General features: G+C 35.9%; 1 protein-coding gene across 1 annotated transcript; it reads left to right on the top strand.

Moving 5' to 3' along the window:
- Window positions 1-19779: 19779 nt before the first annotated feature.
- Window positions 19780-52739, top strand: LOC149552228 (ABC transporter C family member 8-like). The gene is made up of 11 exons (XM_089789772.1): window positions 19780-20071; window positions 20844-22861; window positions 22969-23289; window positions 46080-46166; window positions 46291-46920; window positions 47003-47167; window positions 47256-47550; window positions 48989-49509; window positions 49597-49660; window positions 52075-52314; window positions 52398-52739. Exons 1-11 carry the CDS (start codon window positions 20050-20052, stop codon window positions 52508-52510), a joined length of 4476 nt encoding a protein of 1491 aa, XP_089645898.1. The 5' UTR covers window positions 19780-20049; the 3' UTR covers window positions 52511-52739.
- Window positions 52740-72089: the final 19350 nt, after the last annotated feature.

Below are 72089 nucleotides of genomic sequence, written 5' to 3'. Positions count from 1 at the left end.
AGATAAAAATTGCACTAGAAGACCAAGAGAAAACATTTTTCACATGTGCATGGGGAACCTTTTGTTGGAATGTGATGCCATTTGGTTTGAAGAATGCTGGTGCTACGTATTAGCGAGCTATTACTACAATTTTCCATGACATGATGCATAGAACCATGGAGGACTACGTTGATGATACTTTGGGCAAAAGTGTTAAATGCAATACTCATTTGCAAGATTTGGGGCCCATCCTAGATCGTATGGAAAAATTTAGTCTTCAACTGAATCCTAAGAAATGCACATTTGGAGTCACATCAGGGAAGTTACTAGGATACATTGTTTCTACAAAAGGAATTGAGGTAGATCCGGAGAAAGTACAAGCAATAATGGATATGCCACCACCTCAGAACATCAGCTAGATGAGAGAACTACAGGGAAGGCTCCAATCTATTCGCAGGTTTATCTCACAATTAGCAGATAGATCACAACCCTTCACAAAGACCTTACATAAGGGTGTAAAATTCAATTGGAGCCAGGATTGTGAGCAAAGCTTAACATAGATCAAACAATATTTGGTCAATCTACTAGTCCTGATGCCTCCTATTCATGGGAAGCCTTTGCTCTTATACATTTCAGCCACTGAAACGTCTTTGGGAATCTTGTTGGCTCAAGAAGATAATGACAACAAAGAAAGAGCTATTTACTACTTGAGTCGAACACTAGTCTCTTATGAGAAGAACTACAACATTATTGAGAAAGCTTGCTTGGCAGTTGTCTTTGCTTCCTAGAAGTTGAGACACTACATGCTTGCCCACACTACGAGGCTCATGGCTAAAATAGATCCACTAAAATACTTGCTCACTAAAGAAGCTCTCATAGGAAGATTGGCTAAATGGGTTATGATACTCAGTGAATTTGACATTCAATACGTTGAACGCAAAGCTATAAAGGGATAGGCAATTGCAGACTAGCTGGTCGATGCACCCATACAGAGTCTTCTGCCAATGAACATCGATTTTCCAGATGAGTCGATTATGACACTAACGCACCACACATGGTTTATGTTCTTTGATGGGTCCTTCACACAACAAGGATCAGGTGTTGGATTACTCTTTATTACACCACAAAGATACTCACTACCCAAAGCGTACAAGATTTTGTTTCCTTGTACAAACAACATTGCTGAATACGAGGCTTTGATCAATGGAATGAAAATTGCAGCTGAATGGAGAGTGGATCAGTTAGATATCTTTGGTGACTCTCAGCTTGTCATCAACTAGGTTAATGATGTGTACCAAAAAAAGGATGAGAAACTAATTCCTTACAAGCACATGGTTGATGACTTAAAGAAGTATTTTGCACACATCGCCTTCCAGCAAGTTCCACAAGAAGATAATAAAGTGGTTGATGCCATGGCCACTCTGGCCTCCCTGCTACAAATTCCTGAAAATGATCTCCGACATGAGTTCTTGGTGGAAGTGTTACACTACCCAGCCTATGACACCCCTGATTCTAAGATGATCTGTTCTATTATAGGACAAGAATCATCCTACTACCATCACATTTAGTCCTACCTCTGCAATCAAACCATTCTGAAAGGTTTGACCCAGAATGAGAAGCATTATCTAATCCGTAATGATTCACACAATGTCATTATTGCTAACGATCTGTATAGGAGAGGTCTCGACAGAACACTTCTTAGGTGTTTGGAACCCGAAGAGTCCAAATGCACACTAATTGATGTTCACGAGGGCATTTGCAAAGCTCTTTCCAATAGCCTGACACTAGCTCACAAACTCCTTAGAGTTGGTTACTACTAGCCCAAAATGGAGCAAAAATCTATCAAGTATGCTAGGTCCTACAAGAAATGTCAGCTACATGGGAATCTCATCCACGCTCCAGCCAGAGAGTTGATTCCCTCTACTACAACATGGCCATTCCAACAATGGGCCTTCCACTTGGTGGGACAGATCCACCCAACCTCTTCTAATGGACATAAGCTCATCATCATGGCTACAGATTACTTCACGAAGTGGGTAGAGGAAGTACCTCTCGCAGTTGCTGATGGAAAAACTGTAGCACTTTTTATCACAAACTACATCATTCGTAGATATGGTGTGTCGTCCTCAATCATTACTGACAATAGAGGACAATTCAAGAATAAAGACCTCAAGGAACTATGCAAGAAATTTAAAATCACACAACATTGGTCTTCCATTTATTACCCCCAAGGTAATGGCCAGGCTAAGGCATCCAATAAGATGATCCTCAAAATCCTCCATCGCACAGTCAGCAAATTGGGGAGAGACTAGCATCTTCAGATCAATCCAGCCCTATGGGCATATAGTACAAGCATCAAGACCCCAACAAGCACGACTCCCTTTTCTTTAGTGTATGGGGCGGATGATGTGCTTCCAATAGAGGTTGATATTCCTACCTTGAGAATCTCTATGAAGGGCTTTATCACTGATGATGACTACAGGATAGCTCAGCTTCAAGAGCTTGTGTTACTGGATGAATGACGACAAGTGGCATGTGATCATCTGCGAGCATATCAACAACGAATGGCAAGAAGCTACAATCGAAGGGTCAAGCCACGTGACTTCCATCTGGGTGACCTCATCCTGAGAGAGAACCCTAAGAATCAACAACAGCGAGTACAAAAAGGAAAGTTTGAACCAAACTGGCTTGATCCCTACATCATTACTGCAGTATACGGATCTGGTGCCTATCAGCTTTCCAAAACCGAAGGAGAAGTGCTTAAAGAACCTGTCAACACTCTCCACCTGAAGCAGTTTTATAGTTGATCTAATGTCAGTCAGCTCTTTGTACATATCTAAATGTCCTGAAAAAATCTTAAAAATCAGAAAAAGTTTTGAAAAAAAATTGTTCCCTGGTGAAAGCCTAGCAATGGGCACCTTGGTAACACCAAAAAAAGTGAAAAATCTCAAAAATACAAAAAAAAAGTGCCATTGGTGAAAACTTGGAAACAGACATCATGGTAGCAAAAAAAAGGAAAATCTTGTCAAGAAGGTGAAAACCTAGTAAACAGGCGCCTCTTGTTCCTAATGCTCCATCTTGCAGCGCATCTTCTAACTATTTTGTATAGTCGCTTTCATGCTTTCACTTTCCTACTTTTCCTGCTTTTTGCTCATGTATCCATGGATTGAGTCTTGTCACAGCTTAGGGGCATTCCCCTTTAGTGTCACTCTTTTTGAGATTCTCCTCATAGAATCTCCTTCGCAACAGTCACCAGTGGTCCTCACTACATCTGCCCACTGTCGCTAGTATCACTATTTTTTTTGAGATTCTCCTCATAGAATCTCCTTCACAACAGTCACTAGTGGTCCTCACTGCGTCTGCCTACTATTGCCAGTGTCCCTCATTTTCAAGATTCTCCTTATAGAATCTCTTTCGCAATAGTCACCAGTTGTTTCAACTGTGTCTGCCTATTGTTGCTTGGGTCACGCCTCCAGATTTCTTTATGGAAGATCTCTCTTGCGTCAGTCACCAGTCATCTTGGCTGTGTCTGTCTATTGTTACTCAGTTTTTTTTAGGTTCTTCATCATGAAGATCCCCTTTGACCTTAGTCACTAGTCATTCTGCCTACTATTGTCACCCTACTGAAGAGATTCCTTTCAAATATGTTCTGGACACTGACACCTGACATCAATCCCATGACAAATAATGATTTCAAAATGACATACTTGTTTGGATATGCTAAGCACTTGCTTTGTTTTCTTTGTTTTGCTTTATCATATCTCCTCGAGCAACTCGATGATGTCATTTTTTACTAGAGAAGTAACGACTGGGGGCATGATCTTTTCTTTGCTTTCTGTCTGTGGTTTAGTTCCAATAAGTTGATCTATTCCTATAAGAGGGGTGTCCACTATAAGAGCCTCCATCTTGCATTGGATGGTCGGGTGTACCTCAATTCCTGTTATTAGAATATGTCAATAACGTTGGTTCTTTTCCTTGTTTGTTGGAGTGAACTCTTCATGCTACAATAAATATCGATACTCATCCTGCTAAGTGAACATATGGGTCACTGCGATTATACCTAGCACACTTCTTTTTGAGGTTACAAATGCAAGGGTCATTGCGGATAGAATAAATACTGAATACTTAGCATAAGATGGATCTCCCATGTGTTTGGTGTGTCTGTCATACAAGCAACATTCTGGTCATCCTAGCATGTATGTTTTGATGCTTATGTTAACTTGTTATATTAAAAGGGACAAATGTTCTGGTCATTCTAGCTTCTTGTGCCTCGAATGCTTACATTTAATCTCGACAAACCTATAACGTATGTTCTATTCATATTCCCATGATTGTAATGTCAGTGAGAATTGTATAATATACGAGCTTTGTTCTATATCCAATGATGATAAATTGTTGAGGCTTGGTAACCAGACCTAGGGTTACATTTAATATAGTTTTGCATTACATAATTAACATGTATAAGCACACAATTCAGTTGTGATTCTATTTTTTCCTTGTATGAGAAAGGATTGGGGGCATCTTCACACCTATCAGGTTTCTCCACTGTTGCACAAGCATTTGATTCGTCAATTCGCGCTCCTCAATGGAATACCTATCACTACCAAGCAAAAACATGCAACATTACATGAGATGTCAGTCCATTTTCCATATGCATTGCATCCATATACTCATAATATCTACTCTACATGCTCATAATCACATCATATCAAAGTACAACATACATCTCATAATCATCATATTGATATCTCATGTACATCAAAGTGAGGCAGACACACACAATGACATGTACACACTGATACTTGGCTCAAAAATCTCATATATATATATATATATATATATATATATATATATATATATATATATATATCAATCAAAAAAATGGGTTAGTACAAAAATGGGCACTACTTGAGTGCTATCGATCAAAATGATACAAAATGGTGCTGGCACACCAATCAATGCATAACCAGAGATCAAAATCAAGAGCCAGACGCACAGCATCTAACTCTATCTTGTGCTCTTGTCTCTAAGAGGAGCAGGAGCAGGAGGTGGTGGCATGTCGGGTCTAACAAGAGGTCGTGCACCTCTCGACTCTCGAGCATACTGTGAAAAGCGTGGAACCTGGAGAGCCTCATCAGGTATCATTGCCGAATACGCAGCAAAGTAGTAAGCTGCTCGGGCTGACTGTAATCGCACCTCATCCTACAACATCACTGACCTCTGCTCAACAGTCTTGGCGGGCTCTCTCCATTGATCAATCTCCCGCTGCTGCTCCACCAGTTGTGAGTCCTAAACAGCTACCTATATCTGTAGATCTCCCAACTGTCAGGAGGCCTGACAAATCCGCTCTCAGTAGCGTCGTATTGTGTCCTGCACCCTAGCCGCAAGCTGATCTGGCATATCCTCATCAAGCATCTCAGGTGCTTTTTATTGTGGTGGTGCCTGCTACTGTGGTGGCACCTTCTATTGTGGAGCCTCCTGCTGTGGGGCCTGCTCCTCCGTCCTTTGCCTCTAGCGTCGACCATGTCCTATCCCACTATCCCCGACACCTGTGTCTAATCCCATCTGACATGGAGGAATTAGTATCTGTTGTACCCGATATCAAACCTATGACTGCATCTGTGGCTACTCCTATGGTTGTGCCTATGTCTGCTGCTGCTGAGGCATCTATCTCTGTGCCTGACCTGTCATCCCCAGTGGATCTGTGAATCGCTGGAATGGATGGTTAATCAAATGAGCCTAATAGGTAGGCGCCATCCCTGCATCTGCTACCTCCGGAAGGCAATCCCACTGAACCATAGCTAAGTTGCGCACATCTATCATGGATCGGCCTGGATCCATATGTGGAGGCCACCCTCGCCCTACATCCCTCGCTAGTCTGGTGTAGGCGCAGTACTCCTGTGAAATATCCTGTGGTCGGTCATACTGCCTCCACACCCATGAAATTGCAAACTGCTCTATAATCTACGTGGTCCTGCCCAATAGTGGTCGCGAGCTGAACATCCAAGGCAACTCTCTCTAGGCGTCATCCCAATCCTCTGTCTCTCGCCAAGGCTGCCATATGATGGAGACCAGGTCATCGAGATGTGTCCTCCAATGCTTTGTCTTACCCAGGAAGACCTGGGTAATATGCCCTCGATATTTGCAGATATATGGCTCCATTGGCTCTCGGGCATCCTTGTGAATGGGCCTACATACGGGAAGATGCTCCCATGCCCAGATCTGCAACACATAAACACTGACGACCATAGTTTTCTTCTCATGGAAGACTATCTCATGCATCTCATGGAATAAGTGGGCTAGCATATATTGACCCCACCCAAAAATCTCAAGTGCCTCTACCATTCGGCGAAGCATAACTCCTCACGCACACTCTAGCCCATGTTGTCCTCTGTCAGGCATCAAAAAGAAACTCAAGAAGATCACTAGCACAGATGCCAGTCTGTGCATCTGTCCATATGTGTGCACCAGCTCATCCCAACTGATGGCTCGACCTCTCTGTAGCTCCCTCCCAAACATAACAAAAAGTACCTATGTACCCGCTCAGGGCACTATATCATAAACCACTCGAGCTCCATGGAAAGGGATCCACAATATCCTCCAGATGTCCTTCGGGGTGATCGTCATCTCCCCCACTGGTAGATGGAAGGTGTTTGTCTCTGAATAGAAATGCTCCACCAAAGCTATGAGTAGGCCGTGATTCACCATCACGGCTAGGATCCGGCATAGAGATGACAAGCCCAATCAAGCAATATGTGCCCAATCCGCATCATCAAGACTCCGCAACAACTCTCCATATGGTGGATAATGTGATCTGAATGCGATGTCATCAAAGACCTCCTACTCACACAAACAACAACGACAAGCAAACGATCAGTATCGGAATGAAATGGCAGAACAAAGCTAATAAAAATGCAAATTTTATGTACAAAATTGAACATTTTAACCTTTGTTGTCATGGGTTCTCGCGTTCAGATCTTCAGATCTCACGCAAAGATCTCAAGATCTCGGGCAAAGTTTCTCTCTTTCACGCGAAGAATCTCTTCGTTGCACGAGAGACAAAGTTCTCACGCATGAAGAATCTCATTCTTCAAGCAAGATGTGGGTATCTCCCGCGCGAGAAACCTCACCAATGCGCGCAAAGAAATAGCGCACCCTGTTTCTTCGTGCGAGGAAAGAACATCTTCGTGTGAGAAAGGACAGTCTCGCACGAAGATCAATTGACCAACCCTAAAATGTGCTAAAACATGCAATAAATGACCTCGAACTACATAAAAGAAAAAGTACAAAGGTGGAAAATTGATGACTCACTGGTGGTTCGTAGTCTGCTGGCCGACTGTGTCATCTGGAGCACTCAAAACGATGATATCTCATGTTCACTACCATGTCTCTCTTAGAGCTCAATTCACTAAAGGACAAAAAAGCACAAATGAATTGAAAATGACCCCTTGGGCCCTTATATAGCTATTGACCTAATTTTTCAAAGTGCTCTGATTTGCGCAAAAATCACCCCTGGCTAATTTTACCATTCTAAATCCATTTTCAGGATCAAATTTGAAATCTGACACACCTCAGTGCCTCAAAAATGTGTTTTAAAATTTTGGGACCAACGTGATCAAATGCTTGTGCAGTCTGAATTTTTTTGATACTTTGCGTATCTTGGAATCTTTTCAACTCAATTTTTTTCAAAATTTTTAAATAAATTCTGGAAAAAGTCAACTTTGCTCAATTATGGTTTTGGTCAAACTTGGTCTTCTAGACCTCAACACCATGCCAAATCAACTTTGAATCTTCTAATTTCTTCTATAGTATGTTGAATCTCATATTTCTTTTATTGCTTTATGTCACATTTCTGGTGTGTCATCTTTGGATTTTGCTCTCGAGGGGGCAGGATGATTACATCATTGAACTTGAATTTCAAATCAATCTGAATCTTCATCGCTCGGGGCATCTCGTTCCCATCTTATGTCCTCATCATTTGGGGCATCTCACCACTAGGGGCATCTTGTTTCCCTCTTTCTAGCATTTTTTCATCTTGTCATCATTTGATTACAGGTATCGGAACAATCTAAACCTCAACTCCTAAGAATCAAGCCTCATTCTGGGGAGGATTCTATGACTCATAATTCGATCTTGCTATCTTTTATCAATTTAGGTATCTAGGTGTTCTATCTGGATCCTTAAAGATTAAGCTTTGTTCTGGAGATAATCTTTTAAATGCTTATCAATTTTAGGTATCTAGGTGTTCTATCTGGATCCTTAAAGGTTAAGCTCCGTTCTGGAGATAATCTTTTAAATGCTTTCAATCTCAAGTATCTAGATGTTCTATCTGGATCCTTAAAGGTTAAGCTCTGTTCTGGAGATAATCTTTTAAATGCTTTCAATCTCAGGTATCTAGATGTTCTATCTGGATCCTTAAACGTTAAGCTTCGTTCTGGAGATAATCTTTTAAATACTTTCAATCTCGGGTATCTAGGTGTTCTATCTGGATCCTTAAAGGTCAAACTTCATTCTGAAGAAACCTTTTAAATGCTCATCAATTTTAGGTATCTAGGTATTCTACTTGGATTCCTTGGGATTAAGCTTTGTTCTAGAGATAGTCCTTAAAAGCTTATCAATTGGTCTTCATATCATCAATTTCGGAACCAATCTCATTTCTTGATCCTCGCATCATGCTTTCTGATTTTCTTTGAATTGAATGTGCTGCTCTCACATTCATTCAAAGAGGGGCAAAATGTAATACCCCAAAATTGGCTCATTTCCATTACACCAATTCTGGTCTATTCTGATCAATTCTAAGACCTATTCTAATAGGCAGTTCTCATTTTGCTACTCGCTACTTGACTTAATTGTCAGATGTAGAAAACCCTAATCTGCATTCATCATACTCATTATTTAATCCATATAGTATGCACTCATATTAGCCACATTAAACCTATTTGATTTCAATTTAATTTAATCTAAAGTATTCATACTTTATTAAATTAAATTATCTCCTAAGGTTAATGTACTACAGGATTAAATTTATTTAATTTAATAAATACGCCTATCTCAATTAATTAAAAAGAATTATTTAATTAAATGGGGAAGGTATTTCTGATTAATTAAACAAAATTATTTAATTAAACAGAGAAGCTACTTCTAATTAATTAAGCAAAGTTATTTAATTAAATAAGAAGTTATTCCTAATTAATTAAATAAAGTTATTTGATTAAATAGAAAAGTGTCTCTAATTAATTAAATCAAATTATTTAATTAAATAGAAAATATATTTATGAGAGCATATCTCATTTTATTAAATTAAATATCTCTCCTAATTCTTCTCTTCAGTTCAAAAATGGAAATTCCTAGATAACTACTAATCAAATTAGAAGTGACCCAAATCACTTACTCTCACACTAAAGTTTATTTGAGCTAACTAATTCTTACACTCAGATCTGAGCCAGTTAACTCCCTCTAATTTGGGAATCTTCCACCTTAACTGAACCTCATCTTCAATCATGACCGTTGATTGAAATCGATCTCAACCGTTGAAATATTTCAAGAAAATCTATTTAAGAGACCCTCATTTTTTTCATTTTGGGAGGTTGAATTGAAGAAGCATTGAATTGTTGCTGCATTTTACACTCATCTAGCTTTAAGATATTCTCATATATTTTCATTCTTAGCTTAATGTCATCTAGATTTAATATGCATACATTTAGTATAATTTCTTTTACATGTTTTTAGATTAAAAATGCATATTTCATTCTAGATTAATCTGCATACTCATATAGACTAATTGCATTCTCAAATCCTTCGTTCTTAGAGGGTCTAGTTGCCTGCACCTTGATTCTGAGGACATTAACAGGCAAAATCTGTTTAGATAGAAGGCAACAGGTCGACTTGCAGGGCAAATCTTGGGTGAACAATCTCATGCTCATTCCAAGATGAATTCGCAAATAATGACCATGTTGAAGTGTGTGTGTGTGTGTTAGTATAGGCCACAATTCATACATACACTAGTATGCTTGATGATATTGTTTTAGATTCTCAAACTAGCTTCATTAAAGGGAGATTTATACTTGAAAATCTGATCACTAGTTGGGAGGCAATGAATTGGGCAAGGACAATGGGAAAAATGGTGGCATGATTCTCCTTGACTTTGAAAAAGCCTATGATAGGATTGTATGGCAGTTTGTGACTAGTGTTTTGTAGACCTTGGCTTTTCCCCCCATCTTTTGCAAACGGGTGAACATCTTATTCAAAGATGCCTCCATGGTCATTAAGGTGAATGGGGAATTATCTTATACTATTTGTCTCAGCATGTCCATTAGGCAGGGTTGCCCCCTTACCCCCTCTTGTTTTATTTTGGTAGTAGTTGTTATGTTTTATATTCTCAAAGCTAAAGATTTGGGTCCTCCCCTCAAAAGTATCAGACTCCCTAACAATGGTGACTTGATCCTTGAGCAATTTGTTGATGACACTCCCTTGTTTATTATGCTTGAGGAAGATAACATGTTGAATAGGTTCCTCTTCTTTTGTAAAGCCTCTAAGGATAAGATCTCGCATGTGAAGTCTTCTATTATTGGGTAGGATGAATACCCACCTAATTAGGTTCTAAACAAATGTTGGCAATGGGTGGTTCCTCACAAGATTGTGAGATACCTAGGCATTCCTTTCTTTGTGGTCCCTTCTACTCAAAGATATGTGGAACTAGATTTATAGTAAGAATAAACATAGTAAGTGGAAAACTCATATGTTTTATCTTACTAGCAAAGCACGGGAGGTTCAAAAGGCTCTCTCTTACTTTGCTTCAACATGGTTGTTTGCCAATTACCAGTACAATAAATTGCAAAAAAATCTGACGGACTTCTTTTAGTCAGATGATATGGGTAATAAGAAGAGGCATTGTGTGAAATAGGAATGGTGTTGTCTTCCTAAGCAATTGGGGGGCATGGAATGAAAGATATTAGACTTCAAGGCATTGCCCTAGCCTCCAAGAGGATCATTAAAGCTTTAAATGGTAATCAACCTTGGAAGGTGTTGATTAGAAACAACATCTCTAGAGACAAACTTTAAAAAGGAAAGCAATGGTCTGAGGTCCCTATCATTGATATTGTCTTGGGTGATTTTAAAGTTAAAGTGATAGGTTCTACTGTATTCTAGTCATTGTGGAAAGCTTGGAGCCAAGTCATAAACTTGTTATGATCTAGGGATGTAGTTGGTAATAACCCTTGGTATATTGTGATTGATAGGTCTTTGTGGTGGAGGGTTAATCTTAACAATAAACCCCCTGGCTTTAACCAATGCTACTCGGCTAAAGCTTGGAAGGCCAAAGGTAACTCTTTATTGTAAGATATCTTGATGGAAAATCAATTGGGTACTTCGGAAGCCCTTAAAAACAAGTATCGGCTCTCTTGTTCTCAAAAGAAGACCTACACTCTAATCTTCAAGGTTGTTGGTAATTTCTTTCCTCGCAAGATTTGTAGCTCTATATAGTATATTGATAAAATTAAATGGAATGATGGTAAATTGTTGAAAGATGCTACTTGGAAGCAAAATTATAATTTGTTGAATTATGATATGGCTATTATCAATAGAATCAATCAAGTTTGGGGCTTTGACTGGTCATGCACTAAATGGCAATTTGTCTTAGATTTATTTTGGCACTCTCATGTAGAACCTAAAAAGGTTTTCTTTAGATGAGTGTTGCTCCTCAAAAAGCTTGTAATTGGCCATTTTCTTTCTCCTATGGATAATCAACATATCAAGTGTTCATTGTGTAACTGCTTTAGTCTTTTGAGCATCTTTTCTTTGATTACTTTTTTGCTTGTAAAATTTGGGCAATGTATTTTGGTCAACCTGTCAAATGGAACAATAAACTTGTTCTGTCTTGGCATGAGATTCTTGTTGGCTCTGTTGACAACTTCGATACCAAACTTAATGTTTTTTTTTTTAAATTTTCCTGTACTAATGGAATTTTTCAGTTCATCTAGAAGCAAAGGAATGAGGAAATATTTAAGCATAGACAGCAAGACCTTACTAGATTTTATATGAAACTCACCCTCTCACATAATGTCATAGGTTATTGCTTTTCTAGAGGTGCCAAGAGACAAAATCATTTCGCTACTCAGGGAGGCAACATGCTCATTTTCAAAGATGACATTCAACTGTCCAATTTTGTGCCCACGACTGTTGATACCAGTTTCCCTAATGAAGGTATCCCGACAAAATCCAATTATCCACAATGTGGAAATGAAGGTGTTTATCAAAATCCAATTACTCTAGACAATCAAGGCATGCCTACAGAAGTGAATAGACACACTCATGAAGTTAAAATTAATGGTACTCAAGCAGAGCCTTTTTTCTATGGAGATGGATGGGATAACCCCATTTACAAGAGCAACCTTAATGATGGTTGGAACTAGTTTCGTTGTTGCTTATAATCAACTTCTTTTTGTATAATTGTGGATATTGCATTTCTTTCAGTTTGTATGTAGTTGTAGCCTTAGTTTGTTACTAGTCATTAGCTAAACTTCTCAACATCCTGTGTGATGTTTTTGATGTTTTTGCTCCTGTAATCGAGTTGACATTCTATCTCTAATAGAAAGAAAAAGAAAAAGAAAAAAGGGAAAAAAAAAAAAGTTGGAAGATCAACTAAGAAACCTATTAAGCATATGTAAATGGTTAGTAGCTTTATAATAGATATTTTTCTAACTTTCCACTTACAACTTGGACAAATCTCAATGTCAAATAAATCATTTTGAAAAGAATCGAAACACATATCAAGCAACACACATTTGTAAGTAGTTGACAATTATGTGGTACGATAATGAGATATTGAGACATGCACAAAGTACAATAAATGTTAGAATTACCTTGGTTAAGAAGTAGTGTCTATTGTAACTTTCTCATGTAACAACTATTATATTTAGAGTAATTAGCGTAAAGTGAGGTTATGTTAGGAGTGCAAATAGTTATAAATAAGTTTGTGCATGAAAGAGGTTAATGGTGAATACTTTTTTATGATCTAAAATGACTTATGAGTGATGTCATTTAGATATTTTTTGAGTGTACAATTTGATCTTTTTGATTTAAAAAATCAATAAATAATGACCGATTAAAATTAAATTGACTCATAATCACAAATAAAATTAAAATCATTTTTAATCCAAAAGAAAAATGTTACAATGAATTTAAGGAAAAAATAAACAAATATAATTTAATATTTATAAATCTAAATCAAATAAGAATATCAAAACAATTACAATCATAGCATATGGATGTTGGTTATCCGGGTACATATAAACATGTCCAACTTACTTTTGGATCAAACTTACATCTCCACCATTTAATTATAAACTATCGCATACTAAAAACTATTACTTGGTCAAAGGACCCTTCGTCTACTGGTGAAGTTGAATGGCTCACAAAGAGAGCCTACCAGAAATGAAGTCTTACTGAATGCAAGACAAGGATCGTGCCTCAGATGAATCCTTGATTCTTGACCAAAGGGACTAGGTGAAAAAACTGAATCTCCCTAAGAATAAAAATAAAACTGTTATTTGGTTAACCGTCCCTTATTCTACCTCATCCACATCACTCAAAATTTTATGGTATTCTTGACAAATGATGGGAAAAAAACAGCTGCATCGTCCAGTTTCAATGTTGCAATCTGCATTTTATTGTTCATTCACACCTTTCCACTTCTGTAGCCCAAATACAATGTAAACAATTGAACACTTTTCTCCAACAATATCATCAGAAGAAAGAGGAATATCGGAAGTTCTAAAGCATTGGGGTTTAATTGCAAGGAGTGTGCAAAATATTCTATATAAGACGCTCTCTAGAAAATATACTCTTGTGTTCTAAAAACTATTTGTTAGTCATTACATAAGTTTTGTAGCATTTTAGAGCTTTTCCTAATGAAAATGGCATTTTCGAGAGAATATGAGTTTTTCTTTGCCGTAATGATTGGAATGGTAATTCTCATGGCATCTGTACTTAGCGATGCTATTGAGGGAGACACGGACAGTATGTAGCCATGAATTTTTAATTTTTTAACTTGATAATGTATGAGTCTCAAACACTTGATCTCTGATCTAAATTGAAAAATGATTTAATCAATTTGCCGCAGGAGAATTTTGTGATGTGCCTCCAATATTTCGACTTTACTACATTTTCTTTTGTGTCTCAATTCGACCGTGACAAATTATGATGCACTTCACATTTTAAAAACTTGCATTGAAAATGTGTGTAGCGTTTGGGTTTTGCCAGTTCTGGTTGTGACCAGAGAAAGTATGACTATGAAATGTTGTTATAATCGTTCAATATACACCTCAATTTTTAAGTACAAAAAATTATTTCGATTTGTAGTGTTGCAGAATCGAAATACCAACAGTCTCTGATAGAGGCTTTCTCTGTCAAATTTTGAACAACGGACTAAAAATAGTCTGTTTTCTTTCCAAATTTATATGGAATAAAAAAGTCTTGAGCGAATCTAGATTTTTTTTTTTTTTTATCTCAATAGAATTTTATCCTGATTGAAGATGAAAAAGGGTCGGTTAATTTTACCTGAATATCTATAAATTATCTCTAAGAAAATTTGAAAGCCACGCCAATATAATAGCACTCTTTAATATATTCACAGCTCATATTACACAAATATTGTGAGATGCTATCAAAGCATATGCTTTGGAAATAGAGATTTCGCTTGAGCTTATATATATATAAGAAGAGAATTATAAAATGTGTATACTTGTATGAGATAGAGAACTTAATAAGGAGATGGACAATATGGTGAAGAGATAAATATAGAGTAGTCATAGAGATAGAAAGGAATGAGAAGGTAGAGAGATATACAAATGATGGTGTCTACAATGATAGAGATATAGAAGTATAAGAAGGTACATAGAAAGAGGGGTAAAGGAGGCAGATATTGTGAGATAAACAAATAGAATGGATGAGAGAGAGGGGGTAAAATGTTGATAGAAAGACTTAAATGTAGAGAGATGTAAGGGAAAATAGGAAGGAAGTGCATGAAGGAGAGAGAGGGGTAAGGAAGATAAATGGAGATAATTAGGTGGAGGGGAATACAAGAGTAGATGGGATTAGAGTGGGAGAGATATAGGTAGGGGAATAGAGTAGGAAAGAGACAACCCAAAATGCATAAAGGGGGAGATATAGATATATAGGGATATTGAGGGATACGAAAAGAGATAAAGAGTAGGAGGAAAGACAAAGAGATGTGTATTGAGTAGAGAAAGATATGCATAGAAGGAGATAAAGGGGGGAATAGAGGGAGATATGTAGAGATAGAAATATAGAGCAAGAGAGATGGAAGGATATATGAATGAGATGATAGACATTGAGATCTAGATACAGAGTAGATATACAAAGAGAGAAAAATAGGGAGTGAAATAAAAGAAATTTAGTGGTATAAAAATGTGAAATAAATGTAATGGGAATGATAGAGGGTGAAGAGAGAGATGTAAGGAGAAGCAAGATGATATAATCAACTAAAGTTATAAATATTTTAAGAAAATAATCATAAACCTAATTAAACCCTAACCTTAATCCATAAAGTTAAATAAATAACAACCCTAACATGAGATAGAGTTATCAAGGAAGAGAAAGAGAACGATAGAAATAGAAGGGAAGAGAATATATCATGAGGTAAATGTAGACATATGGTTTGGGGGATAGGGAGGGAAATGCAAGGAGGAGACATAAAGATATTGTATATGGAGAGAGAAGACAGAGATGGTTAGAGGTAGAGACAAGAGTAGATGGGAGGGGGAGAGAGATAGAGAGGGGGGATGAGATTAGAGCGAGAAGAGTGGGAGAGAGATATAGTAGGAGGGAGACATCATAGAATATATAGAGGGAGAGATATAGATATATAGGGACATTGAGGGATAGAAAAATAGATAGAGAGTAGGAAGAGAGATAAAGAGATAAGGATATTGGGTAAAGAAAAGTATGCATAGAAAGAGATAAAGGGGAAGTGGGAGGTAGATAAGAAAACATAAGTAGAGAGAAATATAGAGTATGAGAAATGGATTGGATAATTTAGAGATATTGAGATATAGATAGAGAGGGGGTAATATAAAGAGAGAGAGAAATGGGGAGAGAGAGACAGATAGGAAAAATTTAGTTGTATAAAATAGGTAAGATAAATATGGTGGGAATGACAGAGGGTGAAGAGAGATGTAAGAAGTAAGAAGATATAATCAAATTAAATTATAACATTTTTAAGAAAATATTCTTAAACCTAGTAAAATCCTTACCTTTATCCATTCAGGTTATTTTTAAAGAAGAGAGATAAGTATGTTAGATATATAGAGGGAGAGATATGGAGAATGAGGTCAAATGTGGGAGAGAGAGAGAGAGAGAGAGAGAGAGAGAGAGAGAGAGAGAGAGAGAGAGAGAGAGAGAGAGAGAGAGAGAGAGAGAGAGAGAGAGAGAGAGAGAGAGAGAGAGAGAGTTTTAAAATGAGGTAAATGTAGAGAGATGTATAGGGGGATAGGGAGGAAGTGCATGACGGAGAGATAAAGATATGGGATATTGAGAGGGAAGAAAGATATAGTTTAAGGTGGAGAGGAGAGTAGATGGGGGTGGAGAGAGACATATATATCAAAAGGAGATTAGAGAAGAGTGGGAATAGAGTAGACAAAGGTGTTAGCTTTAACTAAATATTTAGAGAGGGGGAGATGTAGATATAGAGTGACAAAGAGGACAAGGATAGATATGAAAAGAGATATAAAGTAGGGAGACACAAAGAGATATGGATATTGAGGTTAGAGAAATATAGCCATTGTAAGAGAGAGTGAATTGAGAGGTAGATAAGCATAGCATATATATATATATAGAAAAGAGACTTGGAAGAGATAGAGGGATGGGGTGGGGTAGTTATAGGGTAATATGAGAGAGTGACAATTCTCTCTCTCTCTCTCTCTCTCTCTCTCTCTCTCTCTCTCTCTCTCTCTCTCTCTCTCTCTCTCTCTCTCTCTCTCTCTCTCTCTCTCTCACTCGTAAGCCCTACTAGAGTCTCATCCCTCAATCCCTCCCCATTATCACTTTTAAGGGGTTCAGAGATGATGCACTACTATAGAAAGAAGATAATTAGGGCTTACTAGAGAGAGAGAGAGAGAGAGAGATCTTAGATAGGGGGAAGAGATGGTAATAGTGTGTAATGACTCTTATTGTACATCTATTCAAACCATTTGTTCAATCCAAAAACAACCCTGACTCTAATAGGATACAAAATTATATACTAATCAAAGCTTAACCCTAACCCTAACATTAACCCAAATTAGAATAAATCTAGTATTAATCAATGAAAATGAATGCTTACTCTAGACTTATCTAAACATTAAACATAACCCTAAAATAAACTATATTGAATGTAAACCATAACAAAACCAAAACAAATTAAACCAAAATGCTAAACTAAAGTTAACCCATACAACTAACAAAAATAAATCTTATATTTGAATTGAAGCCTTACTCTGCCAATAAGGTAAATTTAAATATTATTGTGAATCTAACTTATTGAACCTTAAAAATGAAAACTAAACCTAAATAACCCTTAATTCACATCAAATTAAATACTAACTTTGAATATAATTGAATAATAGTACACTAAAATTATTGAAGTTCATTATATCAAAATGGATTGGATATGAAATAAAAAGGTTAAAATCAGCACTATCAATGTACTCTTTCCACTCACATCCAGAAGTCTCTCAAACAATAATTTGGAGGGGGAAACCCCTTGTGTAGAACAAAATCCTAAACATATTAGAGCATTGAACCAAATTGAACTTTAATTATAAGAATGCATTAAACCCAATTTACTCTTTATGTAGAACCCCAACAAGATAATATTAAGCCCCAACCCTAAATAGAATGAAATACTAGATACCAAGTTCAATCGTCATCCAATAGAAAACTAACACTATTCGTTAAACAAAATCAATTTCTAACAATAATACTAAGCAAAACTAAACCCAAACATGAAATTAAATCTGACCCTACCACTAAAACAAATTAATACCAAGCCCAATCAACATAAATAAACAAATTTTTCAAAGGTCTATTTGTAGTATTATATTTATAAATTAGTTGAATTATTAAATATATATTAAATTAAATTATTTTAAATCATCTATCACAAAATATAAATATTTTGATGTGAAAGATAGCATTTCTTATGAATTGGTTTTAACTTTGCTAATGCATCTTTCCATAGTAACAATGGCTCAAAAAGGATCTCAACCTTGGTGGGCACAACAACAATACTACCACTTTACCACCATACTATGCAATGAAACTTTCTTTAAAATTAATTTCAATAATAAAACAATTATGTGGCATGAAAATTATAAACAGCTAATTCTTTGGTTACTCCATACCACACTATATAATGAACCTTTCTTTAAAATTAATTTCAACAACTATTAAAAATACAATTATTTGACATGAAAATTGTCATATAACTAGCTTATATATATTCTATAATATATAAGGAAGATGGGAGTTCATAAGGCTTTAATTTAAAATTTGATAAACTATATATTATACATAATTAAAATCTAAATAACTCTCAACTTCTCTATATTATAGAATATATATAAGTTAGCATATTAAAACATTCCTACAAATTAATACTATTATAGATATATTAAACAAATCTATCTGAAGAAATGTCGATAGATATCCATTATAAAAATAATTAAAATTTAATTTACAACATCTAAAAAAATTATTTCCATTCTTTTTCGCACTTTCTTAAAAAAAATTATTGCATTTTTTTTGCACTGAAGTTTTTAATTTTAAATTTTTTCAAAATTATTATTTATACCTTTTAAGATTATAATTTTAGCAAAAAAAATTATGTAATAATTATTAATTATTATTTTTAAATATACCGTATTTATAACAAATATTAAGATTTTGACATATAGATAGTTGTCAAATTTAATGTAAAAAATAAATGTTAACATTAACACATTCATACCTTCCCACTCCACCCATTCTACCATTGTAAAATGCCTATCAGCATTAATAAAACTTAGGAAAAATACTTTTTACAATAAAATAATAAATTATATAATATTATTCATAGGATAAAGATGCTATAGTACTTAGTTTATTTACACATGTTCCAAAATATTAACACAATTGCAAACCTTTCATGCATGAGAAAATTTTACAAAATTGTTAAAAACCTGTTAAAAATGACCAATGCCACACCGTTATTATTATTACATCGTCGTGGGATTTTAAATGAAAGTTTTGTATCCATAATATTGAAATGATGACTAATAATGTATGCCAAATAGTAATGTAATATTAGTGCAAATGATTTTCTTTTCTGCATCTAAATTAAAGTAATAAACTCAAATTTATAACTAAAAAAGTACTATCTGTCATTAAAAAGTACTATCTGTCATAGGATTCTCCTTGTCTATTCATGAAGTTAGAAGAGTTCATAATAAGAGTCAAGTGGTCCTCAATGCAAAACTCTGTCATCCATTATAATGATGCCCCTTAGCCTTAACTAAATCCTGCCTAAAATTAATCTCCATTTAAAAAATGTCGCATTGCTGTAGAGATCAATGTTTGTGTCCGGATCCAATTGGAAATGATTTATGCCATTCTTATTGTATTACTCCAGGATTATTAGATATTTTGTGTTTGTCCCGGTTCCTATAGAGTAGGATGTGGATCCAAGGCTTAACCAACACCTATCAAATGATTCCTTTGCTCTTGACTAAAGCCTTTAAATACACAGTTAGCCACCCTGCGCGTAATAGACTGAACGACATTTGAATGGCAGCATCTCAACTTCAGTTCTTTTTGTTTTGATGGAAGATACTCATTAGCTATCCATAATTTCAAATCTAGTGATATATTTGTGTACCCACGTCTGTGTTTATATCAGTGGTAACGTATTTGTGGGTGTGTAGAATGTGTTCATGGGGGTCATAGTTAGCACAGTACACAGAGACTTTGCAATGAACGTTTTTTTTATACAAGTTAGGAATTTCTGTGCAGGCAGAAGGGCCAAGTAGATCATAGGAAATGGCGTGGAACGTGTTGGAAGGTGTGTATCCACTATCTCTAACTCTAAACTGTAAAACTTACAGAATCAGTCACTGTGACAGATTGTGGAAACTCTTTAACTTGGCTGACTGGAACATGATATTATTGATTATTGAGGCAACTTGGCTCTATAGATTTACTTCTCTGTGGCTTGTAGCCGTTTGAGAGTACTTTTACAAATTATTTACTTAAAGGAAAAGCTTTTACACAGTAAGGAGGAGGCTTTCTGTGAGTATGATAGAAAGCATAAGATCTCAAAACTAAAAAGTATATGAAATCGTTACACCATGATACGAGCATTCATCATATTTGATTTGGATTTGGATTTGAATTTGGGTTTGATACGGAAGATTATTTGTCCAGCGATTCTATGTTAACGTACCACATTAGACTCATCTTCAGTCATTAGAGACATCCATAATAGTTTTTATTTCATCCAAGAGGTTGTCTCAGGAAAGTTTGTAAGCTTTCTTTTGATGTTCTGGATCACATTCTGTTATCTGAGGAGATGTTAATTTAATATATATTGATTTTAAATATAATATCTCGAATACTACATGGACAGTGGAAAAATTCAGCTGTACATGTTTCTAAATTGACATTTTAGATGGCACTCAGTAATTTGAAAAGATGGTGATTAAAATTGATTTCAGAACCATTATTTTGAATACTATATTCGCTATGAAAATGGAGCAAAATAATTTGCACTTACATCATAAACTTCATGTTAGGTTTGGCTTTTGCTTGACTGGTTATATTTTTGACAAATACAGGAGCAGTCTCATGGTTCCATGGCGCTAGTTTTAGTTGTGGAGATAGCTGCAGTAACACCTGGGATTTACACTTACAGAGAGACGACCATCAATGGTCTAAAACATTCCCACAGTATCTATACACCACTGCATGCAATCTTTTGTTTATGCTAATTTTCCTAGTCACCCTTATTATTTGTCAGAGAAGCCGTTCTCCTTATATGCATTATAGTAGATCAGGTGTACATAAAATCACTACTTTGCTTTCATTCGTTATTGGCCTGGCAAACATAGGGTTTGGCTTATGGATGATATTGATATATCAAACAAACAGTAAACAAAAACCGGTTCTTTACTGCATTCAGGGATTGACATGGATTGTAGTAGCAATTTCCTTAAAGCTCAATCTCAAGAAACCACCAGCCATAGTTGCCATTACCTGGTGGATCATTGAATTCATTTTAGGAATAGTAATAATGTTCAAATCTATATCAAACATCTTTGTAACTTACACTTTCTCCCCAAATAGAATTCTAGATATAACAACATCTGCAACCTGCTTTCTTCTTTTCTACTGTAGCATCAGAATCATTAGACACTGGACTTCATCTAGCCCAGTGGATCTGACTGAGCCCCTGCTCCAGGCAACTAAATTAGAGGAAACCAAACTTAAAGTCACCCCTCTATATAAAGCTAGCATTTTTAGCCGTATGACTTTCAGATGGCTCAATCCTTTGCTAAACCTAGGTTATTCAAAACCATTAGAGATTGGGGATATTCCACATTTAGTCCCTGAAGATGAGGCATCCACAGCTGAAAGAGTATTTGCAGAAGCATGGGAACATCAAAGGAAACAGGGTCCGCTAAACAGACCGACAGTTTTTAAAGCACTATCAAAATGCTTTTGGAAGGATATGGTAGTCACAGGATTCTTCGCATTTCTGAGATCAATTGCAACGATTTCTGGTCCCCTGTTTCTCTGGTCCTTTGTACAATTTGCAGGTAGGAAACACAGTTTCAGATACGAAGGATTCATTCTAGTAGGTGGTTTGTTTGTGGTGAAGATTATTGAGTCCTTTTCTCAGAGGCACTGGTACTTCAATTCCAGAAGATCTGGTATGCGAATGCGTTCCGCATTGATGGCATCTGTGTATCAGAAGCAACTCCGGCTATCAAACCTGGCAAGGCGAAGTCATGCTGCTGGTGAAATTGTAAACTACATAGCTGTAGATGCATACCGATTTGGAGAGTTTCCGTGGTGGTTACATTGGGGTTGGACTGTTCCATTTCAAATATTGGTGGCCATTGGCATACTTTTTGCTACAGTTGGATTGGCAACCATTCCAGGTTTGGTCGTCATTGTTCTCACTATAATTCTTAACAGGCCACTTGCAAAATCTCTTCAAAAATGTCAATCTGAGTTCATGGCTGCTCAAGACGAAAGGCTCAGAGCAACTTCTGAGATCCTAAATAGTATGAAAATAATCAAATTACAAGCTTGGGAAGATGAATTCAAGGGGTTGATTGACAGCCTCCGAGCCTCTGAGTTCAAATGGTTATCATCATCTCAGATCAATAGGACATATGGCACCATACTCTACTGGATGTCACCAATTATTATTTCATCAATAGTTTTTGCAGCCTGTGCTGTCATAGGAAACCCACCATTAACTGCAACTACTATATTTACAGTCCTTGCAACATTCCGTATCCTTCAAGAGCCGGTAAGAATGCTACCAGATGTGCTGGCCATATTGATTCAAGTTAAGGTTTCCTTAGATCGTCTTGACAAATTTTTACAAGATGGTGAGTTGAAACCAGATGCATTTTTGAGGAAATCATTAGATGCATCACAATGTGTGATTGAAATTCATTCTGGTATTTTCAGTTGGGATCCAGAATCTACAAGTACAACATTAAAAGGAATCAATCTGGAGATTAAAAATAGACAAAAGGTAGCAGTTTGTGGATCAGTGGGATCAGGAAAATCTGCTCTGTTGCATACCATTCTTGGAGAAATCCCAAAAGTTTCAGGAGAGGTATCTTAAATATGTGTTGTACGTAAAACTTCACTATTTTGTAAGTTTTGCTTTGTCATGTTCCAAATTTTGCATAGCTCAAAAACGTTTGCCGTATTTGTATACAGGTTGAAGTATATGGAAACATTGCCTATGTAGCTCAATCAGCTTGGATTCAGAGTGGGACTGTCAGAGAAAACATACTTTTTGGGAAATCAATGGAGAAAGAATGGTATGAAAATGCAATAAAAGCCTGTGCATTGGACAAGGATATAGAGAATTTCTCTCACGGAGACATGACTGAGATAGGGGAGAGAGGGTTGAATATGAGTGGAGGACAGAAACAAAGGATTCAGCTTGCAAGAGCAGTGTATAATGATGCTGATCTTTATCTACTTGATGACCCTTTCAGTGCACTGGATGCCCATACAGCTGCCACTCTATTTAATGTAAGATATCTTTCTGGTTATTTTCTGTCTAGAAGTTTCAAGACAATTTTTTGAGGAAAAATATTAGTGATGTAATAGATGTCAAAGATCAACTGAAGTAGATTGCTTTGGTTCAAATGCTTGTATTCGAGAATATGCCTATAGATTCTTGAAGTAAAAAGATGTTCCACTGTAATTTTATACATTGAGTAAAAAGTAGTGAATAATTGGATATCAATAGTGAATACGGTGAGACAGAGATTAGCATTATAAATCTTAGTTTTACATTTTTTTGGCTTAAGGGTTGAGGATTGAAAGGTATCCATTATTTCAGAATATAAATATTATCTCACCTCTTTTGATAAACTAGGATCTTGCAATTGTACAAGAATTCATTTCTAATACATTGAACTTATCAGAATGCAATGTATTTTAATATTAAGTGGCATTAAATCTAGTTATTTTCTTCTATTAGTAGTATATTATGTTTCAACAACAGGTCCAAGGTCACCCCATGTCCTGCCCTGACGCATCCCTTGCTGCTGCTCCTACAAATGCTTTGTCCTCTGGCCAGAGGGCTCCCTCTTCCTCTACCACTGCACTGCACCAAGTTTCTGTGGATGCTGCTTGAAAGGAAACCAAGTGCAGAATAATGCTTCCAACTACTAAATCTAACAGGAAAGATGATGCTGGAATTTCTCAATAATCTTTCAGCTATTACAAACTAGATAAACACATACAAATATCAGATTTAAAGACATAAACTCATAACACCAGATATACGTGGGAAAACCCTTTGGGGAAAAAACCCACCACTCCAATGCTAAACCCAATTGTATTATTAACAAAAAAATAGTGAAAATACAATCCCCAGAGCCAATGTTCTCCAAGAGTAATCAGCTGTGATATCTAAATCCAGAATAGTTTTGGTAACATAACAACGTTCTTCAAACACTTCTCCCTCTTACAATTCTCTTCAACAACAAATTGTATTTATAGAGTTTTTGTGCAAAAGGAAACAATTTTTAAAGTGTCTAGATTCAATGTATTTACAACTTATTTAGAAATTTCCTTTTATGCACAAATCTTGCATAAAAAACAAAGCCAAAAGAAAATGGCTTTCTATTTTTTTTGGTCCAAGTCTATCCTAGTGGAAGATTTGATCTCATTTAGCATCTTTCCAAAAATGTATAATCAAAAACCAACAAAACATGATAAGGTTCAGTCACCTTATCCCAACAATCTCCCACTTGACGAAGATCTTACAAGAGCCATTGTATCACAGCATAAGCCCATTGAACCAACATACCATCTAAACTTCTCAATGCTCACTAGCTTTGTCTATGCATCAGCAACATTCTCAAAAGTACCAACATTTTCCAATTTCGCCTTTTCATCTTCCACCAAATCACAAACAAAATGATACTGAACATCGATACGCTTTGTTCTAGCATGGAAAGTAGCATTCCTTGTTAAACAAATAGCACTCTAACTGTCACAACATATAGTAATTTGTCTTGTATCAAAACCAATATCAAAAAAAATCTCTTAAGCCAAATGGCCGCTTTAGAAACATGAGTAGTTGTCATGTACTCTGCTTCCATAGTGGACAATGGAGCTACAACCCACCACTTACTTATCCAACTAATTGCACCACCAAACATCATGAAACATATCCACTAGTGGACATTCTTCTATCAACATCACCTACCCAATCTGAATTCACATATCCACAAATGCAAATAGAGTGTCAAGATCCACTAGGATTACCATGAAAACATATGCAATACTCAAATGTGCCCCTCAGATATCTAAGCACTCTCTTAACTGCATCCTAATGCACTCTTCTAGGATTAGCCAATGTTTGGCCTCGTACAGACCATAGCATACATCAAGCTGCCAACAACACTCGCATAGGATACTCTAGACATGTCCTCCATCTCAATAGGAGATTTTGGACAATCCTCCTTCGAAAGCTTTGTTCACTATAGCATTGGAACAACTAATTGCTTACAAGTTATCATGCTGAATTTCTCCAGCTTTATACTAGCTCTATCCCTAATGATCTCAATCCCAAGTATATATCCAATTGCACCTAAACTAGATCTTTCATTTCAAACTATGTTACTAACTAAGACTTCAAATCAAAAATCATTCTTTTACCATTCCCAATAAACAACATATCATCCACATACAAGACTATGATAAGAATGTGAGCATTTTCATATTTATAATATACACAATGGTTAGATTTAGATCTCAGAAATCCCAAGGACAACACATAGGTGTCAAACTTTTGATACCACATTCTAGGAGACTACTTCAAACCATATAAAGGTTTCTTCAACTTACAAACAAGATTTTCTTTACCATTCTCAACAAAAAATGTTTTGGTTATGACATAAATTTTCTCCTTCAAATCACCATGAAGAAATGTTGTTTTCAAATCCATTTGCTCAACTTCAAAATGGTAAGCGGTTGCAAGTAATAACAAGAATCAAATGGATGTCACCTTTGCTAGAAGAGAGAATATTTCACCATAATCAATTCCCTCCACCTCTGAATATCCCTTCATGACCAACCGTGCCTCATACTTCTCAACACTGTCATGTGGAGCCAATTTCTTCTTGAACACCCATACATCCAACAAGTTCTCGTCCTTCAAGCAAAGGTACCAAATCTGATGTAGCATTCTTCTTCAATGTTGTCATCTCTTCATTCATGGCTTCCATCCAAGAATCTGCATCATTCATTGTCCTAGGCTCATCAATGTTAGCAATCAAAGCAAATATACAACTAGAATCCAACAAAGAATTCTGAATATCCAAACCTTTTAGGTGAATAACCATATCTATCAAGTCGTCGCCTATCACAAGTAGACCTCCTCAAAGTTTGAGGTTGAGATTCTTGCTCCTCTTCAAAACTTTCAGAGCTGCTTGAGCTTGCCTTCTTATCAAGTCCATCACGGACTCGTAGTTCTTCTTCCTTAGGGGCACAAGGAATATGAAGTACTTCCTTTTTATGTTTCTCTTCCTTCTCTGGCTACAAATCAACTATGGAAGGTTTCAACTCACAAAATATCACACTTCTACTATGGAGCACCCTCTCAGCAACTGGACCCCAAAGCTTGTAACCTTTCACACTGACACCATAGCCAATGATGTCATGGACCTCTATTGATGTCCACACAATATATTAAATCTAATAATACATATAATCATTTTACTTGTAATTTACCTATTCCATTACTTATACTTGTAATCTAGTAATGCACATAATTGTTTTACTCGCAATCTAATTGCAATAGTTATTATTAAATTAATAACAATCATTATTTAATAACCATCATATAATATTCATTATTATTCAGTTAATAATGAACTCTAATAAACAAAATAACAAAATATAATAAACTATTTTCATTTACCTAAATAATAAATGATAAATATAAAATAACAAAATCTAATCAATTATTTTACCTAAGTGTTGCATAACTTCCGCATAAGGGTACATCCCTTGACTTGCACTACGTATATAATGGGTGATGAGGCTAACTAGAAAAGCACCATTGTTTTCAAGACAGAGAAAAAGGAAGAGCAATTAATAAGCAAAGGAATCCAAATCAGCGAGCAAATCAACTGAGAGCTTCATATCCGAAGCATTTGCACCCTTAGGTACCCAGAAAGCACGACCATCAGATGTGGAAAAAAACGATCTTATTCTTTTCTTGATTTGCTAGTAAGGATGAAGAATCCAAAGCCCTTTTCTTGGACTTCACAAAAGCACTCTTGTACTTAATCGTGCATGCATCTAGCCTATACAAGGTGTCAATCCTAACACCCTTAGCAAGCACCATAGACCCTACTGTCATCTTGCATCCACCACTTGAGAAGACAACCTACATGCCCACATCACCAAGCTTGCTAACAAAAAGTAGATTTCATGCCAAACCTGGGATATGAAACACACCATCAATCCCCTTTTCACTCTACCATCAAGAAATATGATCTTGACTCTTTTGGTTTCCAAAACCGCAGATTGGGATCCTATGAGTCTTGCCAACTCAATGCTAGGATATCCAACCGGTTAAAGCCAACTTGACAAGACCAATCAATTCAGTTCAGATCTTTTGCACTTCTGGCTCTACAAGGCCAAGGCAGGTATACCTATCCTGAACAAATCACTTGAGTCCAAGATAATTATAATAGATCGATATGAATATGAATGCAATGAAAGTTTCTCAAATGGCAAGGATTACAGAAAACTTTAAACTTGCAAATTATAATTAAGAACAAAAGTAAATGAGAATGTTTTTGAGTTATTGCAACAAATGAATATATTAATTCTTCAAAAGAAAGATATGAAATAATTGCCAATGTATTGATTATGAATTATAAAATAACATAAAGACCAATGTCGAATTAAAAGGGCGATAGAGTCAGTATTATAAGTTTAAAACATACAACTTTGTGAAATTCTATGCACTTTAACCATAAACAATTTACTAATCAAGACGTGATGGATCAAATTTATAAATGCAATTTCAAATTAGTCTAGAATGTGCTTAAACTCCTATGGTTGGGAGACAAACTAGACACAGATTCGGAAACAATTAAATGTTTCACAATATCTACAATAATCAAATTTAAAATGCTATAAATGATCCTATCCACTTATATATCATATAAACCATTTCTAGAATTTACAAATAATTATAAAGGACACAACTTAATAATATTTTAACTCTAGAATTTATGCTTACAGAATATGCCAAACACTCCTTACAGATGATCCATCCAATGGAGTTTGACTCCATAATCACATAAAAAGTTTATTCAGTAATCCAACATCCAAAGGCTTAGTTCACAAAGTCCATTTCTTTGTCAATGAAAGAATGTAATATATCAAATGTGCATATAACTTGAGTATGTAGAAATTTTAGAAATTTGTATATGAATTGTCTTCACACTTGATTTGTATCATATATTTGTAAACTATGAAGAGGTGCATAAGGAATGGATACATCCCTAGCACCTAATCTCAACTACTTACTAATGATAATGAATATATAATTTCATAATCATAATATAATATAATTTCGTACAGATGATACAATTGTATGACCAAGTAAATGAGATGGGTCACTTAAGCAGTGAATCACCCGTGCAATAAATAGACCTCACATCTATGTCTCTACATAGCGATCAATGTGCACTCTCGTCTCATGGATTCTAAGCAATTCGAAGATTAAATACTTTGTTTCTTATACTTGTGATGCTCCCCCCTATCGCACATCACAGACTTGCGACAAAAACAAAATATCATTGAATATGAGTTATCAAACAATAATTAGTGGTAGCGAATGTTTCCAGCAGCTTTCTGAGAAAATAGGCACCGAAATCCTCATGATCCCTACGTCTTCCAAGGGCATAGGAATTTTGTTTAGCAGGCTATTGGCGGTATTAATTTCACCAACTGCCCACCAGTCATCTACAGTAACTGCTCACCTCCCACCATCGTTGGTAGTAGACAATCCGCCATCCCAGTCATTCCAGCCACTTGACTTAGTCGCCCATAATGAATGCATTATATTAATATTTTATATGCTATGTAATAAGTGTGATAGAATTCTAGATAGTTCTCAAACCTCTATAAATAGAGGTTTATTGTAATGTATTCAGCAAGGCAATAAGGCAATATAATTAGTTTCTTTCTTGTGTATTTGTCTTTCATTGTTGCCTTCAAATTGGTATCAGAGCATGAAGATCTAGGCCCAGGAAGAAAAGAAATATTTGCTGATATGTATAATTATTGTAGCAGTGAATGGAGTTTCTAATATTTTCTTTAATGCAAAGCATAAGCTTCTAAAGTTGGAGATTAGTGTTTGTGAAGATCTAGAGAAGAAAAGATGCCAGTTTAATGTTTGAGAGAAGGTATGAGCTGATTTCATGGAATGAAGTATAATGAGCAAAAAAATTATTAAAAGGGGAAAATAAGTATTCTATTGTTGTTTGTTTAAGTTATATGTCATTGGCTTATGGCATCTAGGAGTAGTATAGCTCAACCACAAATTCCTATATTTTCTGGTAAAAATTATGAATTTTGGGCTATAAAAATGAAAACATTGTTTTGTTCTCAAGGCATATGGGATCTTATTGAAAAAGTTTTTAATGAACCACGAGATGAATCTGTATTATCACAAGATGACAAAGATAGATTACAAGATAACAGGAAAAAGCATGCTAAAGCATTGTTTCTAATTCAACAATCTTTAGATGAATCAATTTTTCCTAAGATTTCTACAGCTAAAAAGTCTAAGATTGCATGGCATATTTTAGAAACAGCATATCAAGGAACATCAAAAGTTAGGATTGCTAAATTGCAAACTTTAAGGCGTGATTTTGAAAATCTGTGTATGAAGGATTCAGACTCAGTTGATCAATTTCTAAATCAAGTAATGAATGTGGTTAATTAGATTAGATCATATGGTGATGATTTGACTTATCAAAAGGTTGTTGAAAAGATACTTTGTAGTTTGCCTAGAAAATTTGATGCTATTGTTGTTGCCATTGAAGAATCTAAGGATTTGACAATACTCTCTATTGATGAGTTAATGGGGTCGCTTTTATCTCATAAATCTAGAATGAATAGAAATGATAGTTCTTTGTAGATTGCTTTTAGATCACAGGTATCTTTTGGAAGAGGAAGAGGAAGATCAAACTACTGAGGAAGACAAAGAGGTAGAAGCATAGATGGACATGTAAATCCAAATCAAGAAAAAAAAACAAAGCAATCCATTCAGAGTTGGAACGGAGGATGTGGCAAAAGTTCATTCCAACACCCATCATCAAGGTTTGATAAATCTCGAATTCAATGTCATTATTGTAAGAGATTTGGTCATTGTGCAAGTGAATGTAGAAAGAAACAAGAAGAGATTGAAAACAATGGTGTTAATTACTCAGATGTATCTAATAACAATTCGAGAAGTTTATTCATAACTTGTAATGTTGCTCAAGAAAGTTGTAGTGATATATGGTTCCTAGATAGTGGATGTAGTAACCATGTGACTAGAAATAAAAATTTGTTTGCTAGCTTGGATGATTCTATAAAATCTGAAGTAAAGCTAGGAAATGATAGTAAAGTCTCTATAATGGGAAAAGGTGTTATCAATGTCATGACCAAAAATGGAGGAAAAAGATATATTCTTGATGTATACTTTGTGCCTGGATTAAAACACAATCTCATTAGTGTTGGTCAACTAGTACAAAAAGGTTACAAAGTTTCTTTTGATAATGATGTTTGCAAAATCTTGGATAGAAATCCTAGTGGCAGGTTAATTGCAAGGGTCAACATGACACAAAATCGAATGTTCCCCCTGCAAATTCATTGCATTCAAGGAGGAAAGGAAGTTAGATTCAAGACAGTATTTTCAGATCAATCATGGCTATGGCATTTGAGGTATGGTCATGTTCATTTTGATGCTTTGAGCTTGTTACAAAAAAAAAATATGGTGAAAGGATGGCCTCATATAGTGAAACCAACAAGTTCATGTGGAAGTTGTATTTTGGCAAAACATAGAGAAAGCTTTCTAGTAGGAGGTTCATATAGAGCAAGAGCACCATTAGAACTAGTTCACACTAATATATGTGGGTCTGTGCAAACTCCATCATTAGGAGGAAGTATATATTTCCTAGAATTTATTGATGATTTTAGCAGGAAGACTTGGATATACTTTCTCAAACAAAAGAGTGAAGCTTTTGAAAAATTCAAGGAGTTAAAAAACTTTGGTTGAAAAACAAAGTCGTCTCTACATCAAAGCATTATGATATGATAGAGGTGGTGAATTCAATTCTAATGAATTTCTAGAATTTTGCAGATGTCATGGTATTAAGAAGCAATTTACCACGAGGTACACACCACAACAAAATGGTGTAGCAGAAAGGGAGAACAGAACCATAATGGAAATGGCAAGGAGAATGTTAAAGGCCAAAAATTTATCCAATGAGTTTTGGGCAAAAGCAATAGCATGTGTTGTGTACATCTTGAAGGGGAGTCCTCCAACGAGTGTTAAGAAAAAAATTCCACAAGCAACATGGAATGGTAAGAAACATAATGTGTCCCATTTTAGAGTTTTTGGATGTGTTGCTTATTCATTGGTGCCATTTGAATTGAGAAGGAAATTAGATGATAAAAGTGAAAAATGTATCTTTATTGGTAATAGTGAGGAATCAAAAGCTTATAGATTTAAATTTGAAGAAGATTTATGGGATGGAAATGCTAACAAACAACTCACAAGAGAAGCACCAATATTGCAAAGTGCACATGAATTAAAAGAAGAAGGTACTCAAACACCACCAAGTACTCCACCAAATAAATTGGTGCAAGGAGCCTCACCTCTAGGTTCAAATGTAAGTGATGAATCATATTCTACATTCTCAAGACCAAGGTACAAAGGTAAGAAGACAAGAAGCTTAAAAGAGATATATGATCAAGAAGAAGAGAATGTAGACATATACTCAAATTTTGCTTTATTTTCCTGTGATCCATTGTATTTTGAAGAAGCAATTAAAGAAGATAAATGGATCAAGGCAATGAATGAAGAAATTGACTCTATTGAAAGAAATAAAACATGGGAATTAATGGATTTACCTAAAGGAAACGAATGTATAGGATTCAAATGGGTCTACAAAACTAAATTTGATGCAAGAGGTGAAATTGTTAAGCATAAGGCAAGGCTAGTTGCTAAAGGTTTTTCACAGCAATATGGGGTTGATTATAATGAAACATTTGCTCCAATTGCTAGACTTGACACAATTCGAACTATTTTAGCAATAGCTGCACAAAATGATTGGAAAGTATATCAAATGGATGTAAAAACAGCTTTTTTGAATGGTTTTCTTGATGGAGAAGTGTATGTTAAACAACCACCTGGTTATGATGTTTGTGGGCATGAAAGCAAGATATATAAACTAAACAAGGCACTTTATGGTTTGAAACAAGCTCCAAGGGCTTGGTATAAGAGGATTGATTCATACATGATAAGTAATCAATTCAATAGAAGTAACAGTGAGCCCACGTTGTATGTCAAGACTAATAAGGAAGGTCAGATTTTGATTGTGTGTTTGTATGTTGATGACTTGATATTCATTGGAAATCTATCAATAGACATGTTCAAGTCAGAAATGATGAAAGAATTTGAAATGACAAATTTGGAGTTCATGAGATATTTCTTAGGTATTGAAGTTATTAAATGTGACAAAGGTATCTTCATTTGTCAATCCAAGTATATAAATGATGTTTTGACGAGATTTCAAATGATAACTTGTAATCCAACATCAACTCCAATTGCAATAGGAACAAAACTTAGCAAAGAGGAAAAGGGCTCAAATGTTGATCCAACTATGTTTAAAAGACTTGTTGAAAGTTTAACGTATATGACAGCTACAAGGCTAGATATCATGTATGGTGTGAGTTTGATCTCAAGGTTCATGGAATCACCACAAAATTCTCACTAGCAAGTTGGAAAAAGGATATTGAGATATGTTGCAAGAACAACAGGATATGAAATCCTATATTCCAAAGCTATCAATTTTGGTTTGATTGGTTATACTGACAGTGATTTTGCAAGAAGCATGGATGACAGGAAGAGTACTTCCGAATATATCTTTGACCTTGGATCAAGAGTTGTATCATGGGCATCAAAGAAGCAACCTATAGTTACAATCTCATCAGCTGAAGCAGAATATGTAGCTGCCACTTCCACATCATGTCAAGCAGTATGGATGCGTCGAGTTTTTCTCGATCTTCACCATCATCGGGAGGAACCAACACCAATCCTTTGTGACAACAAATCAACAATTGCATTATCCAAGAATCGTGTATTTCATAAAAGGAGCAAACATATTGATACAAGGTACCACTTCATCAAGCAGTTGGTCAACAATGGAGAAATCTACCTTGAGTTCTGCAACTCTAAAGATCAATTGGCAGATATTTTCACTAAGGCATTACCAAAAAGTAACTATGAATATCTACGAGAGAAAATGGGAATTATTGATGTAAAATTTGTTAATGGTAGAAATTAAGGGGGAGTGTTGGTGGTATGTTTTTTACCAACTGCCCACCAACCGTCCGGAGTAACTGCTCACCTCCCACCATCGTTGATAGCAATCAATCTGTCGCCTAAGTCATTCCAGCCGCTTGACTTAGCCGCCCATAATGAATGCATTATATTAATATAAGTGTGGTAGAATTCTAGACAGTTCTCAGACCTCTATAAATAGAGGCTTATTGTAATGTATTCAACAAGGCAGTAAAGCAATAAATTAGTTTCTTTCTTGTGTATTTGTCTTTCATTATTGCCTTCACAGGCTTCGAGAATTTGGTCCAAACATCAAATGGTAATCGATGGCTTTTTGTATGAAGAATTATATCGGTCCCTTGCTATCTGTGGCTACTCCACATGTCGTATTTCTTCAACTTGTAGGCATCTCTCCATTAATCACGTTGATAGCCCATCCTTGTATCGTTCTCGATGTTTTGAAGACTCCAGATGGTATACTGGTTGAAATCTGATATTGTTTGATTATGTCATGGGTATCCAGACCACCTGCCATTAATCATAATTCATATGTGCTCATGTCCCTTTTACATTTGGGGATTTACGGTAAGGATATTGAAGACAAGTATTGAATTCTAACATCATTGTGTAAGTGTTGTGCTATGAAGTCAAATTTTCCTTCCGCCGTGGCTTCCACATATTTGTTTGTCGAGCATCATCCACGAGCACATATGCTCTATATTATATTTTGATAGTATTGGTTCCACTTTTCCATATTAAACTCACTCACACACACACACATAAATATGTGTATGTGGGGGGGACATATATTATTCTCCATTTCTTGTTGTGTATTCCTCACAAATTCATTCTTTGACAGATGCCATGACTTTGTCATGATAATAATAATTTTGATTTAATCGTTTGTCCATAATATTAATGCCCCTTGGTTGTTGTTGATGCCACAATGGCTTTTCTATATCAAAGACGGCTTGCTTCATATTCTCGGGTTTGTGTTCCTCGGCAACTTCAGTATATCAATTAGTTTGACGATGATTTTAAATCTCAAGATGAATCTGGATTTAATAGTTATTCTTCATGTGTGGGATATCATATCACCTAGTGATGACTCGAATATATCCCTTACACTTTATAAAATTATGCTTCTAGCTGCTATGTATATCTGTTCATATCAGACATACTCCAAACATGCTGACTTGGAGCACTTCTCATCATTTTCACCATGTGTAGTAGTTACTCTGTCCAATATACATCTTCAGATTTGATTGTTGCTCCATTCGAACCTTGCTTAGTTTTAGTCACTATTTTAATACTTGTCTACAAATACACTATCTCCATCATCAACTTTTCTCATATACGAGCCAAATTTCAACAGGACTACTGATAATATCTCCTTAATTGCTGCTATCTCTGATATCACTGCTGCTTTTATGAAGGTCAAGTTTTGTGGGTTTATTGATTTTAGTAGAGACAATATAAATATCCAGTTGCTCCTCCTATTAGCCTTTACACCAGTATTATTGCTTTACTTCATATTAATCTAATCATGGACTTCAATATATATTTCATATATAGGCATTTTCTGATCATATCTAAAATCTGCCAAAGAATAAGGAGCTGAAGCAATTCTTCTGAAGAAAATACACCAGTAATTCAAGAATTTAAGAGTCTGGAATCTGGATATGAACCTTTTCCACTTGCCCAATATGTATTTGCAGTAAAGAGCCATATAGACATCTAGGCTAGAACAGAATAGATTTCTGAGAAAGGAATTTCATCAGACCAATTCATTATGATTGGAAGCTTTATCTCAACCTTATATACTAATAATTGTCGCTTCATTCCTCGAGACAATCTAGGATTTTTCATATTCATCTTCTCATGATATTTGACATCAATAATTACTTATTTTCATGTCTCTACATCATAAACGGAGGTCTTTATTTTTGGCAAAAAAAAAATAGGGCTCCATCAGACTCTACCAAAACCAACAATATTCAGGTGAGAATTATCACCCGAATACACCTTCCCACTATCAAATTCTTTATGCTTTGAAAACCAATTTCTATAAGATGTCATGTGGAAAGAAGCACTTGAATCTATTAACCACGCATCTTCTGATGCATGTGTTGCCAAGGTTGCAACAAAAGCATCTACATCATCTTGAGAGGATTTTACGAAGTCAGAACAGAGATATTTTTTTACCTTTCTTTTTCTTCTCCTCCTTGCACTCTTTTCGAAGATGACCAAGTTTGCCACAGATCCAACATTTTGCCTTGGACTTCTTACCAAGAGACTTCGATTTACCCTTGTCCTTTTTCTTGCCTTTCTCCGTTGTTCTACCACAAGCAACTAGGGCCTCTTTAGCCATCTCAAAAAAAATCTTCATGTCTCTTTAGAAATCAACAAACCAACCACATCATCCAATTTTGAAAGTGGTTGTGCTTCCAATTGTCACAACAAGGTGATCCCATGAGTCCAGCAAAGAGCATAACAAAAGCATGCATTTATCTTGATCATCAATCTTATCACTAACAAAATTCAATTGAGCAACTAGCATATTAAATGCATTTAAGTAATCAGCAACAGAATCTTCTTCCCCCATCCTCAAAGGATACAACTTCCTTCTCGGGAATAATTTATTTACCAAGAATTTACCCTGATAACTATCACCAAGCTTCTTCCAAATATCAGCTGCAATCTTTTCTTTATGGAAATTAACCAACACCGAATCAGGCAAACAAAGCATTATCAAACCCTTGGCTTTTCGATCTATCTTTTCCCAATCATCCCATGATGTAGCTTGGGGTTTCGTTGAAGAAACCACAGCCCATAGATATCTATCTACAAGCGTGTCTTCCATTCTGAGTTTCCACAACTCAAAATTGTTGCCATTAAATTTATCCATCTCTACTCTGTTGGATGTGCTTGCCATATCTAACCTGCAATAAGATTATGAGAATTCCTCTACAAAACTCTCATTGAAACTAGATCAGCACAAAAAACCATTCTACCCAATAACAATAACAAAGTTGGCCAAGCTGAAATTACTAATGGCGAGCGGTAGCGAGATCGGTGAGAGTTCGAGCGGGAATAGGATTTTGAATCCCCCTTGTACCTGGAGAACAGTTTGGGAATCTCCCTGTCAAATCTTGGGATGATGGCGAATCTAGGGATGCGGATGATGGCAGGTTCCTGGGGGATGCAAGGGGGGGGGGGTGCCAAACAAAATAAAAAATGATCTAGCTTGTTTGGGATTCGACCCATAGGAAACTCTGCTTTTCCGCCAGTTAAAGACATTTCAGCGAAGGAGAAAGGTAAGTTTTCTATTGAGATTCCTAATCAGATTATTGATAGAAACATCTCTTGTATGGAGTCTACCCTGGTTGGGCGTTTCATTGGTGCACGGCCTAATATTGAAGATGTGCAGGCTTTTGTGCGGAGAAAATGGTGTTTGAAGGGTCAAGTGGATATTTCTGCTATGGCTAAAGGCTGCCTTTCTTTTTGTTCCTCTTGTGATGAGGATAAGAGAGATATTTTGTGTAGTAGTCCTTGGGTTATGGGGAAGCATACCATGCTTCTACAGAAATGGACCCCCAATCTTTACTCCTTGGATGATTCAACTATTCAAGCTCCTGTATGGGTGAAACTTCATGGTCTCCCTCTTGAGTTCTAGATCGAAGATGTTTTCAAAGGCATAGCCAACACCTTCGAGGAACTTCTCTCTTTAGATCCGGTGACGGTTTCTAGGAGGAGATTGAACTTTGTCAAGTTTTGTGTTGGAGCATCCCGTGGGATAGAACTCCCAGAATTTATTGCTCTTAAATCTAAACTTGGGGTTTGGGCCCAGAGGATTGAATATGAATCTATCCCTTTTGCTTGCTTCCATTGCAAGAAAGCGAGTCAATGGGCTAAGAAATGTCCTTTATTGAAAGGTAAAGCTAATAAGAATGCTAAGAAGAGCAAGAAAATTTGGGTCAAAAAAGCCCAACCTAAAGAGACAGTGTTGGGAGTCGAGGGGCTTGTTCCTCCTAAGGACATTGCCCATTTGGATAGTAGTTGTTCTTCAGTGGGGGAAAAGAAAGATCTATCTAAAGAGTCTGCTGTGGTGACAGTTGAGGTGCTTTCTCCTACTATGAACCAAGCTCATTTGGAAATCCCCAAGGAAGGTCTTAAGGAAGTCGTGGGGCCTGTTCCTTCAAAGGACCTTGCTCATTTGGATAGAAGAAGTGTTGTAGTAGGGGGAAAGACTGTTCAATCCTTAGAGATTGTTGTGGCGACTGCTAAGGTGACTTCTCCTACTAAGAACCAGGATCATAAGGAAATTTCTAGCAATCCAGAGGTTGTAGTGGATGCGGCTGGTCTGGATGTTGTTTCCCACCAAGATTCCCCAGTATTGCATGATATTTCAAAGGAGAATGGGGAGATTTCTGACTTGAGAAATCAAGATGGGGAGGATATTGTTTTGTCAGGTCCCTCAAAGGACCTTAGTGCTGCCTTACCTTTGTCAATGGTGGCTGATTTGGCTAACCCTTCCCTGGATCCTCTGGAGGGTCCATATTTGGAGACTCCTTTTACAGAGGATAGGATTAAGGTTTCTGATGGTTCCCACAAGGAGACTTTACCCCAGGCCCCTATTGTGAAGGATAATTCCTTTGTTAGTGGAGTCGTTGAGGACATTCTCACTATTTCCCATGTTGAGGGAGTAGCTATGAAGAAGGATAGTTTTGGGACCTGTGGGACAGCAGGAGGGAAGAAATCTAGAGGCAGAAGGATTAAAGATGGAGAGAATTTTACCCCAGTGGATACCAACAAGAAGGGAGCCAAAGTTGACCCCAAGCCTTCTAAGGGTAAGATAGCTAAGAATGGTAGTGTTGCCATCAAGAATGGTGATGTTGGGTCTTTGCCATCTTCTGCTGGTAGACCTTCAAATCAGCATAAAAGAATAGCTAAGGCTATTAAGAGTATTGCTGATGGTTGTCAGAGAACTATCCTTGATTCAAAACATTTTGTTAAACTATAAAGATCATATCGTGGAATATTCGAGGGTTAAATAATCTTCACAAACATGATATTTTAAAAAATATGATTAGGGATAATAGACCTGATATTTTTGTTATCCAAGAAACTAAGATACTCAAAGATAAGGTGGAATGTCTCTCTATCTTTAAGGGAGGAAAGATTCTTAGAAGTGACTCTGATGGTGCTTCAGGTGGTTTGGCGGTGTTCTGGATTAACAAATGGATTCAAGGGGAACTCATTTATCAAAATAGAAATATGATGAATGTGCATTTTGTTAATTCTAAGGATAATTTTAGTTTGGTTCTCACTAATGTTTACACCCCTAATACTAAATGGGGGAGGAAAGCTTTGTGGGAAGAAATTTCTAATCAAAGAAAGCTTTTTGCTGAGGATAACTGGTTGGTGATAGGGGATTTTAATACCCCCTTAAAGGAATCTGAAAAAAGGGGAGGTAATCAGTCCATTTTGGACAATAGATTAGATCTTATGCACTTTATTGACTCACATATGTTTCATGATCTTGATTTACTTGGGGTTGAGTATACATGGACGAATAGAAGAGCTGGTAAGGATCTTATTCAGGTTAGACTGGACCGGGCCCTTATCAGCAATGAATGGATTTTGAAGTTTAAATGCTCTCTTAATGCTCAGGTTCAGGTGGGCTCTGATCACTTTCCAATTTTCTTTTTTGCTGACCCTTTTAGTTTTAAAAAGAATTACCCTTTCAGATTTGAAAAAATGTGGACCCTTCATCCTAATTTGGAGATCCTCATTCAAGAGTGGTGGAATATTGATGTCGAGGGTACAGCTATGTTTAGAGTGGCGGCCAAACTGAAAAATGTCAAGAAACACATTAAAATCTGGAATAAAACTACTTGTGGTAATATTTTTTAGAACAAAACCAAGATATTGGAGGAGCTTAAAGACATTCAAAATAAGATTCAAGCTGATGGTTATGAGATGGTCTCTAGGGAAGAAGAGAGCAATAAACTAGTTGAACTTCATGATCTCATTTCTAAGGAGGAGATCTTTTGGAGACAGCGTTCCTGAAAAGTTTTTCTTAAAGAAGGTGACAGAAACACCAAGTTCTTTCATATGACTACCTTGAAGCATAGGATGGCTAATAGAACATCCAAACTCATGACGGCTAATGGTATGACTGATAATGAAGATGTCATTAAAAAGGAGGCCAGGGTGTTCTTTGGTAACTTGCTACAGTGTGACCCAAACTTGAATATGGAAAAGCAGCAAATCTTCTTGGACAATATTCCTTCCTGTATTTCTGAAGCTCAAAACTCAGTCTTGACCTCCATTCCCTCTTCGGATGAGATTTCTAAGACTGTTTTTCTTTTGAGGGTGATAAGGCCCCTGGTCCTGATGGTTTTCCCCTCTTGTTCTTTCATAAATATTGGCATATCATTGGTCTTGATGCTTGTAATGGTGTTAAGGAATTTTTTGGTTCAAGAAATATCCTTAGAGAATTAAATGGGACCTTCATTGCCCTTATTTCTAAGAAGCCGGGTGCTGATAGTTTGGATCAGTTTAGGCCTATCAGTTTATGCAATTCTTTTTATAAGATTATTTCCAAAGTTCTGACTCTCAGAATTCTTTCCATTCTTCCAACTATTATTTCTGGTCAACAAAATGGCTTTGTTCCTGGTAGGCAAATCTTGGATTCCATAATCACGGTTCATGAAAACATCCATTCTTGTGGCGTCTAAGAAAGAAGGGTTTCTGCTTAAGCTTGATCTCTCTAAAGCGTATGATAGAGTTGACTGGAACTTCCTCCTTAGGTGTTTGGCAGCGTTTGGCTTTAATAAGAGATTCAGGGATATTATCTTTATGCTTATCTCTTCAGCTTCCTTTTCTATTCTAGTTAATGCTTCCCCTTCCTCCTTTTTTAAGGCTTCCAAGGGCCTTAGACAAGGAGACCCAATCTCTCCTATTCTTTTTATTATCTTGGCTGAATGTTTGGGAAGATTTATTAATAATATGGTGTTTATAGGAGACTTTGTTGGTCTTAGCCCTTCCTCCTCTGCTCTAGTGTGCTCGCATCAGCAATTTGTGGATGATTCTATTGTCATGGGGGAGGCCTCGGTGAGAAATGCTAGGAATATTAAGAAGGCTTTGACTGACTATGGGGATGCTTCTGGCCAAATCATTAACTGGAATAAAAGTGTGATTTATTTTATTAATGTTAGTGAGGCTAGACAATTTAAGATTAAAAGGATTATTGGGTGTGAAAGTGGATCCTTGCCTGGTACTTATTTAGGGCTACCTTTGGGTTTATCTCCCCCTGATAATTTTTGGAACTCTCTTATTGACAAGATTCACTTGAAACTTGTTGGCTGGAAGGGAGCCCTCCTTGGTCAGGCTGGGAAGGTCATTGTTTTGAAATCTATCCTCCAAAGTGTGCTGCTCTATGCCTCGAGTGTCTTTAAAATCCCGAGAAAGTTTGCACTTGCTATTGAGAAAATACAGAAAACTTTCTTGTGGTCAGGTATGGAGACTAAAAAGAGACTTCCTCTTATTGCTTGGGAGAATGTTTGCATTCCCAAGGGGAAGGGAGGGTTTGGACTTCAAAGGATTTCTTTTATGAATGAACTCTTATTGGCTAAACTTCTTTGGAGATGGCATAAGGAAGAGGGGGAATGGAGGAGTATTTGGGATTATAAATATAATTGGAATAACTTTGATTTTCAGCATCTCCTCCTTTCTGATTCTGATCAAGGGGGATCTCAGATTTGGAAGAATGCTCAGAAATCTAAACACATTTTAAGGAAAGGAGTCAAATGGAAGGCTGGAAATGGGTTGAAGATACTTTTTTGGGAAAATATTTGGATTTTGGATTACCCCCTTTGTGAGGATCCAAGATGGAATGGGTTTATGGAGGAGTGCAAGACTCAGTTTGGTACTCTGGTTAGTGATTACTAGAAGAATGACTCATGGGTGAATATTCTTAGCATGGATTTGAATCTTGCTGAGCTCGCTAATTGCTTGAATGCTTATTGTCTGAACCATGAAGATGATGTTCTAATTTGGAAAAAGGATCCTAGTGGTGTGTACTCTACTTCGTCAACTTTTGCTAATTCTTTTGAAGATTATGAGGTTCCCTGCTGGGCAATGGCTTGGGTAAAAAGTACGACTCCTAAAATTAATATCTTTTTTTGGATCCTTTTGCAAAACAAAATTTTAACCCTTGATAATCTCAAGAAGAGAGGATTCTTCATTGTTAATTGGTGTGTTCTTTGTAAGAATGATGAGGAATCGGTGGATCATTTAATGTTCCATTGCCCCTTTAATACAGAGGTTTGGGATAAAATTTGGGACTTAATGAATATGGACTAGGTCCCTCATGCTACTATCCAGTTGTTCTTTTTGTCTTGGAAAGCTCTTTCTAAGAACCCTCTGATTATTAAATTGTGGGATTTTATACTTCCTTATCTTTGCTGGGGGGTTTGGAAAGAACGTAATAATAGGATCTTCAAAGGAGTGGAATCCAACTCTATTCAGGTTTTCCATAAAATCAAGGTCCTTCTGCATGAAAATATCAAAATTTGCAATAAGGGACAGCAACCTTCTAATGATTGGGATGTGGGGATGATGAATAATTGGAATATAAGGAGCCTGATACTGGATGTAAAGGATCCTAACCCAAGGGAAATTGCTAGATGGGATTGTCCTCCGACTAATTGGTTTAAGTTGAACTTCGATGGGGCCTCGAAAGGGAATCTGGGCCTTGCTGGTTGTGGAGTGGTGATTAGGAATTCTAATGGTGATTTTGTTGGTGGTATGGCTATACCTTTGGGGTGTCAAACCAATCATGTTGCGGAAGCCTCAGCTGCTCTTTATGGTCTTATGTATGCCAAAGACCTAAATCTAGTTAATATTTGGATTGAAGGTGACTCCCTCAACATTATAAATTGCTTAAAGAAGATAAATCCACCATCATGGAATATTAGTAACATTATATTTAAGGCTGGGGATATTATTAATTCTTTTCAAAATTGCATTATTTCCCATAATTATAGGGAAGCAAATGGCTTAGCCGATTGGGCTTCCAATGTGGCATGTTATAATGATCAAAAAATCATATGGGATACATATGCCACTTTACCTGCTAATGGCCACGAGTTTGTCAAGCATGACAAATGGAAATCCCAACAAATATCTTTTAATAATGACACTGTCAGGGAATTATGATTTTTACCTCTTTGTAGTGAAGTGGGCTATTATTTTTGGAAATGCGGGCAGCTCGCACGGATTATGGGTTATTTCTTTCTATCAGTGTTCAATCTGTGGTGATTGCAGGGTGATTGGGGTTCTGCAATGTGAGGAAACCAGAGCCTCATCTTGCAGAGAGTTTGGGGTTTCTCAGTCAAAGCAATTTAGGGTGTTTGTTGCAGAGATTATGGGGGGAAAGTGGAAATAGGTCGAACCGCCTAGTTGTGCGGAATGGAAGAATAAACCAAAGGTTTGGGATATCGTCAGGCTTGGCAATTTTACCAGCTACATGGAGAGACTTAAAGGAAATAATCCTGCTATCACACACCAGTTTGTAAAATCTTGGAAGGATGGCTCGATTTTGGTCGGGAATCAGAAGATGGAGGTAACGATTGAGACCATTGTGGAGGCTACTGGGTTGGATTTGGACAGGATGAATTTCTACAGGGAAAGGAAGATATCGGACAAGGCAATTGATGATTTTGTTGAGACCGAACAGGAAAGAAACCGTCTGGTTAAGATAGGTACTTCTTACTTTAACCCGACTTCTGTGTCTCGTCCGTGGCGGTTTATTTTCTTTGTCATTATGGAATATGTAACTTTGGATGGTCAATATACCAAATTGTATGGTTATCACTTTGTGCTTGCAAATCATTTTCGACATAATATTAGGGTGAATTTTCCTTCCTACTTGTTGCAATCTCTTGCAATTTCTACTCAAGCCATTCAGCGTGACCCAACTGGGGAACATGTATGCCATGAAGGGCTTATGATTTTGATCATGAATGTGCTCAAATCTAAAAAAATCCAAAAACCTAGGAATTTTAAAGTGGAAGATCAAGATACGGAAGGGAGTATTCAAGAAAAAGGCTATGACTTTGATACACAAGATGAGGCTGAAGGAGGTCTGGCTAGCCCTAAAATTGGTTCCAGTGACGGCAATAAGAAAAAGAAGAAGAATATTGAGAAGGAGGATTCTGACCGGGAGAGGGAAAGTGATTTTGTTGAAGAAATTGTTCGCGAGCACATCAAAAACAAGGGAGGCAATAAAAGTAAAGGTAAGGGTTGTCTAGATGAGAGAGAGTCTATGCATTCTGATGATGAGCCTTTGGCTCATCGCTTGGAGAGGAAAAAGAAGCCTGCGCAGTATCATGTCAATAAAAATGCTAAGAAAGTTAAAAATGATTCTGATGCTGATATTGATGAGCAGGGATCTAAATCTAAAGGGGGTGATAGTGGGTTAGGGTTTTCTAAAGGTATGTTTGGCAACCTGGGCTCTATTCGAAAGGACATAGGCATCTTAAAGCATAAAATGTTTTTGCTTAACAAGGAAATGGAACAATTTTTCAAAACGGCAAGAGGGGAAAGAACTCTAGGACAGCATATTGACAAGCTCTCGGAGGTCATAGGAAATGTTGAGGAAGTTAAAAATTTGATGCATAAGATTCCTATGTTGGAAGCTAAACAGAGGGTTATGGACAAGGATAGTAGTAGTGTCCAAGGGAAGGTGTCAAAACTTGAATCCAGACTGGGCAACATGGACAAACAGCTTAAGCAGATGGTGGAAAATGTTTCTACCTTCCTGAAGAAGAATGTGGTAGGTAAAGACCAGGATTCTCCCTTGGGGGCTGATTCTCAAGGACCAAGTATGCGTACCCGGGCCCATTCGAAGAAGATTGAGGAAACTAGTAGGAAAGACGAAGTCAAAGCTGCTGCTGAAACCATGCATTCTCTGGTGGACCAGGCGGTGAATCTAATCAACACTCCTTAACTGGTCGGTTGCTATTCCTTTGCTGGACTTTTGCTGTTTTTTCCAGCACTGTCCTCTATGACCTCTTTTTTGTTGTCTGAGATCTGTTTCATGCTTGGTCTTGGTTTCTTTTCTCTGTAGTTCTTTTCTCTTGCTTGTTTCCAGAACTCTGTTGTTGTATAGGTTTCGGGTCCTTTAAAACTTGCTTTTACTTAATCAAAACAAAGTTGGCCAGACATATGCGAAATAACGCTTCCAAATGCTAAATCTAACTGGAGATATATGATGAAATTTCTCACAAATCTTTGAACTATTACAAATATACTCATAACACCAAACATATGTGGCAAAACCCCTTCAAGAAAAAAACCACTCTAAACCCAGACCCAATTGTATTATCAACAACAAGACAGTTACAATACAATCTCCAAAGCCAATGCTCTTGAAGAGTTATCAGTTGTAATATCTAAATCCAAAATAATTTTGGCAGCATAACAATGCTCTTCAAACACTTCTCTCTCTAACAACTCTCTTCAACACATTGTATTTATAGAATTTTCGTGCAAAATGAAACAATTTCTAAAGTGTCTACATTCAATGTATTTACAACTTATTTAAAAAAAATCTTTGTGCACAACTCTTGCATTAAAAAAAAGCCAAGAGAAAATGCCAATAAGAAAAACAAACTTTCTATTTTTTTGCTCCAAGTCTATCCTAGTGGAAGATTTGGTCTCATTAAGCATCTTTTCTAAAATGCATAAATAAAAAACAATAAAACACGATAAGGTTAAGTCACCTTATCCCAACATTTCTCAGCCTTTACAGAAATGTGTCGGTTGTACTAGCAGCTGCCCTAGCAGAGTTCTTTTCGACGAGGAACCTAAATATAGTATCACCTGAGCTGTTGTCTGACGGTGTAGGAAGAACTCTCATCCTCCCTTTCTTGTGGTGTCAGTTTTGGCTTGATCTGGAAGGCAAAAAGCCTGTGTGCTTTGTTTCTTAAGTTCTTTTTTTTGTCAGTACCTTTTGTGCTGATATAGTGTTGTCGATGGCCTGTTAGTCTGTTCGAGGGCTTTATTTTCTTTGTAATGAGTCAGCCCCCTTGTTTTGACTGTTGTTAGTATCAAAAACAACAGCATGGCAATGTAGCATAAAACATGATGATGTAGACCTCAAATTTTAATTTAAACAATAAATTTGTTTACTGTTATAAAATGTTAAATTTCATTCAAAAAATGACATGTAAGCTTGAAAAATTTAACAATAAAATATACAACTACGAAGTGCTCTCTCTCCCTCCCCTCTCTCTCTGTTTTTTAATGGAGGATTTTATACCATCCACAAGTTAATTTTGTCATTCAATGCAGGACCATGACCCTATGTAGATACCTCTTCAGACAGGAACTAATGACTAAGAAGTATCCATCCTACCAAGATTCTCCAAAACACACCAACCTCTATATATATTTTCAGACAATGAAAAAAAATCATGACCCTTATTAATTGTACTCAACAAATTAAACTACAACCCTTTACTCACTGCTTACATATAAGAAAGGTTTACAAATAACCAGCATTAAAAACTCTTACATTTACTAATCTCAGTTCAGTGTCTGTGTCAATCAATAAAATACATGGGTCAGATCCCAATATATTAAAGTTCTAACAGTGCAGATGTGAAAGTATGGGTGGTGTGAAAAATTGTAATTTCTAATAAATTTAGTATGTTTACAGGATTGTGTGATGGGAGCATTAGCTGAAAAAACAGTAGTTTTAGTGACCCATCAAGTGGAATTTCTTCCTGCTGTCGATACGATCCTGGTATTTATGCATAACCCGCCTCCGTTTCATCAATCTTTTGCAGCCTATCAAAGAAAAGCCTTTATAAATTTCCGTTTCAATGGCTGTTTGAATATCATAAATCTGAATAGTGTCATCTGTGCAGGTGATGGAAGGTGGAGAAATAAAGCAGGCAGGGAGCTATCATCAAATACTAGCAGCAGGGGAAACATTCGAGCAACTTGTGAATGCCCATAAGGAAGCCATGGTTTCTACCAGTAATGATCCCATGAATAACCAGGCTTCTCCACTTGAAGCTGAGATTGGATCCTTGCAACTTGCAAGGATGCAGAATTCAACTGAGCTCATTGTCCAAGAAACTGGAGGAGATATTACACCTAATATGACACAATTGACACAATTGACTGTGGAAGAAGAGAAGGAAATGGGAGATTCAGGATTGGAACCATATATTGACTATATTCGCATTGCAAAAGGAGCATTACTTTCTGTGCTGATTGTCTTTTCGCAAGGAGCCTTTGTTGTTGGGCAAGTAGCAGCCAACTATTGGCTTGCAAAGGCGATCTTGGATCCAAATATTGACAGTGGTGTATTAGTAGGTACATATGCAGGCATTTCACTACTGAGTGGAGCTTTTGTCTATTTAAGATCTCGGCTTGTTGCAGTGTTGGGATTGCAAGCTTCAAAGGCCATTTTCAATGGGATGTTTACTTCAATATTCAAGGCACCCATGGCCTTCTTTGACACCACACCTGTGGGCCGAATTCTTATTAGGGTAAACAGAGCATGCAATGACTTATAATGAATAAAAATTAATATATTCAGACAAAATGATTAACAATTTGTTATTTCAACAGGCATCCTCGGACCTCAGTTTGATTGATTTGGATCTAGCTTGGGGCTTCAACTATGTTTTTTCTTCGGGATCAGAATTATTAGGAATGATATTAATTATTTCTGTAGTTACGTGGCAAGTTCTGGTTGTTGCTGTTCCTGTATTCTTTGTAACGAGGTGGATCCAAGTAAGATCCTTCACTTCTTTTGGGTTTGCCTCATGCTTCTAATCCCAATTGATGCTCTCATTTGTCTCATTTGTTTCAATATTTGCAGATGTATTACCTTGGCTCTGCAAGAGAGCTAATAAGAATCAATGGCACCACCAAAGCACCAGTAATAAACAACTCAACAGAAACAGCGCTAGGAGTAGTCACTATCAGAGCATTTAACATGACAGAAAAGTTCAATGAAAAAAACTTAAAACTTGTTGACACAGATGCAAGTCTCTTTTTCCACACCAGTGCTGCCACTGAATGGCTTATCTTACGGCTGGAATTGCTTGGCAATGCAATCCTCTTTACTTCAGCTATTCTCCTGGTTTCACTGCCGGCAAGCACCATATCTCCTGGTACAACTCCATTCAGTATCAAGTCAAATCTAAACTGTACATTAAGCTTTGACTTATTTAGGTATCATTTAAATTGCACTCATTTTCTAATAAGATTTAGAATTAATTTGTATGGACCAATTAAAACTTGAATTTATGACTTCCTATTAAAGCACTTATTTCTCCCTCTTTGACCAGATCAACACTGATTATAGTATATCTTTGTTAGAAGAATGCTCTACTAACTGAGTTTTTGGCCCCTCTTTAACCAGCTCTTACCCAGCCTACCACTGGTTTGAGCAGGTCTGATTTCTAACATCCCCTTAAACTATACCACCGATGCTTGAGGATTCTAATCTGCATTTTGATACTACATGTTGGCTATGGTCCATATGAGCCAGCTTAAACTAGAACCTAAGATCTTCTTAGTTAAGACTCAAATCTAGGATTTTCCATTTGCTATTGCAATGTTCTATCAAGTTATCAACATCTCTTTGACCATTGCATTGTCAACCTTGGTGTGGCTTATTTCCACCAAGGCCTACCAATCTGTGTTGTCAGAGACGCAATGGAAAGGAGGCATTTCACATTTCAATGACTGAAATGTATTTCTCTGTCACAAATGATGGTTTCCCGTCTAGGCATTTCCAAGCCGATGCAAAAATTCTAAATCATTTTCGTTGAGGAAGCAAAAATTGTTGCTGCTTTGAAATTCATTTATCAAGAATGTAATTTCTCCATTTAATGCAACTTTTAAATATTCCATATCTTGTTACGTTTGTGTAATCATTCCATTTTTCATTTCTCATTTCTAGTAACATAACTAACTATTAGTGTGATGTTCCATAAGTTTCAAACACAGGGACATACAGATGAAAGAATGCATTTTCAGGATGGGAATATTTTAAGCCAATATAGGAACAGCTTGAGACGACAAATAGAACAGTTATATAATATATAAGTATTTTGACATAGATATTAATATCTTAATAATCTTTATATTGATAAATAAAAGATATTTTTTCACAACAAGTCAGGTTGTAATATTAATATTAGGATTTAACTCTGTAATTTTTCACAATTGAATCCTGATAACAATATCACAATCTTTATAATATCAAAATATGAATGTATTCTTGTGAATAATTAATCTATATACTTCTATTAAAATCCTAATAAATTGCTCAAAGTAAATAGTGTTCATAATCTCAAACATGAGACTACCTCTGAAGCTGTCCCCTCCTCAGTGTGGACATAGGACAGAAAACCCCAAAGACAGCATCCCTATATGGCAGAGATAATTTAAAATGAGCCACAATTACTAAAGAAATGAATGTGATTTAAAATGATCCATCTGTACAAAACAAAGCTTAGAATGTTGTTTTGACCAAAATTTCAAAAATCTGGTTTATGCATTAAATGTAACAGGCCCTCTAACAACAGGTTGTACAAATTGCAGGTTTTGCTGGGCTTGCACTCTCATATGCGCTTTCCCTTACATCTTGCCAAGTGTTTTTTGTTCAATGGCAATGCAATCTTGCAAACTTTGTGGTTTCTGTGGAACGTATAAAGCAATACATGAATCTGCCATCAGAAGCGGCAGCAATCATCAAGAGCAATAGGCCTCCCATGTCATGGCCAAACCAAGGCAGAATTGAGTTGGAGAGGTTGAAGATAAGATACCGTCCAAATGCTCCTCTTGTGCTCAAAGGCATCAGCTGTACATTTGAGGCAGGGAAACGAGTGGGAGTAGTGGGCCGCACAGGCAGTGGAAAAACCACTCTCATCAGTGCCTTGTTTCGTCTGGTTGAACCCTCGGATGGAAGAATTCTGATAGATGATATCGACATTTGCACAATTGGCCTGCGTGATCTGCGGTCAAAGTTGAGCATCATTCCTCAAGACCCCACCCTTTTTAAGGGGACAGTACGAAGTAATCTGGATCCTCTCGGTTTATATTCTGACAGTGAAATTTGGAAGGTAATAACTGCTTAAATGCTTGTGTTGTTTTTTCCTTTTTCAAAATCTATGAAAGTCTGACTGCAATATGAAGGTGTTCATCTACAGGCACTGGAGAAATGCCAGATGAGCAAGGCCATCGGAGATCTGCCAAACAAACTTGATTCATCAGGTTACAATATACTCTACCTCTCCTGTGTGATAATTTATTTTATACTGTTAGTCGTTTATAAGTATTCTGTATTTATATTTTTTCAAGCAATTATATAAGAAATCGTTTATGGAAGACTCAGAGAAACAATTTGGAAATCTATCGCACAAATGAGACTAAAATCAAGTGTTTCATACCAATGCAGACACTTGTCGGTACAAATATAATAAATCAATATGAACCAACACAAGCACTTGTGAATACAATAATTCGTTTTGAGCAACCACACTAGAAATCGTCTATAGAAGATCAACAATCACAACTTATAATTCAATTTGCTTATAACCCTCCTTCACCCTGATGAACTAAAAGTAACTAATTTTTAATAACCACATTAGAAACTACCTCCACAGTAAAAGTCAGCTATGAAAGACCATGAATAGCAGCATAGATCTAAATGCTAGCCATTTAGAATTTGAAATTGGGTTTTTACAATGAAAGTTCAATCAATTAAATTCAACTCTTGAGTTATGTCCGATAATTTCTTCAACAATTTACATATTAGACTTTCAGTATTTGAACTTGGATTTTTACTTTAAAAAATAATGCTTTAACCAATTTAATATTCTGTATGATAATTTGTTTTTGATTTAGATGGCAGGGAGAGAGCCCTGAACTCAGATACAACAATCACATACCAGCAGCACAACTTCAGGCCATTACAGCCGGAAGTAGCCTACCATCACTCAAAATAATCAAAAACTAAACGAAGAGTTCTTTGACCACTACCAAATCTACTCATACTACTTCTATCAGTACTATTATCAAAATTCTTAATGCTAGCTAACATCAGCTGCATATTAGCAGAGGGGGTAAAGTATCAGAAATCATTTTAAACATTGTTCCTAGTATTAACAGAGATAGCAATTTTAAACATAGCATTAAAAATAGCATAACAGTTGCAATCCCTTTAGAAAAGAAATTCATTTATATTGAGCAATTGCCTCCCAATCAGTATCATCCTAGTTCTTTATCCAAACACTCTTTTTCAATCTAGTCTTTCCCATGACCATTCCAAGCACCGCTTTCATCATAAAACCATCCAAGATCCTGCAGAAGGAAGTGAAAGCAAAATTGAAGTCATCAGTAGAGATAGTCTTCGGAATAACATTCTCCACTGCAGTGACTCTGTTTTGAAGGGCCCAAATGTAGTTCATAAGGGCAAATTCATTGAGACTCTCCTTCATCTGGGTAGCAGGCTTATGCTTCTCTTTAGCGTCTTCCTTAAAGATAGGGAAGGTACCAACATCATTCACCATATCATCCATATCGTTCAGATTGACAGGGAGTTTCAGCAGATTTTTCCACCTCTGTATCCTCTTCATCTTCAGCCTCCTTCTCATAGTCATCATCATCAGAATTATCGCTTTCGTCTATCTCTTTCAACTCAAACTCCAGGTCCGCTTTCGACACCACCTCTTCCTACATTTTTTTTTCTTACTATTATACTTTTTATTCCTAAGCCTCATAGACTTTCGTTCACCAGAGCTCTAACTCATTTTTCTCACCACTGGAGGAGTCACATTTTTTTCCCTCCCCGAGATCGAGAATCCGTTTCTTTCCCAGAATCATCTTTGTCAAAATCAAAGTAAGTATTTTTGCCTCTAGTTGGTTTTACAAAGTTTGAAAGTAGAAGTTTCATTGAAGGGGCTTTTCTCTTAGGACGGGTGTTATCAAAAAGGGTTTCTTCGAAGGAAACAAAGGATAACAGTTTCTCCTTAGCCACAAAAAGAGCATTTTTCCCCGGCATTTAGGCTTAGGATTCTTCTTTAGCCTGTCAGGGAGCTGTTCACTGCCAAGTAATTAAGTAATTCAATTCTCACCGAGCTGGCAGGGACTTTTTCCAACTGCGAGTAAATAAGGCACCTAATCGTACAAGAAGAGTTACCAAAAACATACCGGTCCAGGATGTAGATAAGCCACTGGTGGAGAGGAGGAGAATCCCATTGTTAATGGAATTGGTAAGGGAGGAAAGAAAGAAGAACACATTAATTTTCTCACCATTGCGAATATGATTCAGAAAAGGGAAATGGTAACCATGATAGGAGGAGAACCTACCCTATAAAGTGAAATACTTTCATAATGTATAATAATTTGTTAAACAGTTTATGAACTAGACTTTTAGAAATTGAACTTGGCCACATGAAAATTCAGCACTTTAACCAAGATCCTCAACTCTTGAAGCACTCTGTGTGATAATTTATTGAACAATTTACATACTAGACTCTTAGAATTTGAACTCAAGCTCCCACAGTAAGAATTTAATGTTTTAAGCAATTAACCTCCACTGTCCAATTCTGTCCTGATAAATTGTTAAACAGTTTAATGTTAAAAAGAGGTTCAGTACTCACCAGTTTAGGCATTGCACCACGCAGTGAGTCAGGAAGGAGAAAACTGGAGTGCAGGACAAAGGCAGCTCTTGTGTTTGGGTCGCGTTTTGCTGAAACGCAACCGCATTCTGGTGCTGGATGAGGCAACTGCTTCTATTGATTCTGCAACGGATTCCATCCTCCAGAAAGTTATTAGACAGGACTTTCAGAGCTGCACAGTGGTAACAGTTGCCCACAGGGTACCCACTGTTATTGACAGCGATATGGTTCTGACTCTCTCAGATGGTATGTTTTCAATATTTTCGAATTTCTATTTCCTTTTCGTTCCAGCTTGTAATGATACTCGTTGATGGGCGACTCGTTTGCAGGCATGGTTGCAGAGTACGGGAAGCCAACAACGCTTCTAGAAAACAAATCGTCCTCGTTTGCAAAGCTTGTTGCCGAGTACTGGTCCAAATGTAGTCTTACCGATTACATGTGATTTTCTCTCTCCCTCACCAGCCAATTTTCTTCTCATAAATCATATGTAACTCAAGCCCCCTTCAATAGGAGGCTCCAAATCACGTACATTGAGCCCGCCAAAAACCAAAGAGCCCGACACCGATTTCTGTATTGCAATTGTTTTGAATTGAAACATTTTATGAGTATATTAACTATATTTCAAATATAACAGTATAATAGTATATACGAACAAGAGACACAAAGAGTTCAAAAAGAGAATGATATTGTAAGGACAAGTAAAAAGAGAATGATATTATAAGAATAAGTAAAGATAGGATGATATAAAGAATTGAAGGGAATTTAAAAGTATTAATAATTATATTATTTTAAGAAATATATAAATAATAATAAAAATTATATTATATAAATGAACTACTTATTTTTACTAATTTAAATATAAGTTAAAATATTTAATTTTAAAAAATAGATTGTTGATTATTTCATTCAAGCGATCAAAATATCTAGTAAATTATATTATATAAATGAACTATTCATTTCTACCAATTCAAATATAAGTTAAAATATTTAATTTTAAAAAATAGATTGTTGATTACTAAATTCAAGCTACTAGAATATCTAGTAAGTCTGAGGGGTAGTATTAGTTTTTTTTTTTTTTATCGGTAAGAAGCGGCCAAAGTTAATTATTATTATTTGTTGTGATTAATTATTATGATTATAAATTAAGCTTGAGTAGATTTGAACCCAAGATCTCCAGATAAGAGACTCACAATTTACTGTTGTGTTGTAGGCTCTTGCCTAGGGGTAGTATTAGTTTTACAATTTGTAAATTGGTATAAAAAAAATTAGAGCAAGATTGTAAAATAGTAGCTAGTAAAACATAGTGTAAACCTTTTTAAAAATAGCATTTTACAATGTCAGAAATAAACATCAATGTAAAACTAATAGATATATTTAAAATAAGATATAGATATATTTAAAATAAGATAAATAAAACATTTAACTCTCGGTAAGGAAAATAGATTGTGATAATTAATATTGATTGGACATTCATTTTTTTTCAAAGTTGTGTGAGGTGGAAGATGAAAATTATTTTTTAAAAAAATCCAATCAACTTGTCACAAATGTGAAAAGATAAAGTTGTAATTAATGCATGATAGGGTTGTTAGAAAATATTTATATTTTTGTTGCTGAAAATTGAATTTTCTTCCTACCAAAAATACTATGGTCTAATAGAATGAATGAAAAATGTGATTTATAAAATAATGAAAAATTAGAAAAAGATATAAATATTTGAAATTTCTTTTAATCTTTTAAATTCTATGAGTTGATTGGTTGATTTAATTGAAAAATTGAATTGAATGAAAGCAATAGTATCCTTCCTTTGTCTAGAACTAATAACATTTTTTTAAGTTTATATTAATTGGGGTGCAATGGTAGTGCTCATATAATTCTATGGGGAAAGACTTTTATGAGTATCAAATGAATAATTTATAGATTCATATAATACAAAATATGTAAATTTTCGTTCTTGGATTCTAAAGTTTATCTTGTTCTTTTTGTAGTCTAAGTGAAGATGAAGGGTAAGTGCATCAAGTTGATTAAAGAAGTGATCAATCCAAAACAAAGAAAAATTAGTTTTTTCAAAATCTATATAAGTTTTTTGAAATTCTACTTAGTCTTGGCAAAACAAGAAAATTTCCAAGCCAAATGAATAAAAAATAAAATAAAATAAACCTAGTCCCTTCAACCCTAGCCCCCTTCAATAGGAGCCTCCAAATCATGTACATTGAGTCCCAAATATCAAGGAGCTCAAGACCGATTTCTCTATTGCAATTGTTTTGAATTTGAACTTTTTTTTTAAGTATATTAACTATATTTCAAATATTATAGTAAATTTGAAAATTTTATGAGTATTAACTATTTTTCAAATATTATAATAAATTTGAATATTTTATGAGTACTAACTATATTTTAAATATTATAGTAAAATAGTATATATTAATAGTATTTTTATTAATTAGGGTGTGCAATGGTAATGCTATATATTTATATATAATTTTACAAGTTTCTATATGATTGAGCATCTAATAATATACAACTAACATGAAAGTATTTAGAAATAAAATTATAATTAATTTTCAATAAAATAAAATTAAAATATTTTGTAGATAAAAAAATTTATTTACTTATATTTAATTTATAATATATGAATAAAATGATCATCTAAATAATTTCATATTAAAAAATTATTATTAAAATTTAACTAAATAATTATAAAAATTACACTAATTTAAAAATATAAAATTATTTTAATAATTTTAAAAATAAAGAACTCAATCAATTTAAAAAGTTAAAAACTGAACTAATTCAAAAATAAACTTAAATTTTTTTTTGCAAAGTTGGGATTTGCTAAAGGTACTACAAATTCCTTTGTTTTAATGGAATTGCTAGGCGAGAATGTGGTTCCAGGTAACGACAATGGAGATGTGTCCTGTAATCTAGAAGGAATCGAACAGGACAAGGAGGATGATAAGGACAAAGAGTTAGGGAATATTCATAGAAGGTGCAGAAAGATGCTCTCTGCAACCCTGTTGACCAAGGTAACATTGGGGGCCCACTTCAGCAAACTAGAGGAGAGGGACCTTCACACGTGGTCAATCAAGACATCAAGGTTCCATGTGAATCTTGTTTGAAAGAGAAGATAGGAGATGCTAAGGGTAGGAAATGGTCATCGCTTTTTGGTAAAAAGCCTGTGGGTAAGTCATCCTTTCCCCCTATTGTTTCAAAATCTTGCTGGGAGAAAGGTAAGTTACAATTATTTGTATTGGACTCCATTGTTGATTATTCTATTTCAACTATGGACTTTACACTTGTTGGTAAATTCTTGGGGCCCCGATCGGATATTAATTCTTTAAGGAATATGGTTAAGAGGAAATGAGCCTTTAGGGTTAAGTTGACATTGCGGCCATGCCTAAAGCCTTCTTCTCCTTTGTTTTTACTTGTAAGGAGGATTTGAATATGGTTCTAAGTGGGGGACCCTTGTATTTTGAAAGAATCTCCCCTACGATCAAGAAATGGGAACAAAATCTGAATTTATCTTATTTGCTCTTCCTTACAATGCATGTATGGGTACGACTTCCAAGTCTCTTATTGGAGTTCTAACATGAAGATTTTTTAAAGGGATTGTTGTGTCTTTTGGAGAGCTTATAGTTATTGATAATATGGTTGTTGCTAGATATAGACTTCTTTATGCTAGAATTTGTGTGAAAGTTTCTCAACTTAAGGACTTACCTCAAAAAGTGGATTTTTTTCTAAACTAGGAAAGAGGATTCAAGAGGTTGAATTTGAAGATATTTGTAATGCCTATTTCTATTCAAAAACAGTGGGCCATTGGGCTAAAAATTGTCCTAAAAAGCAAAAAAAAATTGTAAGGTGGTGCTGGAAAAAAAGAAACCCCCAAAACCGGTTTAGAGACCTAAGGAACCAAAAGGAGACACCTCTACCCTTGTTAAGAATGCTATCAATGTCAGCCCCAATGATGATACTGATATTAATGAGATAGAAAAGGAACACAAATAAATTGATAATGTTGGGAAGGAGAAGGCAAACAGAGAAAATATAGAGAAGGAAGACAAGGATGATACGATCTTAAGAACAGAGGAGTCATCTCTTCCTCTCACTCTCAAGAAAGGTTCTAAGATAGATATGGAGAAGTTTCAACCAAATTGTTTGTCCCAAATCTTGATTGAAGACAAAGAAGGTTTTTGTATGGAGGTGTATATGAGGAAGGGGAAATTCAAGAGGATAATTTCATTGAGATCTTGGGATTTGTTATGGATAATTTTCTTGATGAAGGTGACCTTCCCTTATCTGAACCTAGTATTGAAGATTATTTTATGGGTGATATGGTTCTTGACACTAATCCATAAGTCTTCCTTAAGCAAGAGGATCAAATAATCGCCAAAGATGAGAAAAAATAGATGGTTGGTATGAGGAAGAAAACTAATAAGGAAGGTTGTCCTTCGGTGTCATCTTTTGGAGCTTCCACTAGGAGGAAGAAAATGGAGATGATCCCCTAAAGTGAAGGTGGATATTGGATCTTCAAGTAAAGTGGCAAGGAAAAGTCTCAAGGATAAGAGGTAAAAGGAGAGTTTACAGAATATAGTTGATGGAAAGCAAGCTACTATTATGGAATTTACCCCTAAGAAAAAATGAAGATTGTTTCATGGAATATAAGGGGGCTAAACAGTCTCCATAAGATGGAGGTGGTTGGAAATCTAGTTAGAGATCATAAACCTGATATTTTGGTTATTTAGGAAACCAAAATGGATAAGGGAAAAGTGGAAAAGTTAAGATATTTCAAAAATTGTGAGGTGTTGGCTAGTAGCTCTAAAGGGGCCTCAAGAGGTACTCTAATTATGTGGAATCAATATGTTGTTTCTGGATTTCTCATTGATTCTAATAAGAACCTCTTAATGGTCAAGTTTCAACATTTACATTTGGGTTTCAACTGGAATCTGCTAAATATTTACACCCCTAATAGTAAGAATTTGAGGAAAACGTTTTGGAACAAATTATCAAACTTTAAAAGAAAAGACTATAACGGAAGTTGGATTATGATGGGGGACTTCAATGTTCCTCTCTATGAACATGAAAAAATGGGGGGTAGTCCAAGTCAATCAGATGGAAGATTGGATTTGATGGACTTTATTAATGGAGAAGGGTTGATGGATATGGACCTCCAAGGAATTTGCTTTGCCTAGACTAATAAGAGAGTGAGGGAGAGTTGTATTCAAGCTCACTTGGATAAGGTCCTTATTTCTCCTTATTAGGCCCAAGAGTCTTCAAGTTCCCTGTCTTTCCTCTATAAGGTGTCATCTAATCATTTTCCTTTGATCTTTGTGGCAGATTCGTTTAAGGCAAAAAAATAATTTTCTTTTAGATTTGAGAAAATGTGGATTCAACACTCAGGTTTTTCTCATATTTACAAAATTTGGTGGAATATCACCCACAAACCATGGAAATTTTCAATTTCCTATGTCATATTTTCCTCCATCAATTCTATTTTCACTAATTTCTATTTGTGTGGACTAATGGATTTTTAATTCAAATATTCCACATAATATTGACATCATCGTGATACATGGGCATGACACCTCATGGATTCTCCATTTAAAGTTGGATAAGATATATCATAATCCAATAGTCTTATTCCTTACACACATCCATATTTGGCTTCCATTGTCATAGATTCTTGGCTTTACTCTTCCCTCTTTAGCCAAGTTTGACTTCCAAGCATCATATAATTCAATATTTGGCATCTTGTGTCATATGTGTCATGGATTCTCCAAGGAATCTCTTGCCATGTTGCATATCCAAGGTGACAATTCCAATGTTCTCATCTTCCATGTTGATTATAAAGTGAGCATTCTTTGCCTCATTTCTAGTCCCTAGTTTTTAGTCTTTTGCTCCATCTCTCATGCTAAAAATCGCATCTTCTAGTATTCTCATAGCATTATGACCATCTTAGGATTTTGCTTCAACATTGTGTGCACTATAGGCAATGTTGGAGCTACATCACATGGAGAAGAAAGAAGGACATAGGAGAAACAAATGAAAGAGGCAGTTTTAACATTGTGTTGTTTTCCTTTATTTATTTGGCTTTCATGGTACAATAGAGGGTGTTGATGTATATTTATTGAGTTTGTGATTTTCTCATAGTATGTTAAACATTAGCCCATTTTTCTAGTCCTACACCATACCTTGAGTTATTATCATTGAACTATCTTGATCTTATCAGTTGGGACATGATTGAGCTTCACAACATCCCTAACCTTGACACTCACCAAGAAATTTTCATATACCTCAATGCAGTTGAACCATCTCAAAGACTAGAACCAAGTGAAGCACCTATGAATAGATCAAGTATCAATTATCTCATTCATATGAAAAGGGGTCAAGCATATCAAATATCTAGAGACCAAAGCACATTGTGGTAGATCTCAATGAAAAAATACAAGAGAATAGAAGTGACGTATCTTAGGGTAAAAACCCAATTGTGGCACCCGATGATGAGATAATTGATATTTTACCTAAATATTTAGAAGAGAGATCATCTATTATGATCAAGTTGATAGAGAAAGTCGACATTGGGATAGAGGTAGAACCCATAATCATTCACCTAGATCAGACATTAACATTAGAAAAAAGAAGTGAATTCATTCACTTCTCCAAGGAAATAAAAATTAATTTTGTATGGTCCTATGCCAACATGCCAGGTCTAGATCCTAATATGATTCTTCATCATCTCAATATCACTGCAGCGGCTAAACTAGTCAAACAAAAGCTTAGAAAAATACATTTATATATAGCATTATTAGTCAAAATAGAGTTGGAGAAGTTACTCCATACCAACTTCATCAAGCCATTGGCCTATGCTTCATGGGGCTCAAACATTGTGCCTATTTCAAAAAAGGATGGTAGCATATGGATCTATATTTATTTCCATGATTTCAATAAAGCATGTCCCAAAGATGACTTCACTTTACCAAGCATTGATGTCATTATCAACCTAACTGTAGGATATTCTATGTTCTCTCTCATGGATGACTTCTCTGGTTATAACCAAATAAGGATAGCATCCAAAGACCAAGAGAAAACAACCTTCACATGTGCATGGGGAAAATTTTGTTGGAACCTCGTGCCCTTCAATCTCAAGAATGCAAGTGCCACATATCAATGAGTTACGAATACAATATTTCATGACATAATGCATAAATTTATGGAGGATTATGTTTATGACATTCTAGAAAAGTCTCATATTCATCAAGATCATCTTCCAATTCTAGAAAAAATATTACCCATCTAGAAGGTTTCAAATTTAGGTTGAATCCTAAGAAGTGTGACTTTGGGGTACAATCTAGAAAACCCATGGGCTACATTGTGTTTACCAAAAGGATGGAGGTAGATCCTAAAAAGTTACAAGCTATTGTTGACATGAAACCTCTCAAGAACCTAAGCCATTAGATTCCCTCCAAGGGAGACTTCAGTCCATTTAAAGATTCATATCTAAGTTTGTCAAGAAATGTGTGCCCTTCACTCACCTCCTCTATAAAGATGTAGTTTTTAAATGGGATAGTTAGTTTCAAGTAACCTTCAACCTCCTCAAGAACTATCTCATGAATCCATCTATCTTGGTGCCTCCTACTCAATAAAAACCTTTTTTTTTGTATATCTCCCTCACAGATAAATCAATAGGAGCCTTATTGGCACAACAAAATGACCAAGGAAAGGAATGAGCCATCTTCTACATTAGTCAAACTTTCATCAATTATGAGCTCAATTATACTTTCATTAAGAAGCAATGTTTGGCCATATTTTTTGCTTCCCAAAAAATACACCATTACCTCTTAACCCATAAAGTAAAGCTCATTGCTAAGATAGACCAGGAGCAGGCTGGGTATGTGCAGGATCATGGTGTGCCAAAAAGTGGTGATCTAAAAAATATGTAGTTCTGAAATGCCTCAAAGAATTTCAAAATCTATTCCAACTTTTTTCCCACCCATCCTGATACTAAATGAAAATAATTAATACCTTTATAATTCCTACTATATCTTTCGATACCAACCTTATATGGTCATCTTTAAAACATCTTGAAAATGTGTTTTTCGCATGTTCTTATGTGTTTTTTACTTCAAGCATGTAGCTGACGACTTTTTTTAAACCAAAATTTGATGTAATGAAAAGGGTTTCTTAAGAATGTTCTTAGTTTTTCATAAATGTAAGTTTTGTCAAATTAGAAGTTCAGTAAGTAATTATTACTTATTTTCTAATGGAGTTAGCTACAAAGTGTTGATTGACATACTGGTTGAAAAATAGCTATAACTTTCAAACCATGTAAGATTTGTCAAATCCAAAAGATGCATCACATTCTATGCTTTGACTAGTATAAGGAAAAAATAAGAAAAACTTAATTTTGATTTTTTTTGAACTAGTTAAGGTGGTCAGACATGGGAGTTTTTTAATTCTGAAAATAGTATAGTAGAAAATTCATAATTAATTATTTATTTGGAATAAAAATTGCTAAAAATATGTGTCACATCCAAGAATCAGTCTACTTTTTATATCTAAAATTATATTTAAAAATATTATCATTTGATTATGATTAAGGTGGTCAGACATACATCTAGTTTTTATTTTCGCCCTGAAATTTTTGTAGTACTGCATTAAAATCCAAACTTTTGACCAATCAAATAATTTTTTTTCTAGATAAGGCCTTGTAGTTTAGAAACTAGATTCAATTTCCTACAGATTATTTTCTTACAACTTTTTGATATAAAGTCCAAAACCACTTTAAAATTATGTGTCAAGTTGACATAACCCTGATTTGCTCATTTTTCACTGCCACTTAAGGCCATAGTTTGGTACACCATGATCCTGCACATACACCCCTCTAAATTACCTTCTGAGAAAAACAACACTAATAGGAAGGCTAGCCCAGTGGGTAATAATTTTGTGAGTTAACATAGAATATATTGATACAAAGATTATCAAAGGCTATGCAATTGCTGACCAATTAGCAGATGCACCCTTAGAAAGCTTGAATCCTATCCTAAAATATTTTACAAACATACAAAATCTTCATACAGAGCCCATAACATGGAAATTTTATTTTGATGGTTCATATACACATCATAGTTTAGGTGCAAGAATCCTGTTCATCACACCTTTAGGTGTCACCATACCAAAGTCGTACAAACTATTGTTCTTGTGCACTAATAACATGTTGTAATATGAAGCATTGGTTCTTAGCCTCAAATTAGCATTGGAATGGAAATTAACAACAATAGAGGTCTATGAAGACTCCTAGTTGGTCATCAATCAAGTTAATAACACATATTAGACAAAAGATGAAAAATGTCTTACTTAAAAACATTTGATCAACACTCTCAAAGAATGCTTCATTCATATTACCTTTGAGTAGATTCCCCAAGATAAGAATAGGGTTGTTGATGCTATGGCTACATTGGCCTCTTTTCTCTAGCTACCTAACCAATATGAATACTATGAATTCCTATAGAGGAGGTGGTTCAACCTACATTTACTAAACTTGAATCCCACATCATTTTCTTCCTCAACACTCCCAACTCCCCTTGGAATGATTCCATTTCCACCTACTCGCGATGTAACCTTATGATCACTGAGCTATCTAGAAACCAAAAATCAAACTTGTTCTGACAAGCCTCTATTGGAGATATAAAGGAGTAACTAAGAGGGGAGGGGTGAATTTTTTATGACTAAAATAAATCATAGATCCCTTAGATGTTAGTATAGAACATAAATATTACTAAAAATATTGTTGCTCGGTAAACACACAGGCACTCGGTTAAAACTGATCTTTTGTTGTAACTCAGTAACCATTGAAATAAAAAATATAACTCGAAAAATGCTTAATATGGAAATATTAAGATATTATTTGTGATTAACCTTAATTAACTTAGTTGCATACACATGAAAGAAATACCACAAACACAAGTGACACCAAGATTTAACATGGAAACCCAATTTGGGAAAAACTACCAATTGCAACTAGTTACTAATTTTCACTCTTCTGAAGTGAGCCCTATTAGGATCCAACCCTATTAAAGGTTACAAAAAAAACTGTTAGGTGTGAACTTGTTAGAGGATTTAATCACCCTATTAGGAGTGGTCTTGTTAGATATCTTTAGACACTTCAATCTAGAAATGCCACCTTGTTAGAGGATTTACAAATAGTTGTTAAGACAACTGTAGTGCCTCTCATGTTTGTAGTCTATACCTTGTTATATTTTGATTCAATAGATACTTGATACTCTTGTTATGTTTCATATGAGATGACCTGAGGGTCAAATGTTGTACTTGGATTTTTTTTGTTATGATGTTTAGTTTATCATATTTGCATGATGATGCTATTTTGAGATGATAGCATGTTTATGATGATATATGGTTATCTAGTATTTTGTTATATGTGGATTTATGCTATTGTGACTTATTTCATTCTTGTTTCATTATGCTTTATGTGAATGTGAGTGATGTAAATGGATTATTTTAGTATAATTGAATAAATGGTTAAATTAGGTATTTAATGCATTTATTGCTTTAACTACGATATTATATGCAATTGCACTTGATTGTGTGTTTTAGTGTGCATGATTTATATCCTTGGCAGTGACACTTGGAGTTAATGATTCAACTATTCATGTTTTACCAATGTCCTCCCTATATGGTTAATGTATCCTTATTTAATTGTTCAATTAAACCTTTCGGTGATTCTTAAATATGAACTCATTTGCATTGTGTGATAAGACCAATGAGTGTATCTATGCATTTTAGAGGTTTGCATTATTGTGAAGTATGGAAATTTTTGTGATTTTGGGTTTTCGAGCTTAAATTTTATTGAATTTAATTTCTAGCAGCTTTTCCATAGATGGATTCCTATTTCTAGGAATAGTGTGTTTTCATTTGGGTCAATTCAAGGTGTAACTAGGTTGGCTAGTGATTTCCCCTAATCTCTTATTCACTCAAAAAGTGAATAAGTATTGAAAGAGGAATTTAATTCCTCAATTTTCACTTTTGCAATTTAGAATTTGTAGAGCTTTTTTTGAAATCCTTTTCTAAAGGATTGGTTTTCTATTTGTTGTGAGAGCTACAAGTGTGAGATCTTCTCAAGGATGGAGTCGTTGGATCCAACTTGGGGAGACCTTACTTTGCTATCATTTTTAGCAGTATCTATGAGTTATTTATTTTCTATTTTAGCCCTTTTGACTATCAAGTAGGGCTCTCTCATTTTCTTGTTTAAGCTTAGATTATGTATCTATTTTTTATACCTATTGGTTTGGAGGATGAGAACTAGTGTTCCCCTCGATTTGTATTTGTTGGTTCTGCTAGATTGGTTGGTATTTTTCCTTGTTTTTGGGATGGGGGCTTGGGATTTCAAGTTGTTATGCTGGCCATTTTTGCATACGACATTTAAACACAAATTTTATTGGATTTTTGTGACTTTTTTTCCTAAGACCAAATGGGTTTTTTTTTTTTTTTTTGAGTTTTGGTATTTTTACCTCAATTTGTGTGCCACCTAATTTTCTCAGGATTTATTGGCATTTTATTAATCATAGACTTGGATCATCCATAGCATGTCATTCAAATCATTATTGCACTTTTATGTTTCATTGGGATGCATTCCACATCTATCCTCTTCAGCTCTTATTCAGTTGAGTGTTATTTCTTCTTGTGTTCTCATCTAGCCCTTGCGTTTGATCTTTGTGATGGTGGTGTGCCATACATGAGCACATGTGTGTGCATTTGTCAAGTGACTTGCAAGGCCCAATCTCTCATTTTTATTTCAATGGAGTTATGCTCATTTGAGGTTGGGTTGGGAATATGCATGCTTACGGGCACTCATCGTGTGATGAGTATTGGTATGTAGGGTAAGGTTAGTGGAGGGGCTTCTAACACATCCATGGTGTCCTAGCCTAGGTTGGCATTAGGAAGTTTCTAATTAAGTGATAACTAAAGAAAAATTGTTAGAGAATTAAACAAGACAAGACTGCTAAAGTTGGCCTCCTAAGGGTAGTGTTGAGGGGAAAGGTTATTGATACATAGTCCATGTGGTCAAGCCATAGATGAAGCATGTTAGCCTCCTGAGTGAATACGGAGGGGAACAGTTTGTTAGCATGTTACCAACTCTCCACCAAGAGCCCCTACATAGTTACCCATAGAGTGTCTGACTAGGACCTTTTGTCCTTGCATTGTTGCATGGTCTTGGTTTTGGTCATCATTACTATCTGGCATGAGTGATAGCCACTGATATTTGATTTGGTGTGTTTATGGTTGGATCATTATCTCCATCAGCATGACTTGAGTGGACCTATGGATTCTACATGGTTTGGAGTCATAGCTACCTTCACCAATGCTGGGGACTGGTGTATAGAGATAGTTTTTTGTTCTAGTATGACTGTTGCTTGTTGTTACACTTGGTACTTCAGGTTTCAGAGTATGTTATCTTATGTTTTATGCTTTCATTGGAATGCTTGGATATCATGTTAGATGATGTTAGTTTAATTGACACATTCATGTATTATGATATTTAGCATATGTGAGATGATGAGTTTAATTGTAGGATTATCTTATGTTTTATGCTTTAGCATGCTAGATTTCCTTATTCTTATGTTATAGTACATTTTAGTAGTGACATCCTCATAAGATAACTCTAACAATATGATTAGCAGTTTGGGATGTTACCCATGGGGTATGGCTAGGATCTTTGAGGTCTCATGATGCTATTATGGTTGGGAGGATCTGTGTACTTAGTTCATTGTTTTAGTTTATTGCGATATTTCTTTTGTACGTTGCGATGTTTCTTTCAATCATTTCCATTTAATGCTATGTTTACATGTTTAATTTTAGATTTTAACTTTCCATCTTTTGGTTATTTAGTTGAGTGTCTTTTTTTATACATGGGTCCATTAATCCCCAATGTTGAGAAAAATTATTTCCTTAGCTTTTTCTCTTTTTGGTTTCTAGTGTGTTGTCTTGGATTCTCACATAAAATTTTACTTTCTTCATGTGAGAATGCAAGATCTTGTGTGGTGTGCTTGGTTTTCTCGTGTGGCCTTTGGCACTTTCTCACACAAAATCCTACACTAGTTTTGGGGTGTCTTGGCTACTAGGCCAAGCACTTCCTCACGTAGTTTGGTGCACTTCCTCACACAAAGGGAAGTTTCTCATGTGGCTTGTTTCACATTCTCACATGATAATCTATCAGTCTTTTGTCCTCATGCGAAAAATAGGAGGTGTCTACTCAAGTTTTTCAGAAACATAAATTGGTGTTTCTAGTACCCTTTTAGTTTGCTAGTGTTTCCTTGCTTCTATAGTTCGAATATTTTAGGTTCTATTGTGGTAGTGGTTTTTTTTTCCTTTAGTTGGTCATGTTAGTTTGGGCAGTGGCATTTGGATATTCACTAGTTTCTAGAATGGTGGTCAAGTCTTCCATTGCAATCTTTGCAATCCCTGTATGACATTGTTGTGTGCACTCATATTTGTTAAAAAAATATTTATCTTGGCTTGTATTTCATCTTTGATCAAAGGATCTTCAGGCGGGGCATTACATCTAGTATTAGAGCCCATGTTGCAATATTAGGATCTCTGTGCTATGCTTCCACTATGTTTGTGTTTTCTATTGTGTATTGCTATTATACATTTGATATTGAGATATCTTGTTGGTTCATGCTTTCATCTCTTATGTTTGTTATGGATGTTTCTAAATTTATCTTGTTGCTTCCATAGTGATGCCTCTTGCACGTAGGTCTATTGGTCAGGGTGGTAATCAGTGAGTGGTTCAAGAGGAAGAACACCATGAGGAGGAATGATAGGATGGTGGAGAAGAACATGGTAACAATAATCAAAATAGCATTGGATCATTGATGCTAGTGCTTCAAGAGAATATTTCTTGGTTGGGCCCTCATGTAGAGGAATGCCAACAGGATCATAATCAGGAAGAGGGATCTCATCATGGAGATTCCCATCAATCAGAGCATAGAGAGGAGGAGCATAAATGGGAACATTCTTATACACTACCTAGTGGTATAAGGAACCAATGGAGAGGTCATGGTTGTAATGACAATGATGATTTCCCTTAGGTCAAAATGATGTAGGAACTTTAAACTCAAGGTTGAGACCTAGTTACTTGATATGGGGCATTGTTTCTCCTTACTACCTTATGGGGGAAACATGAAATCCCATTGTGTGATCATGCAATTGAGGGAACATGGTTCCATTTGGTGGAATATAGAGAGCGATAGGTTTCATATTGATGTAGCAGATCTCAGTTGGGAGATCTTCAAGGAGAGATTCATAGAGAAATTCCTATCACCACAGTAGCATGAAGCTCGCATTGATGAATTCCATGAGCTTAAGCAAGGCTTCATGATAGTAGATCAGTATGAAAAGAAGTTCCTTGGGTTGAGACAATGCTTGAGCTATAGGTATCATGAGGCACTCATCACTCAACATTTTGTTAGGGGCCTTAGGAACTCTATCATTGGGGACGTCTGTGCTCACCAATTGAGGACACTTGCGCTTGTCATTGAGAAGGAAAGGATCATAGAGAGAAATGTGGCTAGGGGGTTCAGTAGTAGGTCAGTTTCTCAAAACCAATGTGCATGAACTTCGAGGTAGGATTCCTAGTTCATTTAGTTTTCTAGAAAGGTCCAAGCCCAATCATCACCTCCTCAAGGTGGCAGTAAACGTAGTGGATGACACCACCAACATTACTTTTAGAAAGAGGAGAAAAATTTAGTTACTACAAGAAGGAAGGGATGAGACCAAAGCCATGGACATAAATCTTAGGACTTCCCTCCTCATGAAAGTCAACAAAATTCTACCAAGGGTAGTGCACCTTACTGTAGTGCTACTCCACGTGGTCGTGGAATAGGTTCCAACTTTGGGTGAAACTATTATTCTTGTGGTTAGCTTAGCCATAAATATTTTGAGTGTTGTATCAAACCATCCACAAGACCTAGTAAGGGTGTGGCTAGATTAGAGCCTACCATGGGAGATGTTGGTGAGAGTCATCAAGTCTTTGTAGCAGTTGATAATTGTCAAGCTAAGCATCAAGGTATGGTAGTTGAGGCTACATGTACATTGCATGGCATTTTAGCTTCAATTTTTTTTGACTTTGGTGATTTAGATTTTTTTATTTCACCATCTCTTGTTTAGCAATGTGGGCTAGTGGTAGCATGTCAAGTCGATAGGTGGTAGGTTGAGTTAGCTACAGGATCCAAAGTGGTTGTAGACTCCTTCATCAGAGGTTGTGTTTTGAAATTGTGTACCTTCACCACCACAATGGATCTTCATATCCTACCTCTAGGATCTTATGAAATTGTGTTGGGCATGGATTGGTTAGCCACCCATTGGGAAAATATAGATTGCCACCATAAGATGGTATAGTGTGTTGATGACATAGGTGGGTAGGTGGAACTTGTAGGGGTTCAGAGACTAGTCTCATTTTGGATGATCTTAGTTAATCGGTCGAAGCAAAGTGTGTGGAAGGGTTGTCACTTCTTTCTTACTTTTGGCAATGATCTTGAGGAAGTTGAGAGTTGTATGGTAACACTTGATGATCACCCACTCCTTCATGAGTATGTAGATGTGTTTTCTAAGGAGATACCTGGTATGCTACCTCAGTGTAACATTGATTTTTAGATTGATCTTGTACTAGGAGTGGAGCCAATTTCACGAGCTCCTTACCGAATGACTACTCAAGAGTTGAGTGAACTCATATTATAGTTGGAGGAATTTTTGGCTAAGGGCCATATTCATCCTAGTGTATCCCTATGTGATGCACCAATCATCTTAAATAAGAAGAAGGATGGTTCATTACATTTGCACATTGACTACCAATAGTTGAATAAGGTAATGGTGAAGAACTGATATCCTTTTCTGAGGATAGATGACTTGTTTGATCAGATAAAAGGAGCACGAGTGTTTTCAAAGATTGATATGAAGTTAGTATATCATCATCTTTGTATCTAGGAGGCTAACATTCATCAAACACCTTTTCATACATGGTATGGGCATTATGAGTTCACGGTTGTACCCTTTGGGTTAACCAACATACCATCAATGTTCATGAGTTTGATGAATGGAGTATTTTTCATGTACCTCAATCAATGTGTCATTCTATTCTTGGATAATATATTGGTCTATTCAAAGATTGTGGAGGAGTATAAAGTTCATTTATGTCAAGTATTGCAATGTTTGAGAGACTATTAATTGTATGGCAACTTGGGTAAATGTGGATTCTTCCAATCAAAGGTAAAGTATTTGGGGCATATCATCATTGGTGATGGTATTGTGGTGGATCTAGAGAAAATTCATGCTATCATGGATTGGCCAGTACCCACTAATGTCTTAGAGGTTCATACTTTCATGGGATTGGTGAGTTACTACTGTTGCTTCGTAAAGGATTTCTCATGAGTGGCTCATCCCATCACTTCTCTTTAGCAGAAAGGAAAGATGTTTGTTTGGTCAGATCACTGTGAGGCAACACTTAATGCTCTTAAGGAGTGTTTGACTAGTACACCATTCCTTGTAGTGCCTAATCTTGTAGGTGATTTCATGGTTTGCACATATGCTTTGTTGGAAGGTGTGGGTGTAGTATTGATGTAGGATGGTTGAGTGATTGCTTATGAGTCTAGAAAATTCAAGGACCATGAGCTTAACTACCCCACTCATGATTTGGAACTCACGGCCATGGTGTATGCCCTTGTCCATTGGAGGCATTTTATTTTGGGACATAGGTTTGAGTTGCATGGAAATCATAGGAGCTTGCAGTATATCTTTACTTAGCCAATCCTAGATGCACAACAACATTGTTGGAAGGAGTTCTTGTGTGAACATGACTTTGATGTTCATTACATTAAAGAGAAGGAGAATGTCACCATTGATGCCTTTGAGTAGGAGGTGACATGAGGTATCAGTGTTGTCATTGGGAGTGGATTTGCAAGGCTATATCTTAGAGCATTACCTAATGACACTTGGTATCAAGAGGTGAGGGTAGAGATTGAGTCTGGACATGCCCTGGAGGGGAGGTTTTTAAGTTATTTTCTTGAGTTTGATGGACTAATATGACACTTGGGGCATATCTATGTACCACTGTTTGGTGATCTTCATACTTTGGTTTTGTCAGAAGCACATTGTGCATCATATTCTACATATTCCAATGTCAAGAAGATGCATGTTGATCTTAAATAATTGTACTTTTGGGCATGGATGAGGTGCGATATTGCTAATTATTTTTCTCGATGTCATGAGTGCCAAAGAGTGAAGGTAGAACATTAGCATTTGTCTAGGTCTTTTTTAGCTTCATACCATTCTAGAGTGGAAATGAGATATAATATGTATTGATTTTATCACATGGTTACCTATGTCATCATGCAGGCATGATTGTATTATGGTTATAGTAGAAAATTTGTCCAAGGTAGCACATTTTTCACCCATGAGAGCATCCTATACAACTTCATCCATAGTGCATGCTTTCTTGGAGGATATTGTTTGTTTGCATGGGATTCCTTGTCAGATTATTTCAGATAGAGATCTAGAGTTAACTTCTACACTGTGGATGTCTCTCTAGCATGCTTTGTTCATGCAACTTAATTTTAGTTTAGCCTATCACCTAGAAACCAATAGTTAGAAAGAGATAGTGAACTAGGTTCTAGAAGATATGCTTCACATATATGTGATAGGTGAAGTGGGAGGATTATTTATACCTTTCTAAGTTTGCATACACCATTGGGTATCATAGTTCTCTTGGCATGTCACCTTTTTAGGCCTTGTATGGTAGACCATACCATACCCCTTTGAGTTGAGATTGATTGGAGGATTGAGTACTTTTAGGTCCAAAGATGCTTCATGATATGGAGTAGCAGGTTGTTCATATTAGGGTGCATTTGGTTACTCCTTAGGATAGGCAGAAGAAGTATGTTGATGCCCATAGGTTGGATCATCATTTTTTTGTTGGTGAGCGGGTATTTTTGATAGTGCAACCAAGGAAGAGCCCCATAGATTATGGGAAAGGCTCTAAGTTGGCACCATGTTTTGTTGGGCCATTTGAGATCCTCAAGAGGATTAGTCTTGTTGCTTATCGACTAGCACTGCCACCTAGCTTATCATGCAATAATGATGTTTTTCATGATTCTATTTTGAGATAATATATTCCTAATGTGACCCATGTTCTTGATTGGGATTATTTATAGGTAGCAGATGAGAAGCATATTTGGAGCCCATATGTATCCTTTAGCATCAGAGGTTGATTTTGAGAGGTCAAGACATCAAGTAGGTAAGGGTCCAGTGGGACTCGAGCGATGAGCCTTTTGTATCTTGGGAGGATGCTACACGATTAAGGGGATTATACCCCTATCTATTTGCCAACTTCCAGGAGTAAGCCTATGCTAGTGGGGGAGGATGTAGTGCCTCTTGTGTTTGTAGTTGATACCTTTTTATATTTTGATTTGAGAGATAATTGATAGTCTTGTTATGTTTTATTTGAGATGACCTGAGGGTCAGATGTTGTACTTTGATTTCAATATCATAGACATTTTACTACTATGGTGTTCAATTTATCATATTTGCATGTTGATGCCATTTTGAGATGACAGTAGGTTTATGATGATTCTGGTTATCTAGTATTTTGGTTATATGTGGATTTATTCTGTGACAATTTACTTCATTCTTGTTTCATTATGCTTTATGCAAATATGAGTGATGTAAATGGATTATTTTGGTATAATTGAGTAAATGGTTAAATTAGGTATTTAATGTGTTTACTTATTTAGCTATGATATTATATGCAATTGCACTTAATCATGTGTTTTAGTGTGCAGGATATATATTCTTGGCAGTGGCACTTGGAGTGATTCAACTATTCATGTTTTGCCAATGTTGTCCCTGTATGGTCAAAGTATCCTTATTTAATTATTTAATTAAACCTTTTGGTGATTCTTAAATTTGAACTCATTTGCATTATGTGATGAGACCAATGCGAGTGTCTATGTATTTTAGAGGTTCACATTGTCACAAAGTTGTTAAGGAATTTTTTGTAATTTTGGGTTTTTGGGATTTAAATTTTATTAAATTCAATTTCTAACAGCTTTTCCATAGATGAATTCATATTTCTAGGAATAGCATTTTTTTTTTGGGTTGATTCAAGATGTAACTAGTTTGGCTAGTTATTTTCCCTAATCAATTATTCACTTGAAAAGTGAATAAGTATAGAAAGAGGAATTTAATTCCTCACTTTTCACTTTTGTAATTTAGAAATTGGAGAGGTTTTTTTGAAATCCTTTTATGAAGGATTGGTTTTCTATTCATTGTGAGAGCTACGGGCGTGAGACCTTCACGAGGATGGACTCATTGGATCCAACTCAGGGAGACCTTGCTTTGCCATTATTTTCAGTGGTATCTATGGGTTATTTATTTTACCTAGTCGTTTTCTATTTTAACCCTTTTGCCTATTAAGCAGGGCTCTCTCATTTTCTTGTTTTAGCTCAAATTATTTATCTATTTTTGATAGTTGTTGGTTTGGAGGCTAGTTCTACCCAGTTGTTTGGGTATGAACATTTTTCCCTATTTTTGGGATGGTGGTTTGGGATTTTGAGCCATTATACTGGTCATTTTTTCATACAATGTCCGAACCCAAAATTTATTGGATTTTCATGGCTTTTGTGCCCTAAGACCAAATGGGTTTTATTTTTTATGTTTTTGAGTTTTGGGATTTTTACCTTGATTTGCATGTAGCCTATTTTTTAGGTTTTCTTGGCATGTTATTGATAATGGACTTTGATTATTTGTGGCATGTCAATCAGATAATTGTTACACATTTATGTTACATTAGAATGCACGTTACATCTATCCTGCTAAGCTGTTATTTGATTGAGTTTTATTTCTACTTGTGTTCTAATCTAGCCCTTGCATTTGATCTTCATGATGGTGGTGTACCACATAGGAGCATGTGCACATACATTTGTCACATGACTCGCAAGGCCTTATCTCCCATTTGTATT

The sequence above is a fragment of the Cupressus sempervirens genome, chromosome 6 (genome assembly GCF_028749045.1).
Source record: "Cupressus sempervirens isolate cs-2001-9-10 chromosome 6, ASM2874904v1, whole genome shotgun sequence".
In the NCBI taxonomy this organism is placed as follows: Eukaryota; Viridiplantae; Streptophyta; class Pinopsida; order Cupressales; family Cupressaceae; genus Cupressus; species Cupressus sempervirens.
The sequence above is the reverse complement of the archived record's forward strand: the minus strand, read 5'-3'. Positions and strand labels throughout refer to the sequence as shown.

Excerpts from the sequence above, each read along its gene's own strand:
- LOC149552228 (XM_089789772.1), top strand. The coding sequence starts at position 20,050 with ATGGCGTGGAACGTGTTGGAAG. Across the intron at positions 23,290-46,079 it reads CAGCTGCCACTCTATTTAAT|GATTGTGTGATGGGAGCATT; the intron begins GTAAGATATCTT and ends GTATGTTTACAG. Across the intron at positions 47,551-48,988 it reads GGCAAGCACCATATCTCCTG|GTTTTGCTGGGCTTGCACTC; the intron begins GTACAACTCCAT and ends TACAAATTGCAG.